This window comes from Lygodium microphyllum, chromosome 2 (genome assembly GCF_053477565.2).
Source record: "Lygodium microphyllum isolate KBCC chromosome 2, Lygodium_microphyllum_v1.1.10, whole genome shotgun sequence".
Classification (NCBI taxonomy): Eukaryota; Viridiplantae; Streptophyta; class Polypodiopsida; order Schizaeales; family Lygodiaceae; genus Lygodium; species Lygodium microphyllum.
The window spans coordinates 69413493-69485581 of NC_141136.1; positions in this window are offsets into that span (position 1 = coordinate 69413493).

The following is a 72089-nucleotide window of genomic DNA, read 5'->3' on the forward strand; positions in this document are numbered from 1 at the left end:
TTTTGCTGTGGGGTATACCTGCATGTGAACTGTCTCTTTATTCCATGAGACCTCAGAAAATCACTGAACTCATTCGAGAGGTACTCTCCCCCTCCATCTGACCTCAAGCACTTTATTTTCAAGCATGTTTCTCTTTCAACTGCAGCCTTGAAAGTTCTAAAGTGCTCAAACGCTTCACTCTTTTCCTTCATAAAATATACCCACAGCTTTCTAGAACAATCATCAATGAATGTGACAAAATATGAACTGCCTCCAAGAGATACATTTTGTGTAGGCCCCCAAATGTTTGTATGCACAACATCAAGGATATTTATGCTTACATCTCTGTCATGTGAAAAGGGTTGTCTTGCATGCTTACCAAACTGACATGCTTCGCATACCTTATGAAATTCTGCAACTCTAAATGTAGGCAAACCTGTAACCAACCCTTTGGACTAAATTAATTTCAACCTTTGTACATTTGCATGTCTAATGCATTTGTGCCAATTTTCAATATCTGCAACAACAGCACCTTTTCCTTTAGCATACATAGCAGCATTCATAGTAGGAATTCCAACATCCAGAGTAAACATACGTCCAACTCTACTTCCCTTTGCTACCAACCTGCACTTGTCATAGAAGTCTTCTACAAAGCAGCCCTTTGCATTAAATCTGACTTGCAGCCCTGCTCTACCATTTGACCGACTGACACCAAGTTCTTTGTAATAGATGGCACATGTAATACATCTAAAAGACTCTTTGTCTTACCATCATGCAAGGACAAGGGAACTTTTTCAATGTGTAAAATTGGGTGGCATGAATCATCACCCGTCTACACATAACCTGCATTTTGCAAATCTTGCATCTCTCCAAACCATTCTGCATGGCTGGTCATATAATTGAATGCACTTGAATCAACATACCAAACATCATCATGTGTTTCCTTTCCTATAACAGCATCCAACATATGCTGCATAACAAACAGACGTTCATTTTTGTCTTCATTCTATCGTGAAGACGATGCATGGTTTCCTTACTGCAACTTACCACTGCGAATATCATCTTTCTTAGCATAACATTGGGCTGCAATATGACCTGTTTTGCCACAGTAGTGACACACAATACCAGAGTTGTTAGAGCCTCTCTTCTGCCATCCATCTCTTCCTCTAAAGCTCCCCCTGCCTCTAAAGTTACCACGACCTCCTGAAACCTACATATCTCCAAATTGCTGATTCAATTTGTTTTGCTGGTTGTCACTACCATGTCCTGTACCACAGCCTCTTAAAGAGAACATGCCACGTCCCCTTCCTGAACTGGAGTAGAAAGCTTGAACCTGTTCACCACTTCTTTCAGATGTCTCACTCTGCATGTTGATCTCTTTAGTGATCATAAGGGAGACCAACTCATCGAAATCTGGAAATGGCTTTCTAACATATACGGAAGTAACAAAAGACTTCCAAACCTTTTTATTGTTAAGTCCACCCAAGGTAGACGACACCAAATCATCATCATCGGGCATTGCATCAATCGCTACCAATGCATCTGCAATGCTCCTTACCTTCAGTGCATACTCATTGATAGACATCTTCCCTTTCTTCAATGTATTCAACTCTTGCTTGAGTTGAATCTTTCGTGCCTTTGTATTTACAGAAAACATACTTTCAAGTATGGTCCAAGCTGCATATGAATTCTTTGCATTTCTAATATGTCCCAACATATTATTGTCAATTACTGCAGACAACCAATACATGACCTTTTTATCTTTTGCATTCCATTCCTTCCGCACCTTTGTCTCTTCTTCAGTTGGAGGATCACTCACCTCCGGCTCCTTTTCTTCACCTGAAACAAACTCCTAGAGGCCTTTTCCAATAAGGAAGTTCGTGACACGGAACTTCCATGAAGGATAGTTGTTCTTATCAAGCTTCTCAATGATGGGGCTTCCAATGTTCTCTGCCATTATCACAAAACAAATACCAAACAGCAAGCAAATCTTCTGCAACCCTCGACCTGTAGTGCACAGCAATACACCAAACAGTCTTTTTCACTGTTTTCTCAACAATACATGCAATCTGCAACCTGTTTGTAGATAAACATTATGTTTGCTTTTTGCAAACACCTCAATAATTACAGATTCGCAATCTGTATCCTGCGCACCCACTTTCAGTCAAAATAGCCGGAATCACAGTGTACCTTGAAACTACTGGCCGCAACCTTGCGGCTCCAAAACGAGGCCTGAAACGGTCTTTCTCAGATGCCCAAAATAGCTGCGAAAATGCCCTAAAGGGTGGTCTGTAGAATACACAGTGCTCTTCACGCACACCAAATCTCACTGCAACTTGAGATTTTTGCTATGCCCTGCTTTCGGTGCCTCCACAGGCACTATCCAAGAGAAAAAGTGGAAGGATAGACTTACTCGTGGCTTGCTTGCTCGAACCTTGCTTCTTCTCCTTCTCTTCAACCTTTGAAATCAACCTCTCTCAGTGGCATGGCTCTGATACCATGTCAAGAATTGCGTGGTGGGGGGACTTGCTCAAGATGCTGCGCCGAACACACACAGAATGCACAAGGAGAAGCTCACTCAAGAGACAAGAAGAGAGATGGAGGCCAAAACGTTTTCTTACTGGTTTCTTCTTCTTCTTCCACACACTTTACTAATGTACACAAAGTATAGATAAGATACAACATAAAGGAAAGTGGCCTACTAAGTCAAACAATGCATAACCGACTACACTAGTCGACTGGCGCTATAACTAAGCCAGTTGTAAATAGGTATAACAACCTGAATATAATAAGTAATGAGTCAGTGGCCATGTGAGAGTCATAATGACCACCGACGTGCTAAGTGTAGACATGTGGACCCATCTAACCAAGCGGTCCATCATCAATGTCCGCATGTGTTGAGCTTGTCATCTCAACAAAGCTATCATTGGGAAAATCTCAAAAGTGATGTACTTAAATACGTAATCAAATGCTTGAATTGCCAACGAATAAAAGTCAAACGAGTTAAGCTTCAAAAAAGCTACAACCACTTGATATTCCTCAAATGAAATGAGAATTCATTAGTATGGATTTTGTAGTTGGATTACCCTCAATTCAAGGAGAATACAACTCGATCATGGTAATTGTGGACATTTTGACTAAGGTTACCCACCTTATTCCAACCAAAACTAGCTACAAAGTCTTAGATATTGCCAGATTATTTGTCAAAGAAATCTTTAGACTTCATGGACTACCAAAGAGAATTATCAATGATCGTGATTCTCTATTCACTTCATATTTTTGGAAGGGATTATTTGAAGCTCTTGGTACACAGATTTGTTTTAGTACAGCTTATCACTCTCAAACTAATGGGCAAACAGAGCGTGTAAATCAGGTCATTGAAGACATAGTTAGGGCATATTGTTGCAAAGAACCTAGACAGTGGATATAATATCTACCTTTGGTGGAATTTTCTTACAATGTATTCTATCATCAAAGCATTCAAATGACCCCATTTCAAGCTCTATATGGGCAAGGATGCCTAACCCCGCTAAACTTCTCCGACCCTACCTTGAAGGTTGAAGCTTCTAAGAAAATGCTTGAAGAGACGGACAAACAATTCAAAACCATCAAGCAAGATTTACAAGCTACTAAGGATCGACAGAAAGCCTATGCTGACCTAGGGAGAAAAGAGCAAATTTTCCAAGAAGGGGATAAGGTTTTTATCCATGTATGCCCAAATAGGAGTTCTTTATTCTTGGGAAAATTCAAGAAGCTAAGCCTAAGATATTGTGGACCTTACAAAGTCATAAAGGCTCTTGGATGTAATTCTTATAAGCTACAACTTCTTGAAACCCTAAAAGTTCATGATGTATTCCATGCAAGTCTCTTGAAGCACTATGTACCTGATCCTGATCATATTCTTGATGATCAACAAGTTGTAATGCCAAGCCAAGGTTTATTTGAACTTCAACCTCATAGAATCTTGGATGTATAAGAAAGAATCCTTAGGAATAGGACCCTTAGAGAATATCTCATCTAGTGGAAGGATCATCCTAAAGAGGATGCCACTTGGGTCGATGAGGTAACCCTTACGAAAGAATATCCCCAGTTTCTCTCGAGATGAGGACATCTCGATTTCTCTAAGGAGAAAAGAATGTAATGTACCAATTACTTACTTTATTTTAAGGTGTGTATACGTGGTGTTGCACGTCTACACATAGAAAAAAAAAACTGCAAAATCTCTACAGGATTTACAGGAAGCAGAATTGGTTTACTAGAATAGTCTGAAATCTCTAATATCATGTTTAGATGACTTAATTCCCACTTTAGATGGATCCAAATATATATTGTGAATTATTTTAAAGGAAATAAGTCATCCAAGATAAAATATTGATAAAAATAAGATGATTTATGAAAATCATCATTTTCATCTATTTTGATGGGTTTTCGCAATTCTGCCCGTGCTAGCTTATTGACTAGATCCGTTCCAATCATTTTGAGTACCCAAACAACTATACTTAAAGTTCATACGATGAAGTTATGATCCAAACAAGTTGCAGGGTAGAAAAAAATGAAAAAAGTAAAGAAAAAGCAAAAGCTTTAAAGCTAAGCGCTAAGAGAAAGTGTTCTCTATTTGTAATTGATAATGTCATAAAAAATCGCTAAAAAGAAAGCTCCTCTCTTCTATCCTCTCCCCCCCTTGCAAAACTATAAATTGAGGGCTTGGGAATGACCTGAAGGAACGACAAGAGCAATCTTGATGAGGACGCGATGTTGATCGAGAAGGAGGAGACTCTATTCCACGAGACAAAGAGACATCATTCCATTCAACCCAAGAAAGGGGATATACTGAAGATCTCTCATCCTCTTTCACTCTCATCCGAGAAGAGAAGACATTGAAGAACTCTATCATATTCTATCATACCTCTATTCTTATCTCTATTCCATCTACTAGAGAGAGTGAAGTATTTCTCTCCATGAGGCAAGAAGAATCATCCACGAGGCCTACATCATTGAATCCCGCAATATCCATTATCATCATCGAGAGTCTCACACCCTTTCTAACTTGTGTATTACTACTATGTTCTTCTTCTTCTTCTACAAATCATATTTCCGTCATGGCCCCAAATAAAAAGAATTCAAAAGTAGAGATCGCGAATGACCCTACTATCATGGAAGTAACAATTGGAGTTGTGAGTACGGGAGTCACTAATGGAGTCATGGATGCAGATAAAAACCCTTTATCAATCGGGATACCACAGGTTTTTCTAAAAAAGTTCTATCCAAATTCAATAGAAATAAGATAAGTCTCTTGAGAAATACTAACTTAAGGCCAAGAAACTTGATTTCAAGAACTAAGAAGTTAGAGACCCCAAAATCTAAATGCCCCTAGTTAAATTCCAAGGGAAAGATTTCATTATATGAAACTCAAGTGTCAATTGCTACTAGAATTAAGCATCACTTAAAAGTTGCATGATCGATTAAAGTCATAATTGCTTGCAAACATCGATCTTGTTTGTGATCTTCTAGATTAGATCCTGATTGAATTAAAAATTGAAACATATAAGAATTGAGGAGCTCTATACCTCCCCCAAGGATAGGTGTTGAATCCCCATACCAAGAGGGATGCTTTTACCACCGTGGAAGCATGGACCGGCTCCGATGGCGAGAGGTCTCCCAGCAAGGATCATATTAAGTACGAGGTGGATAGGGTGCCAGGGGGGCTCTAGCTAGTAAATTCATTTTCGTACGTAGGAACTACTTGGTCCCCTGTATGACCCGAGTTCTACTTGGGACACCTATAACACTAGCTATAGGTGGATTTGATCTTGGTGACGTGTAGATGTGTCAGATGAGGCAGCACGTGAAATTGTAATTTTTTATTTTCTCTTGTATGGGCAGGAGAACACACATTATGGAATATAATCAATGAATTTGTTTTATTTTGATTGTATGCCCGTGAGTAAATTAAGTAAACAAATAACTGTGCGTAAAAGGATTTCAATTAATGAAGCTATTTTTATATGTTTCATGTAATCTGGTAGGTAATTAGATAACTAAGAACTTCCATAGAGGGAAGTGGGTGGATGGATTCCTGACGATCTAGTCCTATGGTGGCAGGGTGGTCTCGGTTAGCTGAGATGTCTCCCCAAAAACAAACACTATGAAGAAATTCTAGGAAGGGCCAATTCGTTGACTTACCTAGGGTTTGGTCTCAGAACCCGAACTGTAAATTATCTTAGGGGAAAGGTACAATGGCTGTGCCAGAGCACTACGAGGGATTTCATAGATCCTAAGTTTGCTACTAGAAAAAAGTGTTATACTCCATGAACCAAGGGTAATGGTAGCTGCTCCTTTTGGATAAGAAGCCTCTCAAAGGACACCTCTAGATGTGAGTTAGTTGTTGATAGCAAATTGTTAGAGGAATTAGGAACCTTCATGTCAATCCTCCGCCGGTAACGGTAGGACACTTCCCTTGTGAGGTAGACCTAGGGTTAACCAGCTGGACAAAATCTGATCATTCTGGTTGAAGTACAGATGGCGACAGGTGGAAGATAAACTTCGGGTGACTACTAAAACATTACTCGTCACGTAAATCAAGGCGGATACGTTACAATATAATTTTGAAAGCAATGATACATTCCTTCCATTGATGTTTTATATCCTCTCATTTTCTTCTTTTCACCTTGTGAGAGTCCTTGCAAGAGAGCAGCATCGTAACACAATCATTTAGTCTAAAGATTTTTTTACTCCCAATTTTCATCCACTCCCTGGCTATACACACTGCATGAGTGTACTAAACGAAAAGGGTGCCTTCTTGATGCCATACTTAAATCAAATTTGAAGAGAAAGAAGCTCACTGAGAAAGGTGAATGAACTAAAAATACTACAAGATACAGGCCTCATACCGACGTTCAAAGCGATGCAAATATCGCTAAAAGCATCGGTATAAGCATCTCTACAAAATCATCAGAAAAACTAACGATATTTGTGTCATATAATGATGATTTGCCATGTAAATTTCCAGGGAAATTGTGACACGTCCAGCAATTAGGGATGCTAATGATGACAGTTACAAAGAAAAAAGAATTGTAAGATACTTGGAAAAGTGGATAGTTTAGAAGAGAGAATGAGAACACTAAAGAAGAAGACAATGAAAAAAAAATCTTGAGTCTCAATATCCATATCTCAACCACATTCTGTTGTATCTTACAGTGTGATAATGATTGTTATATTGAAAGAGAGCCATCTCAATAAAAGTAGATGGCTCTCCTTCAATATAGCAATCATTGTCACACTTTCATCTTCTCCATTCTTCTCATTCTCTCTTCTCAACCATCCACCTTTCCAAGCATCTTACAAAGTGATAGACACTTTGAACTTTAGGATACTTTACACAGCTTCTCACGCACTTACTTAATACAACCATAGGATAAGGCTTAGACTATGCCTTATTTTTCAACATCTGCTATTGATAAAAAAGCCTTTGAGATCCTTAACATTCCCCCAAAATTTTCTAGAAAAGTGAAAGGGTCAAAGATCGAGGATGTGATACATCTATACCCAACAGGGACCGCATCCCAACAAGAGTTTGTCCAAGAAGAGAAAATGCAAGAGGTCATAGAACCCGAGGATAATGTTTGCAAGAGAAAAATCGATGTGGTTGGCTCTATTAATTATAAGAGAACAGGTGAGGTATACAGACCAATGGTTATGAATGTTTCTTGAACTTCTGAGTGAGAGGAATATCTTAGCATATCTCTTGAGGACAAGTCCATGATACTTGTTAAAAAGGATATCCAATTGTCAGATTCTGTAGTTTATTGTTGCATAATGTAAGGCATTTTGCCTCTCAAAATTTTTAGTATATAGAATGATTGTGTTGTTGATCGCAAATAACACTTCTTTATTTTTGCTATTAGCTTTATGGCATTCATTACTTCTCTTAGCCAAGAAATCTCTTTGTTAACCCCAAATTGAGATGGCCGAGGTCGAGATGGCGAAAAAAGGAAGAAAAAACAAAAAAAGCAGATAAACATGGAAAAAGAGCAAAGACAGGCAGGCGACCTCCAAAACCAAGCTAGGGAAAAAAAGCACAATTTTAAATGAAAGGCGCCTCAAAAAACTCAAAAAACTCTTGTAAAAGAGCGCCAGGATCCCTCCTCTGCCAATTGTAAAATACTAGACGGGCATAGGCTAGAGGCATAAGGCTAGAAGAGGGACATGGAAAAAAAGACCTTGCCATAAGGGCCGGTCATGTAAAAAAGGGATGGGTGCCCATGGGATTTTAGGGTTTGTATACATAAAGTTCAAAAAATGAATGAGAGCTCATTCTTTTGGTGTGTGGCTAACAAGAGCTCTCTTTTTCTTCTCTTCTCCTCCTCTTCTTGCTTGTGTGTGCTCTTGAGAGAGGGAGTGTGAGAGTGTGAGGGAGTGAGTGTGTGAGAGTGAGGGACCAAGAGGGTGAAGCTCTTCACCATCTCCTCTTCTCTTCTTCTCTTCTCTTCTCTTCTCTTTTCTCGTGCGCGCGGCTATGGAGGATGGAGCTTGGAGATGGAGGAGGCTTGATGATGCTTGAGCTAGCATCTAGGATCGTGGAGCTACCGAACTGTGCGAGGGAGGAGGCTACTAATATCGGCATTAAGGTAAGCTCACTACACTCGTAGGATCGACGGCGCATCGCCTAGGTGAGAGATAGCCATTAGAGCTCGCTTGAAACAATAAGTGGTTCGTGGGTCTTGGTGGTTGAGTGTTAGCTCCCACTACATTTTGGTTCCATTGCCGGGACCAATGGATTCAAGTTTGAGCACTTGCGCACCTCATATCGAGCATCGAAGTAAGGGATTCATCCTCGAGATGGAGCTTGAGATAGGTAGGAAGTTGGGTGTTTTGATCTTCAAAACAAGTAAGTATTTTGAGGTATTTTGTTTGTATGAGGATTGGAAAACATGGAGAAATCATTTCAGTTTTATGCTTTCGATTCTTGTTGCATTTAGCATAGGTTAGGATTAGGAAATCGAACCGGAAAAGGGTAGGGTTTACTGTTGCAAAACAGGGAAAAACATGGCAAAAATCGTGCAAAAAATGGTAAAAAGCTCGCTTGTGATACCTAAGATCGGCAAGTGAGTGATTGGGGGCACCAACACCATACCCGGAAAGGGGTATAAGAGCCAAGAGGTCAAGGGAGAGCTCATTTGTGACCATTTCAGAGAGAGAGATAGAGAGAGAGAGAGAGAGAGCCATCCCACGATTTGATTTGATCGCACCATCGACGAGCCTACCGCTCTATTTAGGTATATGAATCCCTTCCCCTATCCCCCTAGATAGGATCTGGAGGTTATTTCTTACTATGATTGCCTAAATCCCACGAATCGACCAAAATCATCCCTTCGTTGTCGTTGTGCCACCGCACTCGGCCCGTCCAAGTGGCCTTTTCTAGGCTGAGTCCCAAAATCGGCCCTTGGCCCCTTACCATTCAGCCCACTTGGCCCAAAACCCTAATCGGCAGGCCCTCGGCCCCGTCCGAGTCCATTATTCGGCCCAAACCATTCGGCCCGTCCAAGTTCAACATTCGGCCCTCGGCCATGTGTCACATTCGGCCCTCGGCCCAAGTGCCTAGCCCATCCGAGTAACATCATCCGAGTCTGCTCTGTCCGAGTGACCCACTCGGCCCGTCCGAGTCTGCTCTGTACGAGTCAGGAATTCGGCCCTCGGCCCATCCGAGTGACCCACTCGGACCCTGCAATTCGGACCAGTTGAGCCAAGTGTAGATTTTTATCAAATTTTTAAAAATTTGACGTGACCTGACTGCGGATTTTAGGCATCGAAACGTGCCTAAAAATAGCGGAAAAATGTGAAAAAGCTGGGAAAAATATTTGATCGCGAAGGCGGCGGCTCGATCCAGGACAATTTTAAGCGTCAAGTGCTTAACGGGCGCCCGTGAGACGCTCTGTGAATTTTTGTAATTTTTTCGAGTGCCTGTGGTGGTCACTGAAGATGCCAGGCAATGCGGGACGCGAAGAGGAAGCCACAGAAATTTTCAGAACGCAGTTCAGAGTTCGCACGCGAGAGTTGGCCCAAAACCGGCCGGCCGGGACCTAATATGGCCAAATATGAAAAGGCATGAAGTAGGGGGGCCATTGGGGGTGCCCTTTGGCTCCCCCCAAATTTTTTTTTTCGTGGCCATTCAAGGAAGTGCCATGGCGGCCGCGCGCAGGGAAAAAACGCCCCCCCCCCCCCCCCAAATGCCAATTCTATGATGAGAGAGACAGGAAGAGATGAAGACACAGCCCGATTTTTGATTTTTTTCGCCTCCAATCGCTTGTCTTCGCTCACGAAATGGCTGCCCGTGGAAGAAGAGGGGAAACCAGTATTTCTCTCTCCTCCCTCTCTCTCCTCTTAAGCCTAGTTCGCGTATGCTAGAAGGAGATGAAGAATGCTTGATGGATGACGGCCCGGATGAAGGGGGATCGCTCCAACACCCATGATGAAAATAATTTACTGATTTTGGGCTGAAGGCATGGCTGGAAATCAGTCTCGGTGTGCGCAATTGAAAACCCGCAACCCGAAAAAAAAACCGGTAATAAGAATTTTATGAAGAAAATGATGGTTTTTATGCAAAATGCTTTGCCAAAATGTGTTCCTATGGAGTATGATTGGAAGATAAATTTGGGTTTTGCTGTTTTCTTGCTGTTCATAAAAGGAAAAAAAAAAATCAGAGAAATACGCATTTTATAGTCGTAAATATTCAAACAATACACGCAAAAGCATAGGAAAATGGGAAAAATGGGATTTTTTGAGCATATAAATGGGGAAAACCGTCGATACACATCAACTAATCTTTCAATTTTGTTGCAAATGAACTAAGGGCCACAGCCCACAAACTGGTTTTCATTTTTAGCAATTTAAAAAATACAAGAAAATGAAGAAAATGGCGGAAAAATGATAAAAAAACCTTCGGAAAATAGGGGAAAAATACATTTGGGGCTACGGAAAATATAGAAAAATAGGATTTATGTTTGTTGATGTATAGCAAGGCTGGGGCATGAAGTTATGCTTTAGTTCAGCCTTGTTTATATGTTTTAGTGCGTGTTTCCTTCCTTTCTCCACATAAAATGACAAGGAAACCCTAAAAGAAATGAATGCAACGATGCACTATCAAAACGAGGAAGGGTAGAGTTGTGGAAAAAATGGTTAAATGCCACTGAGCATGATGAATAATTTTTTGATTTTATATGCATCGCATCTAGGATGGAATAATAATGATAAAAATTAAAACCTAGTAGCACGAAGATCACTTCGGTGCTAGGTGTTGCAGCGACGCACAAAGCGGTTAGAAAGAAAAGCATGAAAGAGATGTTTTGCACTTGCACGCTGCTGGTTTTTTAAAATGTTTGAGCACTAGGCATCCACCTCTTTGCATGATCATTTAGAGAAAATTAAAAGTATCAGAGTCAGCTCCTGGATATGCATAGCAATTGTTTTCAGTAGGCCCTTGACCCACCGTTGAGAGCGTGAGGTTCCTATGCTGTAGGATAGACGAGGGTTATAGGGGACAGCAAGTGAGGAAATGGTACATTCCTGGATACGACTGTTTGGTACCCCGAGTGCACTTTTGTGCGAAGTGTCTATATGTTGCAGCGACGCACCAAGGGGCCAATCCCCGAGGTGTAGGAGAGTCGCAGTGGGGTGGCAGTCTTTGGCTGCTAGGAAGACCTCCTTTTGTTGTGCAACGGGGTTTTTTTTGCCAATGTGATGGAAAGCTCCCTCTGAGGAGTAGTGGGTGAAAGGACGAGTGGACTGCAAACGACAAACGCGACAAGACTTGGAAGGTAAAATATGTATGTGTCCCATGGACGTACACCTTGTATTTTGATGGGGCATCCAGGGGTCCATGCAAAAAAGGAAGTGTAGGAGTTGTCATCCGAGACCCCCGACGACGCATTGTCATGAAGTTAGCTGCTTATCTCGGGGCGAATTTTACTAATAATATGGCCGAATACAAAGCCCTGATCATGGGTTTGAATATTGCAAAGAAGGGTGGTATCCGCCAGTTGTTGGTGAAAGGGGACTCTCAGTTGGTTTTAAATCAACTCAATGGGACGTACATGGTACGAAACCCCATCCTTTGTATGTACCATCATACTGCCATAGCCCTGCTAGACGAATTCAATAGAGTGTCTTTTCAGCTGATTCCACGGAATTGGAATCAGTTTGCCGATTCATTGGCTAATCTTGCGTATGAAGAGGACCTCTTCTTTAATTGTGGCCCTTGTCCCGATATATCTATTGAGGGTGAGACAGGACCTGGTCGTTTGTGGGGTATGCTTTCTGAACATGCCCTCTTTGGCAGACGATGGTTGATTTGGGTGATGCAGAGGGTAAGCGAGACTCATCTGCCTTTATTATCGGGGACCCATAGACTGATTCGACAACATGTGATGCGAACACCTCTTGCGATATATGCAGGAGGGATAGGTCATAATTTAATGCACCTAGTTTAGGGCTACGAGCCTTTGTTCCCCTGGGAATGGTATGCTTTGATGTCTATCATGGTTGTTTCCAGGTGGATGTTCTGCATAGTATTGTTTTATTTCATTAGGCCAAGAGGGCCGATTCAGTTTTGTAGCAAAGTCATGTCTGATTTCATTAGGCCAAGAGGGCCATTTTCCTATCTAGTGCAGGTACGTTTAATTGGGTTTTTGTTTTAGTGTTGTGCTGGACAAATTTCGTGTTTTGTGGAATTTGATGGAGCCTGGAGGAGCCTTTGCTGCGATGGAAGCTTCTTGTGGCCAATCCAGGTGATATTTCTCCTTTACGAGTACCTTTCTTTCCTGTTATATGTGTATTTGTACTTGTCGAGGGGATCTATTTTTGTTAGGGATCAGCAACCAAGGCATGAAGTCCCAAGTTTAGGTTAAGTATGTTTGAGGGAGGTCGGAGTAGTCATTGCCTCCTGTAAAGACATTGTTAGACATTGAAAGACCTGTTTGAGAAGGAAGTCCTAGTGGCCCTGTTCTGCTAACCTGCTAGGCAGCCGTTCTAGGAGTTCTTGTTAGTAGTGAGGCAGTTAGAGAAGCCTGCCAGAAGATAATAATGATGATGCCAAGAAACCCTGAACATCCCAAAAGATGGATATAAATATGAAGGTGTGTAAAAAGGGGTTCTAACCCCTATCAACGAAAAGAAATGAAATGAAAATATATAAGCAGTTGATCATTGCCTTGCGAGGGCTTGGTAGGTTCCTGGGGACGAGTCAGACCCGGGGCCGATACCTTGTCTTCCTAGGGGTGGCTTCTTGCTGGAGAAAATTGACAAAACAAGGAAGGTTGGAGCGAAAATAAAAGTGAGCGTTTGAAAAGGATTAAGTGTCGCCTTGCGAGGGCTTGGTAGGTTCTTGGGTGCCGAGACAGGCCCTGAGGCCGATGCCCTGTCCTCCTTGGGTCACTACGCTCAGCTCACTCCTTTTTACATGCCCAAGTATGTTCATCCAATACAAGCCCTAAAAGAAGACATGTACTGGAAGAAAATATTCTTTGCTCAGGCTGTAGGAGTCCTCGCCTTGTAGGAGCTCCTAGTTGTGTTGTCTTTAGTTGGTTAGTAGTTCAGACTACCACTTAGGGCAACCTCTTTGACAGTTCTTTTTAGTTTGGCTATGTTGGAGCAGCTGGTTAGTGACTCGCTTCGGATCTTCTATTAAATGATGCTAGGCCTACTCCTTGTGGATGTTATGCCTTGGTTCTGCCAGGGGTAGGGAGAGCATTGTGTTGTGCTTTATTGCATATTTGTTTTGTGTCAGTTTGATGCTCCTTTGGGTGTTTTCTCTGCAGATATGTTCGTGGGTTCGACGGACTGAGTCGTCCTATCCCGTGGTTGCCAATGACTGCGGATTTTAGGCATCGAAACGTGCCTAAAAATAGCGGAAAAATGTGGAAAAGCTGGGAAAAATATTTGATCGCGAAGGCGGTGGCTCGATCCAAGACGATTTTAAGCGTCAAGTGCTTGACGGGCGCCCGTGAGACGCTCTGTGAATTTTTGTAATTTTTTCGAGTGCCTGTGGTGGTCACTGAAGATGCCAGGCAGTGCGAGACGCGAAGAGGAAGCCACAGAAATTTTCAGAACGCAGTTCAGAGTTCGCACGCGAGAGTTGGCCCAAAACCGGCCGGCCGGGACCTAATATGGCCAAATATGAAAAGGCATGAAGTAGGGGGGCCATTGGGGGTGCCCTTTGGCTCCCCCCAAAATTTTTTTTTCGTGGCCATTCAAGGAAGTGCCATGGCGGCCGCGCGCAGGGAAAAAACGCCCCCCCCCCCCCCCCCCCCCAAATGCCAATTCTATGATGAGAGAGACAGGAAGAGATGAAGACACAGCCCGATTTTTGATTTTTTTCGCCTCCAATCGCTTGTCTTCACGCACGAAATGGCTGCCCGTGGAAGAAGAGGGGAAACCAGTCTTTCTCTCTCCTCCCTCTCTCTCGTCTTAAGCCTAGTTCGCGTATGCAAGAAGGAGATGAAGAATGCTTGATGGATAACGGCCCGGATGAAGGGGGATCGCTCCAACACCCATGATGAAGATAATTTACTGATTTCGGGCTGAAGGCATGGCTGGAAATCAGTCTCGGTGTGCGCAATTGAAAACCCGCAACCCGAAAACAAAACCGGTAATAAGAATTTTATGAAGAAAATGATGGTTTTTATGCAAAATGCTTTGCCAAAATGTGTTCCTATGGAGTATGATTGGAAGATAAATTTGGGTTTTGCTGTTTTCTTGCTGTTCATAAAAGGAAAAAAAAAAAACAGAGAAATACGCATTTTATAGTCGTAAATATTCAAACAATACATGCAAAAGCATAGGAAAATGGGAAAAATGGGATTTTTTGAGCATATAAATGGGGAAAACCGTCGATACACATCAACTAATCTTTCAATTTTGTTGCAAATGAACTAAGGGCCACAGCCCACAAACTGGTTTTCATTTTCAGTAATTTAAAAAATACAAGAAAATGAAGAAAATGGCGGAAAAATGATAAAAAAACCTTCGGAAAATAGGGGAAAAATACATTTGGGGCTACGAAAAATATAGAAAAATAGGATTTATGTTTGTTGATGTATAGCAAGGCTGGGGCATGAAGTTATGCTTCATTTCAGCCTTGTTTATATGTTTTAGTGCGTGTTTCCTTCCTTTCTCCACATAAAATGACAAGGAAACCCTAAAAGAAATGAATGCAACGATGCACTATCAAAACGGGGAAGGGTAGAGTTGTGGAAAAAATGGTTAAATGCCACTGAGCATGATGAATAATTTGCTGATTTTATATGCATCGCATCTAGGACGGAATAATAATGATAAAAATTAAAACCTAGTAGCACGAAGATCACTTCGGTGCTAGGTGTTGCAGCGACGCACAAAGCGGTTAGAAAGAAAAGCATGAAAGAGATGTTTTGCACTTGCACGCTGTTGGTTTTTTAAAATGTTTGAGCACTAGGCATCCACCTCTTTGCATGATCATTTAGAGAAAATTAAAAGTATCAGAGTCAGCTCCTGGATACGCATAGCAATTGTTTTCAGTAGGCCCTTGACCCACCGTTGAGAGCGTGAGGTTCCTATGCTGTAGGATAGACGAGGGTTATAGGGGACAGCAAGTGAGGAAATGGTACATTCCTGGATACGACTATTTGGTACCCCGAGTGCACTTTTGTGCGAAGTGTCTATATGTTGCAGCGACGCACCAAGGGGCCAATCCCCGAGGTGTAGGAGAGTCACAGTGGGGTGGCAGTCTTTGGCTGCTAGGAAGACCTCCTTTTGTTGTGCAACGGGGTTTTTTTTGCCAATGTGATGGAAAGCTCCCTCTGAGGAGTAGTGGGTGAAAGGACGAGTGGACTGCAAACGACAAACGCGACAAGACTTGGAAGGTAAAATATGTATGTGTCCTCAACGCTCCTGGCCACGAGGCCGAGGGGGTGTTGAGTGTGAGAGATAGAGGTCCGGCTAGTGCGAGAGCCAGTGCCGGCCCATTTTAGGTCCCATCATGACCCAACTAGAACTCAATAGCGCAAACTGTCGAAAGCCCTTAGGACGCTCAAAACTTGATTCTGGCACACGGAATAGGTAAAATCGTAGGGCGCAACCGCTTAGCAGCTAGAAGTAGGCAATTGCGAGACCCAGAGACTTAGACGCAAACCGCTGAGTTGTAAAGCCTGATTGAACAAAAAACGAACGAGGCAATATATTAGAGAAACCCTAATTCCTGCCAAGATGGCTAGAAAATTGACCAACAAGCCTATCAGGCTCGAAACAATGCGAGAGTGCGTAAGACGTCTAGAAATTGGTTACTGCACTCACCTTGAATTTCCACACTTAAAGTACACTTAAGGAAACTGAAATCTTGATTGAGCACAAGTGCACAGGAAAAGACACACACATTGAGTGGCCATAAATTGAGAATTGTATTCAATAACTGAAGGAACTCACCAAATAAACCACTCAAGGAACCCACCAGTAGGAGAGGACCCAAGACATAGACAAACCATCAACGCGCAAAGTAGGACCAAGCAAGGGGCGCCGACGAAGTGGATTTGACAAGTCTACTGAACCTGATCGATAGCTAGGTGGCTGTAGGCTGTCCAACTGGCTGTGCAGGAGCTCTAGGCTCCTCCTGAAATATCACTCTGCGGATCTCAACTACCTTCTCAGGCTGCCTGTGCATCTTGTCTTCATGGAAGACTACATCATGGCTGCGTACTATTTTCTACACCTGGGGATCCCATAAGCGATAGCCCATCTCTCCTGAATCACCATAACCAAGAAAGATGCATTTAATGCTCTTTGGATCCAACTTACTCCTCTTGTCCTTGGGCACATGACAGAATGCCTCACATCCAAAGACACGGAGATGCGCATAAGAGGGTGGCTTACCAGCCCAAACTTCCTCTGCAACCTGGAAATCCAATCCACTAGAAGGCGATCGGTTTATGACATGCACTGCCGTACTAACTGCCTCAGCCCAAAAGCTCTATGGTAGGCCTGCATGGCTAAGCATAGAGTGGACACGCTCCTGAATAGTCATGTTCATGCGCTCAGCCAAACCATTCTCGGCGGGGGTGTAAGGGGCGGTCAACTGATGCTCAATACCCCTGTCATCACAAAACTGCTCAAAAGCACGTGAGACATATTCTCCCCCATTGTCAATCCTAAGGCATTTCAGCCTATACCTCGTCTGGTTCTCAACAAGAGCAAGCCAACGTTGAAAGACTGCCAAGACATCGGACTTTTGCTTTATGGGATAAGCCCACACTTTCCTAGAAAAATCATCAATGAAGGTAAAAAGTACTTCGCGCCACCCATAGACATACACGGCATGGGCCCACAAACATCTAAATGCACCAAAGCCAAGGGCTCACTCATGCATGGCCTACCCGATTTCTTATGCGCAGACCTATTCTGCTTACCATAAAGACAATGATCACACGAGTCAAAACATGCATAGTCCAAAGGCAGAAGATACTGCAAACCAGATAGCATTTTCATTCCCTTCAAAGACATATGCCCCAAACGGACATGCCAAAGTGATACATGTGGGATAGAGCCCACTGCCAAAACATGGTCTACAGAAGACTAGATACAACAAGAGGATAGAGGCTGCCAGCCTTGGCGCCTCTAGCACAAGTCTGCCTCTGGTAATCTTCCAGGCAGAATCCCCAAAATAGACATGAAACCCTGCATCATCCAACTATCCTGCAGACATAAGACTGCGCGTAAGCGCAGGTACATGACGTACACCCCTGAGCAAAAAGGAACTGCCAGTGGAAAACTGCAACTGAATATCTCCACAGCCTACAATATCAAGAGACCTGTCATCTCCAATTCTAACTGATACAGATACAGTACGGTAAGAGTGAAACCACTCACAGTAAGGCGTCACATGGAAGGACGCACCTGAATCCAATAACCAGCACTGTGCATACATACTAGGTGTCTCAGTCAAGTGTGAGGCATCAGAAGAACTAGCTACAAGTATGAACTCATCACTACCGTCGGAATCCTCGGTTTGCACGACATTAATTTCTTCAATCTTGACGCTGGACTTCGCAGGTACTATGCTGCGATCAAAGGACTTCTCTTGCACTTTCTCTTTTCCCTTATCCTTGCGCTTCTCATTGTGCAACTCATGACACTGTGGTCTGATATGGCCCTTTTTCCCACAATGATGACAAGTGACATTAACGTTGCGCCCACGCGACTTACAACACGACTTTCCACGAGATTTAGACCGACCCTTCTGCGAGTCACGGCCACGGCCATGACCACGATCATTCCTGTCATTTCTGTCTCTAATTGTCAAAGCATGTGAAACACAAGAGGCATCCAAGTTTTTGCAATTAACCTCTTCCTGCAAAAGAGCACTCTCAACATCATTCAGTTTTAGAGTAGCACTAAAGGCACATAGGGCAGTGCGAAATACATCCCATGACTCATTCAGAGTCCCAAGCAAGAAAAGAGGAGTTACTTCCTCTCCAAAGGTGATATCCTGCGAAGTCAGGTTCTTCAGTATAGCGTGGAACTGGCTCAAGTGAGCAGACATAGTCGCATTATCCTTCATGCGCAGATCCATAAGCTGTTTCAACCAGTACATCTAACTCGCCTGACTTTTCTTATCATAAATATTCTTGATCTTATTCCATAGATCCCATGCACTCTGTGCTTCCTAAAATACATTATAATGTACCTGTTCAGTGAGAGACAATACAATCGTGGACTTGCATAGCTCATCAAGTTCAAGCCAGTCGTCATTGTCCATAGTTTCAGGCTGCTCCCCACTCAACCAAAGTGGCTTAATCTGAGATTTCTACACCAAGACCTGCTAAATTTGACTCTTCCAATAAGAGTAGTTGGTACCATCCAACTTGGTGATGTTAAATATGGCATTATCAGTCAAAGAGGATGCCATAATGCAGGCTGGAAATGCACAGACAATGTAAAACTATTGGCTGTTTTACTACAGAAAATGCTCAAAATCTGCTGAAATGAGCTCCAAAGGGTGAGAAAAGTGTGCCAAAAGATGCTGCCCATTTAGTTCTAGGTGCGGTACACCAAATCAGGATATTTCAGCATAAAAAGTACTGCTCAGTCCACCAATAAATACTTGCTATAATAAATTTCAGAATTGCAATAATGAGAGCAAACTATCCCAAAAACTGGATCTAATGTCAACTAAACAATGCTAGGTCCAAAGCCGGCATTAAGAGGACAAAGCAAAGCCAAATGACAGTGAAAATACATGAGCATAACACCGAGAGATGTCAAATAGCATCTGCTAGTAAGAGGCACACCCCCAGATAATCCAGGCAAAATGTACCTGCAACTGCCAAAACCTGGCACAAATAGGTGTCTGCTCAAAGGAAAGTGGATCCAAAATTGAAACTCAGCTCATAAGCATCCTATGAACCAAGACATATACTCAATGCAACATCCAATTGTCGGAGTATAATCCCAAAGTCTCAATACATCTATAACTGCTCAATGACATAGACTGCTCTAATACATGTAACTGCTCCAATAGCATGTAATCCCTGCTCAAGGTCAAGTAAGCATGCAAGATGCTCCCACTGGCACAAAAGGCGTACAAATGAGCTCAAGGGCTCAAGCAACCCAAGACAAAGTACCAGTGACAAGTGACCAAGTCAATGCGTCATACGCATCCCAAGAGCATGGCATACATGAAGCAACTGATGGAAACAACCAAGTAAATGATCAAACTGAGTCGAAAATGCTCAAATACATCCAAGGCAAAGCTCCCAATGTCGGTAAAGCATAGACAAACCAAGCGGCATATATCACAAACCAAAGCATGTAATGTATGAAGCCTAACTGTCAAGCATAGACATGAGGCATAAGCGGTCCAAGAGCATGCCAAGTCGGTCCAAATGCCAGTGAATACCAACCAAGACGGAGCTTATGCATAGGTCAAACACATTCCATAGATTCAAAAATGAGCTCAAAGTCATCCCCAAATGTCAGATACATGATGGCAAATCCCAAAGCATACATCCGGTACCAATAGGTAAGTGACAAAGCATCCAAAGTACCTTCAGCCCACTGTTATTACAGCCAAGTTTGATTGTCAAAACTGAGAAATTTCAGCCAATATCTTAGGCCAAAATCATGGCATAATCATGTGCATACATTCCCAAGGCACTAGGCATCATGTAGGCCGCATACGGGCATCAAACAAGGTAACCGGAGTAGAGTATAAGCATCAAATGCCAATGCCAAGTGTGGCTGCCCTATTTCCAGCACTGTATAATAGTAAATGACATTCCCAAATCAACCAATATTTCAGGCCAAAATCATGGCATAATCATGTGCATACATTCCCAAGGCATTCGGGCATCAGGTAGACCGCATACAGGCTTCAAATAACACAACCGGAATGGAGTGTAAGCAACAAATGCTAATGCCAATGGTGCTGCCCTATTTTCAGCCTATTATGACACTTTATGATAGTCCCAAATCTGAAGAAATCAGCCCCGAATGATCAAGACCAATGCCCAAAGCTTGAATGACATCAAACATGAAGTCTAATAGCCCTCTTGATCAAGGTAGAGAGCAAGAAGCAATGGACAAGTGTGGAGCTGAAGTAGACGAGTGCTAACAGCCTGGAAAAAATGGCGCAATCTTCCCTATTGGTGCTGAACTTGCTGCTGCTCCACATGGGCTGAAAGGGGGTAATGGGGGGCTCAAGAAGGGCCTATCAAAGGCCTATGACAAGCCTCTTTGAGCCTTGATAAGTGTAAGGCACAATATGAGGGGAATAAGCTTCAAGGGTTTGAAGCCATGGCTGCCCTTGCTATTTGCAACATGTAGACTAAAATAAAACCCTAAAAGAATGATCAAATACCTCAGTACCAATGCCTTGAAGGTGCCTCAATAGGCCGGGAAGGTGCTCGGGAAGCCGAGGAGTGACGGGAGCTTGGGGAGATCGAATATGGCTACCGGGATGGAGATCCAATGCGTGAAGGGAGTCGATGCGAAGGTAGAGAAGCACCGAGTCGAGTTTGAGCAAGAGGAAGCCAAGCTCTGATACCAGTTGAAAGGTGAGAAGGATCAAAGCTTGCACGTGAGCTATGGAGGGAGAGCAAGAGCAAGGAAGAGAGAGACAAGAAATGGGAACTCCAACAGTCACAATGTGTGACCGGGCCTTCCTTTATTTACTAGTCACTAAAATGAATGTAAAGAATAAAGTGACGTGACAGGCGCCCGCCACGTGCAGTGTGCAGTGGCGGGTACTGTCAGTGTAGTAATACACGGGGTGGCACGGCGGAGGCACCTTTACCCCAATAGCATGGATGCAGTACTTCATTAACAAGGAGGTAGCCCAAGGGAAGAGCACTGAAACTATGACTATAGGGCAAAAGCGGCCGGCCACAAATGCAGAGTCTAGGCAAGATCCTAAATGACAGAAGTGGAGGCCTCAACAACACCCATCCAAACAACGATGACACCACCAGCTAATTACGATGAATATGTCACCGAGCTACTCTCTCAGTTGGAGAAAGCTAAGGAGGAACGAAAGATAGTTGTGGCTAAGTTGGCAGTTGAGAAGGAATCAATAGCCACCTTCCAGCTTGACAAAACAAGGATGATAGCCATGCAGCAAAGGGTGATCACGGATCTCAAGCAGGAAATAAAGGCTAAGGATGATAGGGAAGAGCACTGGAGGCAGCAGCTCAAGAATGAAACATAGGAGCTGGTGAAGATGCAAAGAGAACATAAGCTCCTGATAATGCAATATCAGGAGCTCATTGCAAAAACTACTAAAGTTAAAGAGCTCATGGCTGAGCTCAACGCCAGGGATGAGGAAAGAAAGCAGGACATGGAGGAGCAGCAAGAAGAGATTGAGCACCTAACCGATCAGTTGAACTTTGAAAAAGAAGAACATGAGAGGCTGATTAGGAAATTGGAGGACCAAGAGCAAAGGCTCATGATATTGACCCTGAAGCAAGGGGAGAGCATGAAGGAAATGAACAAGAGAGCAGAGGAGTGGGCGGTGCATAATGAAAAGAGGGTGAAGACACTGGCACGGTGCCTTGCTCTAGTAGAAAAGGAAAAGATCATTGTAGAGAGCAAGGCAGAAGCCACTCAAGTGGTCTTCAGTGCCCAACAAAAAGCCTTCCTCGACACTATCATGGACACTACCCGCCCAAAGGAGGGAGAATCGTTGGAGGTGGCACAAAGGAAGCTCAGCATTGCACGCAGAGCCCTACATGCAGGACTGTAAATGCCACCCCAACGTGTGGAGGTTAGGCTGAGCCTGGACGAGCAACAGAAATACCTATTGCTGGTCGGCCTCACCCCCCAGGAAATAGACCCCCTAGGATTTGAAGAGGGAGCACAACAGGGAGACTGATAGGGAGAGGAAGTAGACCTTGAGTTCGACATGGGCAAGTTTAGAGAGGATGTAATCCCACAACCCCCCTTGCCGCAACCTCAAGAGCAACAATAGGAGGACCCATCTACGGAGAGACAAGCCCACTTAAAGAGACACGCATGAAGTTGGTCAAAAAAGCCAGGAAGCAACTGAGGGCCAAGCCAACTGTGTAGCCGTCCGCCACACCCCTCCCACTTTGCCCTGATGATATCCCAGCTGGATTCCATGCAGAGCTACTGGTTTGGGAGAGGCAAGAAAGAGAAAAAGACCCATTTATATTTAGCTTTCTCCTACCCAACAGCCTGCAGAGGGTCTTGCTGCTTAAGGTGATGGATGAGCTGATCGTGGGGCTAGCAGTCAACTAGGCCAAAAATGGCTGGACGACAGGGCAAAGATTCCCACTCTATGGGGCATGGAGGAAGCAAAGTTTTGGCAAGACAAAATGTTTGAGGTGCTGCACACTGTAAGGGGCTACAACTACCAACCCCTCTAGAGAAGGTGAATATGCGATATCAACATGCTCGCCTGGATGGCATTTTGCAACACCCTACCCTATGAGAGGAACAACCCCACATTCATGGCGTATCCTCGTAGGGTAGGCGTGGATTTTTTCGCCACCCTCCATGGGCGGCATGACTTCCCTATCATCTACAATTCCAACGCCACCTCCTTCGAGAATGCCCTCCTTTTTGATTTAGGAAGCCTAACTGGCTCCATAACTCGCTTTCTCGCAGAATTCTCCTCCTGTCCCGATTCTGCTTTTATAACTACGTGTAATTACCTTAGGCTTCTTAAGCTATTACTCAAGCAAGATCCGGCACCGCAGGAGAATGGCTTGCCCCCCCTCTTTTTTGATCCCAATGCTATTGATAGCTACGCTATGGCACGCTTGATGATGAGAGCTAGCTTACTCCCCTCCTTTTGCCTAGCTCTCCTAGAGGACATGAGTGATAGCCAATTCACTAGGTGTAATCACCCCTTCCTTTCCACCACCTCTCTCCACATCCGCATGAACTTGAAAGGGTACATGCAAAGCCACCAATTTTTACACAAATCCATCCGCCCTCCTTCCCCCCCCTCGTTCAGATGAAGAGGATTAGGCCTAGCTGTCATTCATTCCACTACAAAAAAAAAAACTGACTGGTCAACATCACCCACTTCTAGAAGCACTTATCACCACAAAAAGCACGATCACTGCACCTAGGGGTTCTTAAGTTAGGCATGTCCGGTGGCTTCGGTCGGTCGGCTCCACTCCCAACCCCCTAGCCCTTTTTGCTCCCCCACTTCACGCTTAGGGCACATCAAGGGCAGGACACACCTAGGGAGGTAACACTCACCTATGGTTAGACCTGTCACCCTAAGCCACTGGCACCGCACCCCCTTGGCACAAATGGGGTCCTCAAGTGTGGGACATCACCCAGGCCCGCAAGTGGTCCGTGGGTTATGGCGGTTGAGCATGAGCTCCCACTACACTCTTAAAGTATATTTATTGTTAATCCACTATTATCAATGGAATTTTTTTCCAGATTTGATTCAAACATAGCAATGTTTTTCAAAGTTTTTCATTCCGTCACAAACTACCATTTTTTTTTTCCTTACATCTAATACACTCACCAGAGAAATCATCCTCATAAACTCTCTAAGTGGTATCCATGGCCAAGCAAGAATGTGTGTTGAATGGAATACTACTTTATTTTTTATTAATTGTTTATTTTATTTGATTATCTATTTTATTTACATGTTTCATTTTGCAGTTCGCAGTCAGTCAAGCTCATGACTACCTTCTTAAATGCCACATATGAGGATATTGCTAATCCTGAAAAACTATATAACTTTCTTTAACAAGAAGTACTATTGCAAAATTAAACATGTGCTTGTGGATGGAGAGGGATTTCAAATGTTTACGGGACAATAGATTCAAAGATACTCAAGATATATGGAGTGAATGTAAGTCTCTTTCATATTGTTGGTTTTTTAGGGACCCTTTTTCAGTTTACCAACATTTTCTCTCGTAGTGGTGAGATTACCCTGACTCATATATGTTGTCAATAAGGAAGCAATGTATTTAGTTGATTTTGGATAGGGCAATCACGCTAGGTGATTCTAACTCCCCTCCACAAAACCATGGAACATGCGTAATATATAAAAACCCTTCCCTCAATAAAAGAACCCATAGTGTGATCAGCATAGATAATGTCTCTTTGAATACCTTATGAATCACATGGAAGGTTCTACACTCTTTCCATAGGTTTCCTTTTAGTACTTGTTAACAAAAATATGTCTACAACCAAGAATTCGTTATTACTACTTACTCAAATGAAAAAACTATTATATACATTCTCAACTCAAGACTTAAAATGTGTTTTCTACTAGGAAACACTGTCGTTTTGAGGCAAGTACATATCCTTGGCCATGTAAACACGTTACATTTTGATAAACGATCATTTAGGTATAATTTTGAAAGCAATGATACGTCCCTTCCAGTGATGTTTTATATCCTCTCATTTTCTTATTTTCACCTTGTGAGAGTCCTTGCAAGAGGGCAACAACCCAATCACTTAGTCTAAAGATGTTTTGTTCCCAATTTTAATAAAATCCCTAGCTATACATAGTGCAGGAGTTTACAAAACGAGAAGGGTGCCTTCTTGATGCCATACATAAATTAAATTTGAAGAGAAAGAATCTCATTGAGAAAGGTGAATGAACTAAAAATACTACAAGATACAGGCCTCATACCGACATTCAAAGCGACGCAAATGTCGCTAAAAGCATCAGTATAAGTGTCTCTACAAAATCATCACAAAAACAATTGTTATTTGCGTCGTTATTTCAGCCGCTTTTTGCGACTTAAATAGTGACACTACTAGTGATGGTTACAAAGAAAAAAAAATGTGTCGAGTAATCAACGATGCTACTAGTGACGGTTACAAAGAAAAAAATTGTAAGATACTTGGAAAAGTGGATGGTTGAGAAGAGAGAATGAGAATAATAAAGAAGAAGACAATGAAAAAATATATTGAGCCTCAATATCCATGTCTCAACCACCTTGTGTTGTATCTTATGGTGTGATAATGATTCTTATATTGAGAGAGAGCCATCTCAATGAAAGTGGATGGCTCTCTTTCAATATAACAATCATTGTCACACTTTCATCTTCTTCATTCTTCTCATTCTCTTTTCTCAACCATCCACTTTTACAAGTATCTTTCAAAGTGATAGACGCTTTGACCTTTAGGACACTTTACACAGCCTCTAACACACTTACCTAATACAACCATAGGATAAGGCTTAGACTATGCCTTATTTCTCAACACCTACTATTGAGAAAAAAGCCCTTGAGATCCTTAACATTCCCCCAAAATTGTCTATAAAAGCAAAAGGGCCAAAAATCAAGGATGTGATACATCTACATCCAACAAGGACTGCATCCCAACAAGAGTTTCTCCAAGAAGAGAAAATGCAAGAGGTCATAGAAACTGAGGATAATGTTTGCAAGAGAAAAATTGATGTGGTTGGCTCTATTAATTATAAGAGAACGGGTGAGGTATATGGACAAATGGTTATCAATGTTTCTTGAACTTCTAAGAATGAGGACCATATTAGCATATCACTTCAAGAGAAGTTCATGCTAGTTGTTAAAAAGGATATTCAATTGTCAGATTCTATAGTTTATTGTTGCATAAGGTAAGGCATTTTGACTCTCAAAAATTTTAGTATATAGAATGATTTTGTTGCTGATTGCAAATAACACTCCTTTCTTTTTTCTATTAGCTTTATGGCATTGATTTCTTCTCTTAGCCAAGAAATCTCTAAATGTATATTTATTGTTGATCCATTGTTATCAATGGAATTGTTTTTGAGATTTGGTTCAAACATAGCAATGTTTTTCAAAGTTTTTGATTCCATCACAAACTACCATATTTTTTTCCCTTACATCCAATACACTCACTAGAGAAATCGTCTTCATAAACTCTCTAAGTGATACCCATGGCCAAGCAAGAATGTGCCTTGAATGGAATACTGCTTACTTTTTGGTTAATTATTTATTTTATTCGTGTATCTATTTTAATTACATGTTTCCATTTGCAGTTCTCCGCCAGGCTCATGACTACCTTCTTAGATGCCACATATGAGGATATTGCTAATTCTAAAAAACCATATAAATTTCTCTAACAAGAAGTACCACTGCAAAGTTATACATGTACTTGTAGATGGAGAGTGATTTCAAATGTTTACGAGACAATAGATTCAAAGATAAGATAAATGGGGTGAATGTAAGTCTCTTTCATATTGTTGGTTTTTTAGGGACCCTTTTTCAGTTTACCAACTACTTACATTTTTTCTTGTAGAATGGCCTACTGTCTTTCCATCATTGTTACCCGAATTTGCCTCCTATACATGCTCCAAGCCCTCTTTGATCTCCACCCTCTGCAATATGAACCCCTCCACCTATATACTCTCTTCATCTATGCTAGGAACATTGCTTTCATCATACACTCTTGCACTCCGATGAGCTGATGGTACAACATACCACCATCAAGGTTGTCGGTAGTTTGGATAGAGAATTACTTGTTCAAAATCACATATAAGAGTGATTCAACATTTTTTATTATTCTATGTTGTGAGAAATTTTTTAAAAATAGGTCATGCACTTGTTCACGATGGGCCGGCAAGACAAACGTGTCACACAAATCCGTCCATCTTTTCTCAGAATCTATTTCCAAAAATCCAAATGGACCTCACCAAGCGGTTGCCCCAGCTCCTTCCAATACCACTTTGAACCATTGTACATCGAATATGATCATGGAGCAGCTATGTTAATCCACTGAGATAACACTTTGCAAGTTCCCAAAATACTCCATCTCATCTATAATGGTATTTGGATCTATGGCTCGCCATCGGCTTTCTTACTCAAACTTTGCCATGATACCACAATCCATTGTGGAGCACATTTTGCTAATGCGCTCAATGTGGAAACATCACCCACATGACCAGCCGCACAGTAGATTTTGTATTGTACATGATAACGGTTAGATTAGCTATCACATATCAAATCTAGATATGATAGCTTATAAAACATGCGGTCACATTTGGGCTATATCCCCTCGAGAATTTTCACTCCTCACAGTAGACATCTCCACCCTTTTGCAAGAAACTACGATCAAAGCTCCATGTAACCATTGCATAGACATAAACCACGACATCTCCTCTATGCCCTATCGAATCGGTCAATGGTGTGTATTGCATTGAAATTTCGATTGCATTCTTTCCCACCGATCTTTCCTGGCCTGCTCATACCTAGCAAGCCACGTCTCCATGGATACATGGTGCAACATCTAAAAATGATTCACTTTCTTCTCCATTGCAACATTCATCCTTTTTTCTACCCCATTTCCAACCACCGCATCTCCGATCAATCTATCATCGTCCTTCAGCAAGACCATAGCATATTGTTATCTGAATCCACCATTGGTAGCCACTGTGAAATATGCACTAATGCCTCCAAAACCAACCAACCTTCAGGCATGCTACCTTGTGGCCAAGCTCGTTGTCACACAAAGCCTTTCAGATTTTTTATGAAGCACTCCAAGAAGAACATTCATCACATATGGACGGGTCCCAAAATCTCCACTTCATGTACAAGATGCACCAGGAGGTGAGTTTGTATCGTGAGCATGCTAGTGGGAAGGTACTTCTCAAGAGATAGACTGTCTCCACTGCTCCCACCTTGCGAATTCACTAGAGGATATCTTAATCTCCTTTTGTGAGATCCATTACACTAAATTCGACAACCTATAAATTGCCCTGCATATTTTTGGAGTGAGACATCCCACGATTGTGATTAGTAGTACAAACTACCACAAATGAAGAAGCATTACGAACACAGACTAGACACTAAATGGCAAAAAATATGCAGGCTACTTTACAATCGATACTAGTACAAACTTGACATATCTTATGCCAATCATGGGATTTTAGCCCTGATAGTTGGTCTTCTTTAGAGAAGGTGGATCTAAGAGAACACATCATACCCGTCCGGGTATGAATAGACCTAATAATTTACTTCACAATGTGCTCTTCTTCAGTGGACAAAACCCAAGGAGTGCAAGGTAGTTGCAAGCAACCATCAGTGCTTGATTGTGGTGGTAGCCAAAGCACCTCCATCTTGCCTACCTCCTTCAAATTCATTTATGCCCCTACAGTGTCTCTCTTTCCTGTGATGTGGTCCCATAATAAGTTGCCCACATTCTTGAAAATATGCATGGGATCCAACAAATGGTTGATCTATTATGTGGTCCAATATAACAACTCCTAGAAAATCGAGAACCGTCGCATTCCGTTTGGATGTGACCTCTTATGGACTTTTCAACTTGTACTAGCTTTGGGCATTCATTTGTGCTGGAGGTCATCCAAGAAAACCTTCCCTCAGTTCATGATCCTCCATAAGAAAGCAGAGTGTCCTTGATATACCATCTTCTTCATGGTTCATGACCTTTGGAAGTCTAAGTATAGCCCACACAATGGACATACATGATAAACTAAGGTAACCAGACATGTCCCAACACCCCTATTTAGTCAACACAAACTTGAACGAGCTATGCTAGATATCACCAAAATGAGAATGGAAGCCTACTTACTTGAGCACTCCCCAAATCCTAGAAAATCATGCATGGGTCCACATGAGAATGGCTCGTATATTAGCAAACTGTCAACCATCGTGCTTTCTCATATCTTCCACAATGACCCCCTCATCCCACAAAATCTTGAGCTCATCAGCTAATGGACAGAGATAGATGTCCATATTTTTGACTTTGTAATGTCCAAGAACAAGCAAGCTAAGGATCAGGTGTCTTTTCTTCATACAAAGCCATGGCAGGATGTTGTAGTTAACAAGGACTACAAGCCATACACTGTAAGAAGTTGAGTGGAGACCAAATGGGTTCATGCCATCTATAGTGAGACCAAGCCAAAGATTCCATGGCTCTCATGCAAAGCTTGGAAAGGTAGAGTCAATGTGGCTCCATGCACATGAATATGTTTATATTCGTTGGACTCTATTTGTGGATCTATTTTGCACATGCCACATTGTCAAGCTTGCCATGCCCGACATACGAAATATATGATGTATACGTGGTATAAGTGGAAAGTGTCTAAGAACTTTTAGAGGGATGGTTCATTAGGACTGAAAAACGTTAAAAATTGCACTTTTGTTAATTTTTGGATTAAGGAAAGGACCAAATATATTTTTCCACATGGATAAAAATATGGTATTCTTGTCTTCTCTACTTTTGAGATAGTAGAGTTCATTTTGTGGTTCCCCCCTCCCATTTAGCTGAAATCTTCAAACCCTGACAAGTTTTCGTAGTTCCAACACTCCCTATTAACTAATAAAAGCTAACAAAACCTCTGACAAAGACATGACAATGTTAAGTTAGTTAAGACTATTTTGAGAGTTGGGAGAATTTTCAAAGTTCTTGTTGCTCGTAGTATTTTTAGAACGTCTCCTTGGCCTCTCTCTTTAGGTTTCTTTCTCTGCACATTGTTTGCATACTCGTTGTCTTTCACATGGCATCCACAAGGCATCCTTCTCATTCTATAAACTCTTGCACCATGTATAGCAAGAGTGCAAATGGAGAATAAGAACCCAAAACATTTACTATAAATGATTGGGTTACAATGCTACCATTTTGCAGGGGTTCTCACAGAGTGAAAAAAACAAAACAAGGGGATATCAAATATCATTGGAAGGGACATATATTTGCCTTCAAAACCATGCCTCAAGGCTGGTTTTCTTTGGTGCAACATGTTTACATGGCTAGAGATATGCACTTGGCTCCACGGGAATGTTTTTCCCAACAAGCACACTATAAGTTTGAGTTGTAAAATATACGTGAGTATATGGTTTTGTTTGAAGGATATGCTAAATAATGGATTGTTGGTTGTAGATATCTTTCCATCAACAAGTTTCGAGTGGCAACCTATAGAGAGCCTCAACAGAACATTCCATGCCATTCATAAAGAATTTGCAAACATTATTTATGCTAATCAGACCACGATTTTTTTTCTTGAAAGTGAATTTTTGTGTATTATGTACAATATGTGGTTCCTTCAAGAGTAGGTGTGTATGGATACCTTGAAGATCTGCAGTTACCAAGTCTCTCATCTTTGGATTGTGATGAAGCAACAATGGAGAGTTTCAAACTCAAATTTTCTCAAGATATTCAAAAGTCTATGACTCCTAGAAGGATCTCGAGAAGAGTACGCTTATCGTGGTTTTTACCCTTGCATATTTTTGTAGCTTGCTTTAAAACAGCATGTTTACAACGGACGAAGGTTTCATGGCTAAACAGAAATTTTTCAAATGAAGATTTGGACAAAATTTTAGGTCTATGTTGGAAAGTCAAGAAATTTGACCACAAAGGTGACTTTACAAGGTGCAATGTGTGCCCTCAATCATTGGGTTTATTCTATAATATATTTTGACAATCTCTTATCATAGGTTTTGATTACATAAGATACAAACTTAGATTGGGTGCTTGGGTTCCTTTAGATTTAGATATTGATTGTAAGACATAGAAATTTACATTGCAAGTTACCACACAAGAAGTAAAAGAGGTGAACATTACTTCAAAGTGGAGTCTTAAGGATGTAAGAGACACCTTGGAGTTTCTAGACAATGTTACTCTTGGATATAAGTTCAAGGTAAATGGTGCTGTAATTGGAAAAAGAGTTGAGAGCTCTGTATCATGTATGAGTTGTTTGCCTCCTAGTGTTGTGATTTTTGAACCATAAATATGCATGTATAAATAATTTTGAATCTTTCTTTTGCTCACAAATATTGCTACCAAAAACATGGAATTATACACATTGATAAGTATTATTTTAAAAAACATTGGTTTAAGCTTTGCAATGATTCTGTGAATAACAAATTGTCATTTGTGAACCAAAATGATTTCATTATATCATGAGTTACAAAAGTGTAATAAATTTTAATTAGTACAAGCTTTATAATTCTCTATGATTCTATGAAAAAAAAAATGTATTTCATGGGTAAGATCAATATGACACATCATTACATTTTGGGTTAAAATATTGCACTATAGATGTATATATATAAGGGGAATGTTACTTTAGTACAAATAGACAAATTGATAATTATAAGGCTATTCTTTAGCTTCTCTTTGATCTTTGGCTTCTCCATCCTTAGGTTTTTCTTTAGTTTCTCCTTGATCTATAGCTTCTCCATCCTTAAGACTTCTCTCCTTCTTTGGAAAAGTTGCTTCATTTTCCATACTTTCATCCGTCATCACTAGTTTCCTCTTAGTAGGTGTTTTCTTTTGTTGCTCGAAGAACTTAATTACCTTAAGCACTCTTTTCTCCTTAGGCTTTAGAGGAGATTTACTAAAGTTCAATGGGGAAAGCTTAGATATGCCCTTCATTTTGCGCCCCTTTTGTTTGGACCTTGGAGACTTCTTTTTCTTGGTGACTACCATTTTCTTGCATTTTTCCTTCGTTGTTGCATGTCCTTTGGAATTTTTAGCTAGGAGAGGGGAATCTGGGTCCATCGGTGTAATTGCCCTATCTAAAACTAGTTCAATACACGTCTCCCATATCCACCACATGTATGCCTTAGGGTAGTCTTTGCACTGTAACAAAGCACACAAGTTATTTGAAGTGGCAAGAGACTTTCACTATAAAAAGGATAAAGCATAGGAGACTTACATTCACCCCCTCTACATTCAATAACTTTGAATCTATCCTTGAAGCATTTGAAACCACTCTCCAGTCACAACTATATATGTCATTTTGCAATGGGACCTCTTGAAGTAGAAACTTGAAAGGTCTCTGAGGATTAGCAATGCTTTCAAAGCTAGTGTCCAAGTGGGTAGTAACAAGTCTTGCAGCACTGCACATATTAACTTATTAGCGAATATTATAAACTTTATCCAATAAAGATAAAATAAAGAGTGTTTATTGACAATAAATCTTTGATTGGCCATGGATTCTTGAAAGAGAATTCATAAAAATGATCTCTCTTGCATGAATGTCGATATAGATTAGGCTCAAATGTCCTCTACAAACCAAAGCACAAGTGAGCAATAACCCTAAAGACAAATCATCAAGAGATAGAATGTTGAAGAAAGTACCTTTCAATATATGGAAAAAAAAATATGACGGTTTGTGACACTATCGAAGTCCTCAAAAAACCTTGCAATATTTGAATCAGATTTTGAAAACAAATCCAATAAGTGAAGTGGATCAATAACAAATGTACTCTTAGCAATATTAATGCTAAGAGAAGCAACATATGCCTTGTATACAAAGTAAAGAATGAATAAGAGAATCAGTGCAATATAAGGGCCCTTGGAAATTTTTATTATAAATAAAAAGAAGCGAAAGACCTTACCTCAATAACAATATGTCAAGATTGTGGGAGAGAAGGAAGGAGTCTCACTTGTAGCTTTATCACTTACACAATGGGGGAATACACACAAAGATGGAGGCTGAAAACAGTTTTCCTCTTCTTAGTTGTGTAAGCCAAAAAGAACACTCATACAAAGAAATAGAAGAACCCTATATATGGGTCTCAAACCAAACTCAACTAACTAAGGTGGCATACTAACTAAACCACGAACTAGAGTAGATAAGGATAGCTGTCATCTAGATATTATTCATGGGCGGTGTACCAACCGCATCTGCAACTAACAAGTCGGTGACATAAATGCACAACGGTCACCCCGGTATATCACAAGTGGAGCTCGATATCTCAACACTCCCCCTCGAGCTCAATCTCAATTCCTACACACCAAGCAGGTCTCTGAACTTGCACAGCTTCTCTGCGCCCAATGCCTTCGTAAATATGTCAGCTACCTGATCCTCTATGCCAACATAAACTAGATCAATAAGACCTAGTAAAACTCTCTCTCGCACATAGTGATAATGCACCTCAATGTGCTTTGTTCTAGCATGATAGACTGGGTTATTTGCCAAGTGTATACTACTCATGTTGCCACAATAAATGACAATTGGCCCATTTGTAGACTAATGCATATCATAAAGTAGCTTATGCAACCAAGCTACCTCACATGCAGCCATTGCTGCACCCCTGTACTCAGCCTCTCTGCTCGACAAGGCAACTGTAGGTTGTTTCTTGCTGCTCCAAGTGACTGCAGCACTCCCAAAAGAGAATATATATCCACTGGTAGATCATCTATCAGAAATACAACCAGCCCAATCAACATCAGTGTATGCATGCATCTGAACCCCAATCTCATAAAATAGTCCATACTGCAATGTGGACTTCACATACCTGAGTATGCATCTAGCCGCATCCAAATGTGGTTTCCTTGGAGCCTGCATAAGCTGACTTACCAATCCAACAGCATAGCTCAAATCTGGCCTGGTAATAGTCATATAAATCAAACTTTCTACTATACGTTTGTACATAGTAGGGTCTTCGAGAAGCTCACCTGCATCTGTGCTCAACTTCACATTCTTCTCCAAAGGAATTGAAATTGGCTTACAGCCTGTCATCCCATATTTGGACAGCATGTCCAATCCATACTGCCTCTGTAAGAGCCATATCCCACTTGGTGATCGTATCACCTCAATGCCCAAGAAATAACGCAGCTCTCCCAAATCCTTCATCTCAAACTTCTGCTTCAATAGCATTTTCACATGAAGGATATCTTCATCACTATCACCTGTGATAATCAAATCATCAACATAAATGACAAGCAGCATAATACCTTTCTCTGTTTTTCTCACATAAAGTGAGAAATCTGCCTTGGAAATCTGAAAGCCAATAGTGACAAGATACTGTCCTATCTTGTCAGACCATGCTCTAGGTGCTTGTTTCAAGCCATACAAGGCTTTCTTCAACCTGCAAATAAACTCAGGATGAACAGTATGCACATAACCTGGTGGCTGCTCCATATAGACCTCTTCTTGCAAATCACCATGCAAGAAGGCATTCTTTACATCCATCTGATGTAAAGACCATCCCTTTGATGCAGCCATAGCAATGACTGCTCTTACAGTTGCCATCCTTGCAACCGGACTGAATGTTTCTTCATTAATTAATGCCATATGTTTGTGCATATTCCTTGACTACTAATCTTGCCTTGTATCTGTTCACAGAACCATCTGCATTGTGCTTCACCTTATAAACCCACTTACAACCAATTACATTCTTATCTTTAGGCAAAGGTACCAATTCCCATGTAGCATTTGCTTCCAAAGCATCCATTTCTTCATCCATGGCTTTCTCCCATTTTTCTTTTCCCATGGCTTGCTCAAAAGAAGTGGGTTCTGGTTCCTGTATCACTTTGACTATATAGGCATAATGAATGGCTGTAAATCCATCATATTTTAGCCTATCCACAGGATACCTCGCTCTAGTAGACCTGCACAAAGTAGGCTCACTTCCAGGTGCTCTCAAAACATCCCTGGTCTTCCTTACTCTAAGTGTAACAATAGAAGGAATACCCAACTCATCATCAATGCTCTATTTTGAGCCACTGGATTCACCATCCACATAAGAGTGGCCTGCATTCACATCAAATATGGGCTGATCTACCTTCTCTTTTCCTTTTTGTGAAACATGCATACCACTATCTGCATTATTTTGAGGAGATTCTCTTGATCTCAATCTACCTGTCCATGGCGAAGAATGTGAACCACTGCTAGAGGACACTCCAGGTCCACTAATATTTTGTGACTGCTGCTGTGAAATCTGTGCAGCATTACCATTTTGTGCATCTACATCATCAATCACATTTACTAGTTTATATCAGCTACTCATCTCATCAAAAGCAACACCTCTACTCACTGTAAACTTACGAGTAGAAGGGTTATAGCATCTATACCCTTTCTGCAAAGAGTAGCCAATAAAGATGCACTTCTCAGCTTTTGGATCCAACTTGGATCTCAACTCATCTGGCACATGAACATAGGCAATGGAACCAAAAATTTTCAAATGAGAAATATCTGGTTTCCTACCAATATACCTCTCCTCTGGAGTCATCCCATGTATTGCTAGGGACTCATGTTCATTATGTAGACTGCTATAGCAACTACTTCAGCCCAGTAAAAATCTAGCAAGTCTTTTTTGTTGAGCATGGCACGAGATACCTCTCCAATATGCCTATTTTTCCTTTCTACAATTCCATTTTGTTGTGGGGTATGACTACATGAATATTGCTACTTTATCCCATGCTCCTGCAGGAACCTTGCATACTCATTTGAGAGGTACTCTCCCCCTCCATCTGACCTTAGGCATTTTATTTGCAGGCCTATTTCTTTTTCAACCATAGCTTTAAGATTTTTAAAATGCCCAAACACTTCACTTTTCTTTTTCATAAAATACACCCAAATTTTCTACTATAGTCATCAATAAAAGTGACAAAATAATGTGAGCCTCCAATAGATGCAGCTTTAGTAGTCCACACATCAGAGTGGATTAATTCCAATGGCTTCTTACTCTCTTGAACATGTGTAAGAAATGGTTTCCTTACCTGTTTTCCAAATTGACAGGCTTCACATACGTTATGCATTTCTACAACCTTGAATTTAGGCAATCCTGCAACAATATTTTGGGCCTGCATTGATTTAAGTCGTTGTACATTAACATGACCAATGCGTTTATGCCAAATCTCAATATCTGCAACTACACCGGTCCCATGTGCAAACATTGCTGCACTCGATTCAAGAATGTCTGCATCCAACGTAAACATTCTGCCCTTCTTCTTTCCTTTTGTTATCAAGCGACCTTTATTTTTCATATCCTCAACAAAGCATCCATGAGGATTAAATTTGACCTGCAATCCCTGCTCAACCATTTGACCAACAGAAACCAGGTTCTTGGTGATATTCGGGACATGAAATACATTCGATAGGTATTTCTTTTTCCCATCCTGCATAGACAAAGGAATTTTTCCAATCTGCACAATAGGATGTGCAATATCATCATCACGCTCCACAAATCCTGGTTTTTCCATTTTCCTTGCATCCTGCATCCATTCTACATGACCTGTCATGTGGTTTGACGCACTTGAGTCAACATACCACACTTCGTTGCTTTCTTCTACACTTGTCACAGAATTGTTCATGTGCTGCACCATAAACAAATGCTCATTTCTATCATCACCCTTTCTACTAGAAGATGCATAATTCCCTTGTTGCAATTTTCCATTCATGATATCATTGTGCTTTTTATAGCAGTCTTTAGCCATATGACCCATTTTACCACAGTAGTAGCATTCAATATTGTTTGCATTTTGGCCTCTTTGCCATCCACCACGACCTCTTTGGCTCCCCCTACCTCTAGAGTTACCATGTCCTGCTCCATAGGACTAGTTTTCTTGAGTTTGTTGCATATTCTGATTTCTACCACGACCTCTGGATCGGCCCCCTCTACCTCTGCCTCTACCTCTTTCAGCATTTGAGTAGAAGACAGTTTCTTTTGAAGTTCCTCCTGAAGAAGATGCACCACCATTTCTCTACTCCTCAGAAATTAAAAGAGCAATCAACTCCTCAAAATCAGGAAATCTTTCACGAACAGAAATGGATGTTCGAAACTGTGCATAATCCTTTCCTAGACCATTCAAGGTCACGGAAACTAAATCATCATCTTCCACTGGCGACCCAATGGAAGCAAGTGCATTTGCAATCTTCTTCACCTTCATGTGGTAGTCATTGATGCTCATACTTTCTCTTTGCACATTGTGCAACTCTTGCTTGAGCTGCATTTTCCTGGCTTGCGTATTCATGCTATACATTTTTGACAAAGTATCCCATGCCTCCTTTGGTGTACTTGCATCCTGAATATGTACAATCATAGAGTCTGAAATATGATAGACAGCCAGTACATAAATTTTTTGGCTCTCTCATGCCATCCTTTAAATGCCTGCATTTGCTGTTAACTGGGAACATTAGGAAGAACTGGTTCTTCTTCATTTCCTGCAACGAATTTTCAATATCCTTTTCCCATAAGAAATTCGTCATTCTAAACTTCCATGCTTGGAAGTTGTTCTTGTCAAGCTTTTCAGTGACAATCTGTGAAAGAGAATCAAACGCCATTACAGAACACTGCAAAGAATTCTGTCACTGTAAAAAACACAGATTCAGCCTCACAAGGGCAAATCTGCAAAACTGACGAAAGTGGTATTTGACTACACAGTCACTTCCTAGTGAAGATTTTGCATCAACAGGCAACAAGGATGATTCTGTAACTCCCAATGTCTCTGCGCACAAGCATATGATGCAATTTCTACGGTAACTTTTCACCGACCTGTAGAATAGTGGTCGCACAGCATAAAACAGGGCCTTTTTCTGAGTGCATGCAGAAAACTTCCGCCTCTAAAACAGGCCCCGAAATGGCCTCAAATCAAAAAAACAGAGCAACCAAGGGCTAAAGCCCTTATCCGCAGCATATACTGTCCTCTTGCTACACCGCGAAGGGCGTCTCAATTTGAGACAATGCACTCTTGCACTTTTCAGCTGTGCTACCTGGCAGAGACTTGCTCCCAAAGAGAAAAATGAAAGCAACACTGGTCCTCTTACTAGAACACCGCAAACTTGGTTTGCTGTCTTGAGCTCCTTACCACGAACAAGGCTCTAATACCATGTCAAGATTGTGGGAGAGAAGGAAGGAGTCTCACTTGTAGCTTTCTCACTTACACAATGGGGGAATACACACAAAGATGGAGGCTGAAAACAATTTTCCTCTTCTTAGTTGTGTAAGCCAAAAAGAACTCTCATACAAAGAAATAGAAGAACCCTATATATGGGTCTCAAACCAAACTCAACTAACTAAGGTGGCATACTAACTGAACCACGAAATAGAGTAGATAAGGATAGCTGTCATCTAGCTATTATTCATGGGCGGTATACCAACCACATCTGCAACTAACAAGTTATGCACAATGGTCACCCTGGTATATCACAAGTGGAGCTCAATATCTCAACACAATAAACTACTGAATCTGTTATTTGAGTATCCTTTTTCTCAAATAGGATCTTATCCTCTAGAGAAATGCTAAGGTAGTCTTCTTTCTCAAGACTAATAGAAACATTCACGACCATTTGGCTGTACACTTTGCCCATCCTCTCGTAGTTCACTAGGCCAAAAGTCAAAATCTTTCTCTGCTAGATCAGATCCTCATTTTCTATTACCTCTTTCATTTTCTCCTCCAAGACAAATTCCTACTTACTTGCAATCCTTGTAGGATACAAATGGGTAACCTGTTAGGGGTAAAGGCGCCTCCGCCTAGCCGCCCATGTATTACTACACTGACAGTCACCGCCACTGCACACTACAGGTGGTGGGTGCCCGTCACTGTCGCTTTATTCTTTATTCTTTTAGTGATAGTTTGAATAAAGGAAGGCCCGGTCACACATTGTGGCTGTTGGAGTTCCCATTTCTTGTCTCTCTCTTTCATGCTCTTGCTCTCCCGCCATAGCTCTCGAGAGCAAGCTTCGATCCTTCTCACCTTTCAACTGGTATCAGAGCATGACTTCCCTACTCTTAAGCTTGGCTCATGGCATTCTCAGCTTCCCATCAACTCCCCACTTGCATAGGGTCTCCTTCCCAGCAACCATAGCTCATTCTCTTGAGCTTTCGTCACTCCCCAGCTTCCCAAGCTTCTTTTCGGCCTATTGAGGCACCATCAGGTCATTGAAATTGAGGTATTGGTTCATTATTTCAGAGATTTATTTCAGTCCACAGGTCTAGGCAAACAAGGCAGCCACCATTGAAGCTTTCAACCTTCATATCTCTTTGCCACCGGTTGTGGGCTGCTCATGAATGTATGTCTTGCTCATGGATGCTACCTCCAGTTGCTTTGTAGACATCATTCTCTTGGGATGCTACTGAGGCATTGTCTTGGTTACATGTCTTTGGCACTTTGACTTGGTTTGATTGAGCTGTTGAGCTTGTTTATCCATCTTTTGTGCCAGTGGGAGCATCTTGTATGCTTGACCAACATTGAGCAAGAGGTTTATGCTATTTGAACATTTTGCAAATACTTGAGACTTTGGGATCTCTTACACTTAAATGTTGTGTGGTTCATGCACTGATATCTTGGAGTTACTTTTGACATGAGCTTGGGCTTTGCACTCTTGTGAGCATACACCTACTGGTGTCAGGTCTTGCGAGTGTTATGTATACTTTGCCCTACTGTCCAGGGGATATGCCTACTCACTGACGGATGCTTTGGTGACATGTTTGGGTGTTTAGTCAGGGTCTTGATTATTGTTTGGTGCTTATTTATGCCCGTTTATGGCTGGTCATGTCTTGGCTATCATTTATTGACTTGGTGCAGTGATTTGGTCAGTAATTGAGTCTCACAATACCCTGCTGTCATTTATTACAACAAGCATATAACTCTGGATTGACATGGATTTTTCGTGTTAAAATATTCTAAAACAATGTACTTGCACTAGTACTTGGTGGGCAGAAGCTTTGGTTACACTTTTCTCGCTATTTTCTCTCGATTTTGGTGATTTTTTTGTCATTTTCTATAGTAAACAGCAAGCAGTTTTGAGCTATTTGCAGTCTTCCAGCCTGCATTATGGCGAGTTCGTCCACTGATCATGCTATTTTCAACATCACTAAGCTTGATGGTACAAATTAATCTTATTGGAAGAGCCAGATTTGGCAGGTATTGGTACAGAAATCACAGATCAAACCATTGAGGTTCAGCGGGCAGCCGGTTGCAACTATGCCAGATGAGGAATGGTTTGAGCTTGATGAGTTATGCAAGTCCACTATTGTATTATCTCTCACAGAACATGCTCATTACAATGTATTTGAGGAAGAACAGAGTGCATGGCATTTGTGGGATAAAATCAAGAATCTTTATGACAAGAAAAGTCCAGTGAGTCAGATGTATTGGCTGAAGCAGCTTATGGATCTGCCGCATGCAGGAGAATGTGACTATTTCTGCTCACTTGAGCCAGTTCCATGCTATACTCAAGAACTTGACTTTGTAGGATATCACTTTTGCATAGGATGTCTGCTTGGTACTCTTAATGAGTCATGGGATGTATTCCGCACTGCATTATGTGCCTCTGCTACTACCTTGAAATTATCTGATGTTGAGAGTGCTTATACAAGAAGAGGTAAATTGTAAGAATTTGGATGCCTCTCGTGTGTCGCATGCTATGACAGTTAGAGGCAAGAATGATGGATATGGAAAGCATGGCAGTGGCAGTGGTCGTGGATGGGATTCTCAAAAATCTCGATCCAAGTCTCGTGGGAAGTCACACAGCAAATCCCATGGCAGGAATGCAGATGTTACTTGTCACCATTGTGGAAAAAAGGGCCATATTAGGCCACAATGCCATGAACTGCGCAATTAAAGGCGCAAAAGATAAGGGAAAGAGAAAGTGCAGGATAAGTCTTCTGATCACAGCATAGTGCCTGCAAAGTCCAGTGTTAAAATTGAAGAGATCAATGTTATGCAGCCTGAGGATGTTGATGATGATTATATCATTGCAGCTTCTTCTAGTGCTTTGCAGATGACAGAGATACACTCTATGTATGCACAGTGTTGGCTCTTGGACTCAGGTGCGTCCTTTCATGTGACACCTTGCCGAGAGTGGTTTCATTCATACCGTATTGTTTCAGGTTCTGTGCGCTTGGGTGATGACAACTCTCTTGATATTGTGGGCATTGGTGATGTTAGGGTGTAGTTTCCTTCTAGCAGCAGCTTTGTTATGTAGGATGTGCGTCATGTACCTGCTTTGACACGCAGTATCATGTCAACTGGACAGCTTGATGACGCAGGATATCATGTATCGTTTGGAGACTCTGCGCATGGAAGATCACTCATGGTAGACTTGTGATTGCGAGAGGTGCCAAGGCTGGTAGCCTCTATCCCTTGATTGTATCCGCTTCTTCCCTTGATCATGTTTTGTCTGTGGGTTCTATCCCACATGTATCTCTTTGGCATGCCCGTTTGGGCCATGTGTCTTTGAAGGGAATGAAAATGCTTTCTGGTTTGTAGCACTTACCGCCCCTTGATTATGCATGTTTTGATTCATGTGAGCATTGTTTTTATGGTAGGCAGACTAGGTCTACGCATAAGAAGTCTGGTAGGCCACTCATGAGTGAGCCCTTGGCATTGGTACATTTGGATGTCTGTGGGCCCATGGCTTCTCAGTCTATGGGTGGTGCAAAGTATTTTGTTACTTTTATAAATGATTTTTCACGTAAAGTTTGGGCTTATCCCATTAAGCTGAAATCTGATGTTTTGGCTGTGTTTCAGATATGGCTTGCATTGGTTGAGAACCAATATGGGTATAGGCTAAAATGCCTAAGGACAGATAATGGGGGTGATTATGTCTCACATGCTTTCGAGCGGTTATGTGATGAGAGGGGTATTAAGCATCAGTTGACCACCCCCTACACCCCCCCAAGAATTGTTTGGTTGAGTAGATGAATAGAACCATCCAAGAGCATGTACGCAGTATGCTTAGCCATGCAGGCCTACCACAGAGCTTTTGGGCTGAGGCAGTTAGTACAGTTGTGCATATCGTAAACATATCACCTTCTAGTGGTTTGGATTTTTAGGTTGCAGAGGAGGTATGGAGACTGGAAAACCTCCCTCTTATGCGCATCTCTATGTCTTTGGATGTGAGGCATTTTTCCATGTGCCCAGGGACAAAGGAAGTAAGCTAGATCCTAAGAGTGTCAAATGCATTTTCCTTGGTTATGGGGATGCAGGCAAGATGGGTTACCATCTCTGGGATCCGCAGGTGCGGAAAGTTATCCGCAGTCATGATGTAGTCTTCCATGAAGACAAGATGCATAGGCAGCCTGAGAGAGTTGTTGAGATCCGCAGGGTCATATTTCAGGAGGAGCCGAGAGCTCCCGCACAGCCAGTTGGATAGCCTCTAGCTGCAACAAATGTTCCTGGTCAGGGTGTTGGATAGGTAGCTGGGCAGGCAACAGAGCCTGTCGTGAGATGGTCTACTAGAGACAGACATCCACTTGATAGATTTCAGCCCTCGATGCATTATGTCTTGGTTACAGATGCAGGAGAGTCTTTCACTTATGATGAGGCTATGCGCAGGGGTGATAGTCACTCCTAGTAGAGGGCTATGTAGTCTAAGATAGAATCCTTGCATAAGAATAAGACTTGGGATTTGGTTTCCTTGCCTGAGGGCAAGAAGGCTTTGCATGTAAGTGGTGGGTGTACAAGCTGAAAAGTACCCTTGGACACCCCAAGCCGACATACAAGGCTAGATTGGTAGCAAAGGGTTTTTAAGCAGGAGTATGGTGTGGACTTTGATGAGGTCTTTTCTCCTATCATTAAGATGACCACCCTGCGCTTAGTCTTGGCTTTGGTTGCTCAGCTTGACTTGGATTTATACCATATAGATGTCAAGACAGTTTTTTTACATGGGGACTTGCATGATGAGAATTAAACCTTGTTTTCAAAGCAAAAAAGTTCAAATTTATGTCCATCTTACCAAGTAGAAAGTAAAATCCTTTTCTCCCCAAGCTTCCTTGATTGCTTGAACAAGATTACAATTGAACATTTGTACTCGTCCAAATAGTTAGATGTTATCTTTTTTTCCCTTAGCATTTTTAAAAATATGTCAAGGTGTCTCCAAACCTCCATTCATAGGAATGCAATTCGTGGTGTGCTAGCCATATTTTTTGTGATTGCATACAACTCTCTCCTACACTCCCACAATGTGTTCATTTGTTTACTAGTATGATTTCTTAGAAATCGTCTAGCTTTTGCACCCCCCACAGAGACATATGTTAAGACCTCTCTTTTTTTCCCTGAGGCTTTTGGATCCTTTCTCAGGTGAACTTGACCTCCATGAAAACCCATTTTTGACAGTAAAGCCTCACATTTATCAATGCAGTCATTTAACAAAGATACTGGTTTTATTAAATATGCATAGTCAAGATGCAATCTAAGTAATTTATCAATTATTCTAATATTTGCATCTAATGTATAAATGTGAATGTTCCTTAGAGAGATTGAGAGAATAGGATCCCATAAGCCATCCATGTTTTTGAGCTTACTCAAATCTATAGAGTTTCGAGTTGGGGCTCTTCTTGCTGGTCACAAAGTACTCCATTCTTTGGATCCCAAACTCTCCGTGCAATAAATATAAGGATATTTTGCATTGGCCCCATTTCTTTAAGTATACATTTGATAGTTTTTAAGTCAGCACTCATATGCCATTCAACATTAAAACTACCAACACCATCAACTATCAACATTTCACCTTCACTTTGAAACTTTATAATATCAAGAATACCTATATGAGAGAATAGCCATTTCAAGATTTCATGACTTTCAGTGGTACTTGGGCTACACCAATCCACCAAAGCTCCATCTCAGATTGTATCTTAAATTGTTGTTCTTGCCCCCTACCAGTATTGTAATCCAATGCCATGTTCATGATACAGATGCTGACTCTTTCTATCTTTTGTTCCTTTTGAATCTGTGCTTCATCTAATTTTAGTGTAAACTTCAAAATACCACCACATTCTTGGACAATAAATTTATACATATGGACCATTGTAATCTGAAATAATTTGAGATCAATCCAAATATTATTAAATGTGTTATATTCAAAAAAGTCTTTCTTTTATATTTTTCATAGAACATAGATCCTTCTATATGAATATACTCCCCAAAAGCATCTGGAATCCTACGATTCATAGCTCTCCTAGCAATTGAAACTACAAGAGGCCGAGGCAAACTAAATGCACTTATTCTATGACATTTAAGATTTGTAAACCACAATTTAGAGAGAGCATAATAACCTCTACAACTCATACCCATACTATCACATGTCTCCACTATTTCATTTGGTTTAACTGTTCCTTTTAAATCTTTCACTAACACTTTCAGAGTTTGGCTTCTCAAGTCTACATTTTCAGGTGATTTAAGAATCCTTATAATGTCATTCTTTGTCATGATTTCTTTAATAAGCTTAATCCTCTCATCATTCTCTCAAATATTAATACCTTAAATATTAGAGACACATCTCTTTGCAAGATTTAGTCTCCTTTTCTTCACCCAACTACACAATTCCGTTATATTTTTAAGTGGTCTTTTTCTCTGTCTAAATCCTAATGGAGTTTCTTTCAAGCGCAGTAATTTTTCTTGCAATGACTGATTAGAGTTTTCTAGATTATCAATCTTGTCCATTAGCTTAGAAATAGTTTTTTATGCCAATGTTAATGCTTCCTTCATTTCATGCATTTGTTTAGTAAATATAAAAGATACAGAATATAACCTTATGCAATAGCCAAGCATCCCATCACAACCATCTCCAACATACCTTATGAAGTTGTGAGTATTGTAAAAAGGAGGATGCTTACCTGTAGAAGAGTCCGGAGAATAAATATTTCCATCCATCCATAAGTCTACATGCTTTTTTCCTTGTTATCGCAACCTGTTAGCTTCATCCTTCTCCAACAATGCTCGATGGTGTATACTCATCGAAGATGAATAGACAGGATCTAACTGAATAGTAAGTTTATACTTGTGTGGTGGGGCTACGCTTGTATTTCTAGAAGAGGTATTGGTAAACATTTTGGTAGGGAACCCTAAATGGGATAACAATATCACAAAGAAGGAAATAAAACCATAGGAAAAAGAGGTGCAGAAAATGAACATCGAGGAACACAAACGAGTTGCGTCTTTTGGTGCAAAAAATAAAAAATACAAGATTTTGCAATTTTCAAGAGAATAAGACTGAAAAGGTGACACTTAACATCCATTAAAGATTGAAGATATTTAATAATCAACCTCTTAAACGAATCATATATTCTTTCATTAATGGCATCCAAGAAACCAAATTTGGAGGGTTTTTTTCTTCTAAACCTCCTCTAATTAGCAACTTAATCATTTTCTTACAAGTGCCGTTTTAAAACTTTTTTGATCCTAATGTGCCCTTGCAAGTCTTGTCGATACCTATGAGCAAGCACTACACCTTGGACATGTCTCCATAGTCCCATAGTCTCCTTGAAATAGCACGCAATCTTTTGACACATGCATAGATGTTGTAGTCCATGCCAAGCTTTTGTAAAATGTGTTGTGTATCATCACGAGACTCAAGCATCGTATTTCTTGGTGGTAATATATGATACTTTAGCAACCTGAAAAAAATCATTAAAAACCTTGAAAAAGCATAAGTTTTTTTTATAATGGAGTCAAAAAGATCAACGGAGTCTACGTAGAATGTACATGAACAACTCGATCACATAAACATCAATCCACCTATATTTGGCCTGCACACATAGGAGCACAAGCAGTGTCTTCAGGCAAGATACTCGCCACCCATCATATAATGATATGGACGCTTCCTCTCTCAGCGGATCAGATGACTCGGCATCCATGGGCATCAATGCATTGATCATTGCCTCCATCTCAAGCTCTAAGATTGGAGAAAGGTCCAAAAGGTTGAATGTTTCCTTTGGTATCAAGGGTGTAGACTAAGTCTTGCCTTCCAATTGGTGGATTGGCTCAGACACTCCATCCATGGCATGCCCACGAACTTTTCTAACTAGCCACAATAGGTGCATTCCTCCTTGGGATGAGGCATCACCTCCTTGTATAAATTTTACGAGCATGTCTAGTGTTTTTTTATATGATATTCAATTAGTATGCGAATGTAAGGCATGATGGATACACACTTTTCTTACCATTTGCTCAAAGTCTGAGATAGCCTGATCAATTATCTCTGATTGGAACTTGCCAAAGTGTCGCACGTATTCTATAGACAATAGACTCTTTCTTGTGATTACTAGCTCGCATTGAGAACAAGGACATAGGATACATTGATTAAGATACACCTCGCGATCTTGGACATCACAACCATCATCATTTTCCATTTGGTCTATGTTATAACAAACAACAGGTTTTTGTTCCCCTCATTTATTATATTCCTTCGTTTTAATCTCTATTGCTCTCTCTCCCTTTCCCTTTATTTGTTTGCCTCCCTCCATATCTCTTTATCCATTCCTTTTCTCTCCATGTCCCTCTATCTTTATCTATACCCTTTTTTATTTCTCTCCCCGTCACCTTTCTCTCTCTCTCTTCTCTTTTTTTATTTATATCCCTTCCTCCTTATTTATTTCTTTTCCCACCTTTCACATTCTCTTTCTCTTTTTTCTTTTTTTATTTGCCTCCCTTCATTCTTCTTTCCTTCTCTATCCTCCTCTCTTTCTATAAATGTTTCTTTCTCTCCCTCATCTTCCCTCCCCACTCTCACTTCTTCTCTCTTTTCATTTCCCTCCCTTCTTTTCTCTATGTCTTTCTCTCATTTCCTCTCCACTTGCACTCAATGCATCTCTTTTTTTTAAATTCATAAAACAAGACATTGAAAGACTCAATGTCCCCACCCCTCTTCGTGCATCTCTTTCCTCTCTGCCATTCTCTTGCTATCATTTCATTCTCTCTAATTCTCTCATTGTTTTCGTTTTTCTCTCTCTTTCTCTCGCTCTCTATTTGTTGTTTTCTCTATCTCTCCTTTTCTCCTTCTTTTGTCCCTTTTTCTCCCCTTCTCTTTCTAACTCTCTCTTTTTTTCCACTCTCCTTCCTCTCTTTACTTCACCCTTTTATCCACCTCTCCCTTCACTCTCCTTTTCTTTTTCTCTCCCCCCTCTCTTTCTTTCTCTCTTTGTCTTTCTTTGTTGCCTCTCTCTTTGTTTCTCTCTGCCCCCTCATTGTTTCTCTCACTCATTTTCCTCTCTCTCTCTCTCTCTCTCTCTCTCTCTATTATCTTTCATCTTTCTCTCGCTGTCTCTCTCTCTCTCTCTCATTCTCTCTTCCTTCTTCTCCCTCTCTCCTTTCCTCTCTTTCTTACTCAATGTATCTCATCCTCAATAAAAACAAACAAAAGAAAAGAAGAAAGCACAAGAACAAAGCAAGAAGAGGCAACGTACCTACTGCAAAGGCCTGAGGATTCATTCTTCGTCTCCTCTTCGTAACATCCCCTCTTTCTCCCTCATCCATTTCTCCCTCTTCTTCGTGTACGGCAACATGGCGAGATGACAGCTGTGAGAAGCTCTCCTTCTATCTCTTTCTCTCTTCATCTCCCTCTCCCTCCCAAAGCCACGATTTCTCTCGCTCTCTCTCGAAAGTGTTTGTGGCAAAATGACGCACTCGGGTTTTTGGCGCGTTTTTTCTCAGAATGGCATCAATAGTGGTGCCACTGTTTTCCATCAGAAATTATCGTCGCTATTTTTCCATTCCCTTGTAGTGAAAGGAATATTAAGAAGACTAATGAAAATATATTGGGCACCAAAAATTTCCCGAATTTCAAAAAAGTCATCATTAACTTCACAACATCTTTATTATGCACTTTGTTAGATTTTATAAGTTAATAAGAACTTTGCGACTTACCAAAACATGTTAGACTTTCGAGATTTTGGCTAAAAAGGAGGAGAGAATCACGAAGTGGAGTCTACTATCTCCAAAACAGAGGAGACGAGAATACCATTTTCTTGCACATGTAGCAAACTCTCTTTAGCCCTTTTCTTAATCCCCTGATTAACAAAAGTGCATTTTTGAAGCGTTTTTGGCCCTAATGCTCATGTCAACCACCTAACATGCCAATGAACAATATCTTGTCATATCACCAAGGCATGTAGTGGATGTTAGCCCATGTAGAGCTCAACATCTTAAAGTATTGCCTAACATTTTGGTCCTATTGTCGGAAACAAGGATACATTGGTCACGAAGCACTCATGTATTGTGCATGTCCTAAAATAGGAGAGGTATGGAAATATCATTAAGAAATATGCACATAATAACTAGGACCATTATTATATGCATTCACAAAAAGGCTTTACGTTTACATTGGATAGAATGGCATGATGTTATTTGAATAGCATTTTAAATAGTTTTTTATTGGAGTGCTTTAGAAATGATTTTGGTTTACATTGGATAAAATTTAATATTGGAGTCATAATATTTGTTTCTTGATTTCACAATAGTAGAGGCCTACTTCGGCCTGTCCATGATTGCCACACTACCTAAAAGCCACAACCAACTGCATCACCATGTCACTTGTCATCGTCTCCTCTAATTGCCACAGTCTCCGCATGACCTAAAGCTCATGGCTTTGATCATCATCATTATCACACCTTCATTTTTACCATGGCCTCCAACCACTATGCATATCATTATTGTCATCTCAATAGCCTCATCAAGGTTGTCCAGACGGTGCCTACAAATTGTGGATAGCTACAACTTCTTCATTGAGATCATCACATCAAGATTGCTATGATTACTAGTATCTTCACTAATGTCTAATCTCATACCCACAAGTATAGCCATAAGATTTACCCGCAATCATCTTTGTATCCACATCATCCCTCCATCCTTTCTCCCTACCCCCTCTTTTTTGTGCTTATGTGCCATAGCCGTGCACTACTATGGATAGGATGAACTACTAGTGAGAGAGAAGGAGCCAATAACCACCATACATGAAGGAAGAGCCATTGCAAAAGGGGAGGAGCAGCTGGGACACCATGACCATGTAGTACTAGAATAGACAGAAGCTCATGAGGTGCATTACACGGTGGTAGAGAAAGAAGGTTGATTGGAGCATAACATGGCAAGCAATGACTATGCCTCATTACTCTAGCTCAGCCACTCACCTTGAGTGTAGGAGTATGTGGTGGCATGGCAAGAGTATGTGGTGTTTGAAGTATGTGGTGTTTCTTTCTTTTGAGAGCTACATTGAATGATGATTGTGTGCACTCCACTTGCACGTTGGATGCATGTGCACCACACCTCCTTTTGTGTGATGCATTAATATCACTATGAGCATTGTAACTATTGGAAGTATATGTGTACTTTATCTTGTAAATTAATAAAATAATTTTCTCTATGTAGTCCTTGTGTGCATGATCTACAATAGTTTGGATTCATCACATTCACTTGTGCATGGGATTTTGAGCATAGAATCAACCCCCTTGTGTACTTGACCATCCACCCTACTCAGAAAGGAGGATTGGAAGGAGTAGAAGGAAAGGGAGAAGGTGTATGTTGCACCCCTACCACACATTAGTGCACATAAGCACCCATGCATCATAATAGCGTACACCAACCCTCATCAAGTACAACCCATATGATGTATTATGCACCCCATAGTCCTCTATACCATACACTATGCACATACTCACACACACTCATCTCTACACACACGCACTTTGCATACACCCTTACACCTTGGGCACCCACTCTTGCATTCACATCACATTAAGACCGCATAATGCACAACACCTAGCCACAAAAGTGCACACAAAAAGCCCTTCTTTGTCCTTGCAACCTTACCTCCACCCTATTGGGAAGGGAGGATCAAAGGGAAGTACAAGAGGAAGGTAGTGCCTAACAATGTTCCTATTAGGTGAATAGGTGGACACACATGTGCATCTATGTGCTTCTATACATCTAGACACATCAACCCCCACATATCTATGAACACTTGTGCTAAAACCTTTCTTCTTAGTGCACTTGACACCACAAAACCATGTAAGTCGTTTTACACCACCCTACTACACTAGAACATAGTGCATAAAATGCACACACTTGTATATGGGCATAGGGGCTCACTTTACACCATAATCATCCTAGAATACACATGTACTAGGACACCCATATTGCACCATATTGTATAAGTCTATACGTGCAATAATACACCTAACACATCTAGTGCATAGCCTCCTTGCGCACATAGTCATACCATAGCTTCCCATAAGAAGTCTCTCTATCTCAAGCTTCCCATAAGAAGTTTCTCTATCTCATAGTCATACCATAGCTTCCCATAAGAAGTCTCTCTATCTCAAGCTCCTTAATTTTCATCTTGTTGGCAAGGAGGGAGTTCACAAGGTGTTGAGGTGGAAGAGGCATCTTGCATAAGCACACTAAATAACCTCTTAGTACTCTAACCTTCAGCACTATAGTGTGCACAACCTATCCACATCACCTATAACATCTTGTTGGCAAGGAGGGAGTTCATAGGGTGTATTACACACTAGTGCACCACCTATTACACCAACTACACTGCATCAGTGTGACTCCAACCCAATGCACATAGTTATTAGAATACCCATCCAAACCATTGATGTGAACTTATCTTGACACACCCCACATATAGCACATAAGGCACACCAATTCACACTAAACCACTACTGCATGCATGCACTACTATACACACCTTGCACCATATTGCACAATGCACACATGCACTCACATTGCACTTGAATATGAGACACATTCCTTAGGACATTTCGTGTATGCTACACTAGTGTAGAACAACTGTCTTACACTCACCTCACTTTACATACTAGCTCTAGCATACCACCCACCTCACACATATAGGCATGAGGTCACATAGGTCAAATCACTTCATATGCCCCCATGATCACGATCTATGCAAGTGGACCCAATGAGTAAATTGAATGATAGCAAACATACCTTGAGGGTTCAAAAAAGGGAATGACCAAACTATAATAACCAAGAGAACCAAACAAGACTAGGATAAAAATAAATGGGCCTCTTATGTGCTAACTGATGAATAAGTGCTATGAAGCTATTGTTTTGAGAAATCACAAATTGTTTGAAAATAAGAAAGCCTGTTTGCACACAATTCACCTAGACTAGCCATATTGTAAGAGAAATAGCATTTCAATTAAAGGTAGGAGACCTAAAAACTAGAAATAGAATAACAACTAGAGAGGCATCGAAGACTTCAAATAGTCTATGACATAGATGCATGTGCTTGTGTAGTGGACGAGACCTCCCTACACCCGTGTCTAGTAGATACCCGATTCCTAGCAAAATTTTAGACCTTAAAAACACCCCTATTTGTGATCTTATAAAGAAATTCATGCAATCAGTCTAGTGAGAAGTGAAAGAAACCACAAGGACAACTCCAAGCACAACGGAGAGACCTGAGGGTTCAAGAGATGCCTCAAATGATTTCTAGCTTTAGTTCACAACTTCTAACAAGTTGCAAATTTCAATGTCTCCTCTTTGACTCCTGAGGCTATGGAAAGGAAACTTTGAGAGTTGCAAGGCTAGGGGACACACACTCTCAACCCATTTACTATTGGATCTTAACAACGACACTAGAAACCAACTCGTGACCATGAGAGCTAAGATGGAGAGTATCCATAGGATACTATTAAATACAAGAGCAATAAGCTCACAGGGTTCTCTCTTGGATCTTGTACAATGATGCTTGTTTGACCCCTTTGGTATAATGCAAGTAGGGACCCACATTATGCAAACCACTCTAATCGAGATTGAAAATATTCTAGGAACTAGAGACTAGGTGAAAATTCCCTTAGTGGGAAAATAGCTAGATAAATATCGCATTGGAGATGACTCTTATGCTTTATTAAGAAATTTGAGCAAGTCTCTAAGGCCAATAATCTTCTTGATGATGCCAAGCAAGCGGAAGCCTTTCAATTTTGCTCAAGAGAGAAGGGAGGAACTTGATTCACCAATCTTAATGCTATTGCAAAGGGCTTTCTTTATACTACTTAAGGACTTATTCATTAAACACTTTGTGGAAGCTAGATATAGGGATAATGTCATTGTTTAGCTCATGAATGTTGAGTACTCAAAGGAAGAGAGCATGAGAGATTATGTCTCTAAATTCTGGAGTCTATATAAGCAAATCCCTACTATAGAAAGACCCACCATCAAGGTAGTCACAAAAGCTTTTATCAAGGGCATTTGTGGTGGGAGAATGTTTGAAACCTTTTCTAGGAACTTTGAACTTGACTACTCCAACATCAACAATATTTTGGATAAGACTGCATATGTGGACGACCTCCACCACAAACGTAGTTGAGATAAAAGGCCTTATGGATCCCATTAGGATACACCTACAAAAGCTATAAGATAGAGCGAGATTGAGACTAAGGAAATCCAAGTGTAAATGTTAGGAAGCAACAGCAAAAAAAAGAAAACTACTTAGGATGGTTGAGTCACTCAAATTTTCTAAAGCTTACTACCAAAATGTGCGATGTGTTCACTAAAGCAGGGACCACCTTGTAATCGAGTCCAAGTTTTGGATGTAGTCAACATGTGTAAACTAGTTGCACCAGCTCTGTGGGGGACGCTGAGAGTGGAGTTTTGAGCTCGGGATGTGCCTAAAATTTGCCAAAAAATCCAGAATTTAGGGGAAAAACATTCAACATCAAAGGCGGCGGCTCTAGCTAGGACGATTTTACGCACCAAGTGAAATTTGACTCTTAAAAGGCGCCCGAATGACACTTGTTGTTTTTTGATAATTTTTCAGACTACCGTGTGGGTTGTCAGGAGATTCCAGCCAATGCGCGATGTCAAGCTAGACGCCCAGGATTTTTCAGAGCTTGATTCGGAGCCCGGACAGAACCAAATGGGCAAGATGCGAAGGGGTGGACATTAGAGAGGCCAAGTGGGCATGACCTTTGGGAGTCCCAAAACTTAATGTAGCATGAAACTTTCATGCAAAAAGAAGATGCAAGCGTGGAGAGAGAAGGCGCCAAGATGCACCGATTTTTTCGCCCCCAAATCTTGATCATCAATCTCCTGCCTGCAAACAACCTACCCAATGGACATTGGACCTTGATTCCCTCTTGTATGCTGATCATTTCGCCGTCCTTTGCTCAAGCAATGATGGCCTGGATGAAGAATTCTGATTTTATTCTTTCTCTCTCCTCCCTCTCTCTCCCTTAAGGGGTTGTTCTTGTGTGCAAGAGGAAAATGAAGAATGGTGAAGGAAAGCTTGTCCGAATGAGACTCAATTGCTTCCAAATCAATGAATACATGAAGATTACTGATCTTGAAGATGCTGGACATTGAATGAGGGCTGACCCGCAGTCCCGTACCAAAACCAAGATCCCGAGACACAAAGCCTAAGCAGTAATTCAATTTTTATGAAGAAAAAATGAGTTTTTATGCTATTTGGTTGATGAAATATTGTTCCCATGGGCTGATTATGCATCATGATGTTGTTTGCTATGATTTTGATCAGTTTATACTCTGATAATCAGAAAATCATAAGTGATATGGCTGAAATTAGTGTTATAAAACCCGTAAAACACGCGTTTAAGGGGTAAAATGGAGGTTTTTTGCAAAATAAAGGGGAAATATGAGATATAACATCAACAAAACCTGAAATTTTTCTATCAAGAAACCTAAGGGCCACAGCCTATAATCAATCTTAATTTCTAGTCATTTTTTATTAAAGAAAATAGAGGAAAAATACCAAAAATGGTGAAAAATGAGTTTTAAATGGGAGAAAACTAGGAAACGGTACAAGGAAATTTCCAGAAAATTACACAAGTGTTTGTGCAATGTATAATAAAGGTAGAGCATGAGGTTGGCCTCGGTTTACCCTCATTTCTATGTTTTTGTCTGTGTTTATCGCTTTCTCTATAAAGAAATATACATAAAACGACTCTTACACCTATCAACGATTGCAAAACATTAAACGGTAGGGTGAGAGGGGAGTTTGAGTGTTGAAGTACAATCTCAAACCTGATTTATGTGTTGCATCATGGCTATAAGTTGTTATTTTAAAATAAGGGAAAAGGCAACATGAGCATAAGGCTCGATATCTCTCCTCGTTTCAATACATAAACGCTAGTATGGGAATCATGGAAAGATTGGTTTCACACGATGCACAATGCTGATCTTGTTTTTTGTTTGTGCACTAAACCATTCACATTATGCACTATGCATGGTTCATGGTATCAAAGGAAAATCTCCTGGACTGCATAGCAATTGTTTTCTTAGGACTTTGACCCATGATTGAGAGTGTGAGGTTATCCCTTGCCATAGGGTAAAGGGTCAGTTTTCTAAGGGACTGTTAAGTGAGGAAACATGGTATATCTCCTAGAAATACGAGAAACATAAAAGAGAGGAGTTTGTGCTCGTTTGTGTTATATGTTTAACAGCGCATCAAAGGGCCAATCCCTGCGATGTAGGAGAGTTGCAATGGGGCCACGGCGTTTCTACATGAGGTTGCCTCCATATGTGTGTCTTCGTGGCATTGCCAATGTGTAAAGGTTCTCCCTTTGAGGAGTTTAAGGGAAACGTTGGACTATAAACTATAAACGCATGAATTAAGATTTAGGGCAGTTTGTCCTTTAGCATTAGATTGACACTCCTGGTCCACGAGGCCGTGAGGGTGTTTGTGTGTCATGAGCATGAGGTCCGGCTAGTGCCATAGCCAGTGCCGGCCCATTTCAGGTCCCATCAGTGGTGCGTCTGCCGGGAGCTGCCTATAAGTGGTGGTTCTCGAATCTAGGGTTTCTAGGGACCAAAAGAAAGTTGGTGTATGTCCTCTGACAAGGACCGTCAAGCCAAAATCCAAAAAGCAGAATGTGCTAAGAGGGCTAGACGACAGTTAGAAATTGTAAGTCGTTATTCTCCTCAAAGGAGTAGCCCGGTACGTATAAGAGGCAGTGGTTTTAATAACCCAACTGCTCCACATAATCCATCAGGTGTAGGAGGAAGCGCAAGTTCTTCCTCTCTTCCACCAAGTCTACCCACTTCAAGTGGGGGTGTGATTCCGTCAGTTCAAACTCCCATTGCTAATCTGATTGTCGCTATGGCACAACCCATTGCAATCCTTGTAGGGATGCCGGATTTACCAGCTTTAGGAGTTCCCTTGCCCATTTTTAATGGGTTAGCGAAAGAGGATGCAAAATTTCACATTTGTGAATTTCAAAGATTGATGTTCAATTATCGCATCCAAGATGAGGGACATCTCATGATGTTCTTTAATATAACGTTAAAAGGAAGGGCTGCGGTATGGTATCACAGCATAGAGTCTGGAACCATAACCACAATTGATCAATTTTATGCAGCTTTTCGAGGAGAATATGCCCCTGAAAGAGGAGGCCAATATTGGTTGCATGTGTTGAATGTAACACGCCAAGACCCCCATGAGAATGTGAAAGCCTACACCAAGAAGCTTAAGGAATTGTTTCGTAAGTTACAAACTTACATTCCTATTCCGCCGGCTGCCCAATTGCAATACTTCTTGCATGGGTTGGATTTTAATATTCAAGTACAATTGAGCAGTGTGGCCTTGGCAGATATAGACACCTCTATTACGCGGGCGGAGGGGGTAGAAGCACGATTACAAATGGCCTACTCCTCTCGAATGAATGTTAATGCGGGTTTAGTACCTAGAGGCAATCTACCATTGACGAATGGAAGTCAAGGGATGCCTACGACTAACCCTAATGGGAGAGGAAGTATGGTTCAAAATGTACCTTTGCTGCCAACTCCTCCCAGTGTGACTATGCCTATGGCAAGTCAGTTGGCTCCACCAATTGTTGGAGGCCAAGTTTCGAATTCTAATGTTGTTCCTGTGGGTCAACAGCCAATGCCAAATCAGATTATTAGGCCAATGGAACGACGGGTCGATGATCGAGGCTATGAGTCGAGTGCATCTAATGTCCTTGGCGAAGTTAAGGATATGATGAAGCATTATACCGACATGATTTCCGAACAATATCGACAAATAGCTGTCGACGTTAATTTCTTGAAGAAGCAGCAGAATCTGATAGGGAGTCGACGCCCTGAAGAGGGTGGACCCTCAAGATTCAATTGTAAGTGGTGTGGTGGACAACATTTCCCTAGAAACTGTCCAAATGTTAAATGTGACATTTGTGGGAAGTCAGGCCACTTAGCTGCTACCTGTTGGAGTAAGATTAGTTCCCTCCAACAAGGGAGTAAACAGCCAGGTCCCGTGAATCATAAAGCGCAAGGAAATAACCTGCAGCAAAATGATGTACCAAGAAAAATATTGCAGAGGGGAAAGACCATTGTAGAAGAGTTGCCACAAGGCAATGGAGTCAGCCTTATTGAGGCTGTACGAGTCAATGATGCTGAAACCTATAACTTAAGAGCCGTGACAAGAGGCCAAAAGGCTAAAGAGGTTGACAAAGATAAGGAAAAACCGGTTGAGGGAAATCCTAAACAAGGGGACAAGGGGACGCAAGTCCAGAGTCCTAGCATGGAAGGTGGACCTCTAAGGCCTATTGACAAAAAATTCGATCCTAAGAAGGATGAGAAAGTGCCAAGAAAGAAGGCAAGAGCTAAGAAAGAAGCACCAAAGCCGGTCCAAAGACCAAAAGAGAGGATGGTTTGGCGAGAAAAGAGAGCTTTGGCTACCTATCATGACTAGGATTTAGCAAGTTCTCTTTGCGAAGTTAAACCAGATGTGAACCTCTTGCAATTGATTAAATTATCTCCAAGAGTACGCAAGGAATTTAAGAAGATCCTGCGTATTGGGTATATTGTAGAACCTTTGGGCATAGCATGAGTAGGGGAAGATTGGTTTGACCATGCTGAAAAGAACTGCCCTAGGGTTCCAGCTTATGTAGATGGAATATTGGTGGAATATGCAATTGTAGACACTGGATCCTCCGTCAATATCATGAGTTTAGAGTTGATGGAGAGGCTAGGTCTAGAAATCCAAAAAGACAACTCCACCCTTCTTAGAATGGCTAATGATAGTTTAAGACAACCAGAAGGTTGTGTAACTAGAGTCCATGTTACAATTGCAAGTGTAGAATGTTTCTTGGACTTTAGGGTGATTAGATTTGCAGGATGACCTAGCTATCGAGTCTTGCTAGGTAGGCCTTGGATCTTACGAACAGATTGTCAAGTTGATATACCCGCCGGTTGAGTGGTTCTAGGTAGAGGTGCTAATCGAGTGATAGTCGATGCTTACACAGAGTCTCCTCAAAGTGAGAGAGCTCCTTTATCTTCTACTGAATTAGAGACAGCAGATGATCCATCTGGTAGTGAGACATCATCCAGTGATGAATCTAAAGTGGGGTCCACTACAGAGGATATTTATCAGATAACACTAAATGAGTCGATGGAGCCGCAACATAGGATAAGAGATGCGGATGTGATTGAGTTGGACCTTGGCACGCCGAATGATTCGTGGCCAATTAAATTAGGTTCCATGCTCAGTCCAACAGAAAGGGAGGACTATGTGTCCTTGATCCAAGAATTCTGCGATATCTTTGCTTGGAGTTATGACGAGCTGAGAGGCATTCCTCCCAGCGTGGCTGTTCATACTATTCCTGTAAAAGAAGGTAGTCGTCCTGTGCATCAGAAAGTAAGGCGTATGCCTTTTGAACTGAGGGACAGGTTGTTTGAGGAGTTACACTAGTTACGAAAAGCTGGTTTGATCTTCCTTGTTCAACACACAAAATGGTGTTCATCAGTAGTTATCAGGAATAAGAAAAACAACCAGATCCGATTATGTGTAGATTTTAGAGAGCTGAATAAGCAGACAATTAAGGATTACTACCGGTTGCCATTTATTGACCAGATTTTGGATCAATTAGCGGGTAGGGAAATATATTCGTTTATGGATTGCTTTGCGGGATACAACTAGATGGCAATTGCAGAAGAGGATAAGTTGAAAATGACTTTTATTACTGTCTTTGGTACTTTTGTGTACCATGTGATGGCCTTTGGTTTGTGTAATGCACCTGGATCATGGCAACGAACAGCAGACAAGACCTTTGGTGACATCTCCCCAAATGAGTTGAAAGTGTTTATCGATGACTTGGGGCAGCCACTATAAGGGAAAGGATGTTGGTTATTTTAAGAAAGTGCTTTGAGCGCTGCAGACAATTTTGTATCGCTCTTAACCCACAAAAGTGTGTCTTTGGAGTGCCTTATAGGCTATTTCTAGGCCATGTGGTCAGTTCAGTGGAAATCGCAACTGACCCTGAAAAGATCAAGGTTATAGTCACTATGAGTCCACCACGCACTCCAAAAGAGGTGCATAGCTTTCTGTCATCGATAGGGTACTATCGAAGGTTTATAAATGCCTTGGCAGAAAGGACATTGCTATTAATGAATTTATTATCCTTTATCTATTTGAATGGAGTGACCTTTGTAAGGTATCTTTCGAGGATGTGAAACAGGAGCTAGTAAAAGCACCCATTTTAAAAGCACCTAAAAGAGGCGAGGTGTTCTATATATTTTCAGCAGCCACCATGCATAGTATTAGCTATTTAGCCCAAATTTGGGAGGAAAAGTGGTCTCATCCGATAGCTTTTGCTAGTCGAAAATTGGGCATTTCAGAGATTAACTATACCTACATGGAGAAGCTGTGTCTTGCGATGGTCTTTGGGACTAAGAAATTCAGGCACTACATCCTCTATGAAAAGGTAGTGTTCTATACAAAGGCGGAAGGGCTTAGATTGCTTATGAACAAGCTACAACCGCCTGACCATTTGGCAAAGTGGTTAATCACTTTGCAGGAGTTCGATTATGAGATTAAGAGTAAGCCACCGAGGTTGCAAGGTATTGTGGAATGCCTTGTGGATTTCGGGGAGCCGAAAGAGATTTTGGCTAAAGGAAGTGATATTGAAGAAATGTTTAGAATTGATACAGCTTCTATTCCATCTTGGTATGCTGCTATTACACATTATTTATCAACAGGAGAGATGGGAGCTGGTCTATCAAAGTCAGAAAAGAGGAAAATCAAACAACAGAATTTGAAATTTTCCTTGATCGCAGGAACACTATATCGGCAGGGTGTTGATGATATCTATCGCCGATGTGTGATGCCTGACGAGGTTCCTTTCATCTTGGAAGAGTACAATGACTCTGCATGTGGAGGGCACTTCGCTGGACGGTTGATGGCGCAGAAAGTGTTAAGAGTTGGATATTGGTGGCCGTCCATCTTCCAAGATTCTTTTGAGTATGTTAAGAGATGTGATACTTGTCAAAGGCATGATAGTAGAGAGAATAGGAAACGCGCACTTACGCCTATCATGGCTATCCTTCCATTTGAGAAGTGGGGCATTGATTTTGTGGGTCCTATCACCTCGTCGTCTACTACCCTGAAGAGATACATTATAGTAGCAACTGATTATTTTACAAAATGATCAGAAGCGTGGGCGACGAGGCAAGACAATGCAAAAGAGACTGCAAGTTTCCTTTTAGAGCAGATTATCTTCCATTTCGGTCCACCAAAGGAGTTAGTTTCGGACCGTGGAACCCATTTTTTGAACAAAGTGATCAAGAGCTTGACTGAAGCTTGGCAAATCAAGCATAATAAAATGACCCCCTATAATCCGCAAGCAAATGGGCAAGTCGAAAGTATTAATAAGCAGCTTGTGGATATCTTGTCTAAAATAGTCTCTGAGAAGAAACGAGACTGGGACAGGAAGTTGTATGTGGCAATATGGGCGTACAATACAACGTTCAAGCGAGCTACCGGCCATACTCCATTTAAATTGGTTTATGGAGAAGAGTGTGTGTTACCCCTTGAAATTGAATTGCCAACCATACAGTTTTCAATTAACCACTCTTTGGGAGATGAGGATTCCCTTTTTGAACATTTCACGACCATAGCCCACCTGGATGAGCTGAAGTTGCAGAGCTTATTACACCAAGAGGTAGCTAAACATCGGATGAAGCAGTTGCATGACTTTAGAGCGAAGAAGTATACCTTTAAAAAAGGGCAATTAGTTCTGTACTACGATGCGCGTAGGGAGCTGTTTCCAGGGAAGCTTGAACCTAAATGGGATGGCCCCTACAAGATTGTCAAGATAGGGAAAAATAGGTCTACGGTTCTATTAACTGATCTACAGGGATTAGAGTTTAAAAATAAGGCTAATCTTAATAAGATTAAACCTTATTATTTCTAAGTATGCTAATACAAAAGAAATGCATTGCAGGTCCGTGCTAGGGCTGATTTGAGACCTGCAAAAGAGCTTAAAAGTCGGTTGATGGGGCGGTTAATCCCTTATTTGGAGCACCCATATCTGGAGCAAAGATACCATCAAGGGAAACTCATCTGGTGGAGCAAAGGATACAAAGTGATTGAGCAAGAAGATAGAACCTTTGTGTGGGAGATCAAGGTCTTCTGCCATCACTGCTTACAACTATTGACAAGTATCCCTGTTGAGTTCAATGAAGAAGGTGGGATGGAGCCATCAGTTCACCCTCTCAACATGCTAAATTTTCATTACCATAATTACGAATAGAGGAGTTCGTGATGGTAGGCTGTGTAAACCCATTGTGGACGTACACATTATATTTTGACGGAGCGTCCAGGGGCCCTAATAAGAAAGGGAGTGTTGGAGTAGTAATCCGCGATCCCCGACGTATCGTTACGATGAAGTTGGCTGCTTATCTCAGGGCAGGATTCACTAACAATATGGCGGAGTATAAAGCCTTAATTATGGGACTGTATATTGCCAAACAAGGTGGTATTCGGCATTTGTTAGTAAAAGGGGATTCCCAATTGATCCTGAATCAGCTAGATGGGACATACACAGTGCAGAATCCCATTCTTTGTATGTATCGTCGAACAGCGATGACCCTACTTGAGGAGTTTGAGAGTGTGTCTTTTCAGCTGATTCCACGTTACTGGAATCAGTTTGTGGATTCATTGGCAAATCTGGCTTATGAAGAAGACATTTTCTTTAACTGTGGTCCTAGTTTGGATATTGTTATCAATGATGAAACAGGACCTGGTCGCTTGTGGGGAATGTTATCAAAGCATGCTATATATGGCAGACGATGGTTGATATGGGTGATGCAAAGAGTAGCCGAGACTAATCTACTGTTATTATCCTGGACCCATAAGTTGATTAGACAACATGTTATGCGTACACCTCTTGCTATATATGCAGGACGGATGGGTCATAACCTTATGCATTTAGTTTAGGGCTGTGAGTCCTATTTTTCCTCCTTGGAAAGGAGCCTATTATTGTATATCTATACTATTTCAAGGAGGGATGTGTAGGTGCTATTCTGTTTTATCTCGTTAGGCCAAGAGGGCCCGTTTTGCAAGGTTTAAATGCTTTATTTCGTTAGGCCAAGAGGACCGATCAAGTTTTGTAGTGAAGTGCTTTATTTCATTAGGCCAAGAGGGCCAGTTGTCTGTTTAGTGTAGGTACGGTTCATGGTTTCTTGTTTTAGTTTTGTGCTAAATGGGTTCAGAAGAAGAGCTTGGAAGGAGCCTTTGTTGCGCAAAAGCTTCTCGTGGCCCTATCCAAGTGATAACTTTCCTTTATGAGTACCGTGTTTTGTGCTATATGTGTCTGTGTACTTTTAGGGGATTTTTCTTTTCTTGTTGGGGACCGGCATCCAAGGCATGAAGTCCCAGGTTTAGGATAAGTATCTCTGAGGGAGGTCTGAGTAGTCATTGCCTCCTGTAAAGACATTGTCAAGCATCAAAAGACCTTTTTTAGAAGGGAGTCCTAGTGACCCTATTCTGCTAGCCTGCTAGGCAGCCGTTCTAGGAATTCTTGTTAGTTGTGAGGCAATTAGAGAAGCCTGCCATAAGAAAAATGATGATGAAAATAAACCCTGAATATCCCAAAAGGCAATAAATATATACAAAGGTGTGTAAAAATGGGTTCTAACCCCCTATAAAAATAGAAAAGAAAAGAAAGGAAAATTTATAAGCAGTTGATCATCGTCTTGCGAAGGCATGGTAGGTTCCTGGGGATGAGTCAGACCCGGGGCAGATGCCTTGTCTTCCTAGGGGTGGCATCCTGCTGGAAAAGAAGAAAGTTAGGAAGGTTGGAGCGAAAATAAAGGTGAGCATCAGAAAAGGATTAAGTGTCACCTTGTGAGGGCTTGGTAGGTTCTTGGGTACCGAGACAGGTCCTGAGGCCGATGCCGTGTTCTCTTTGGGTCACTACGCTGACCTCCCTCCTTTTTACATGCCTGAGTATGGGAAAAATAAAAACCTAAAAGAAGAAATGTGCTGAAAGAAAATACTTCTTGATCAGGCTATAGGAGTCCTTGCCTAGTAGGAGCTCCTGGTTGTGTTGTTCTTAGTTAGATAGGTAGTTCAGACCACCACTTAGGGCGACCTCTTTGATAGTTCTTTTTAGTTTGGCCATGTTGGAGCAGTCGATTAGTGACTTGCTTCGGACCTTCTATCAGATTATGCTAGGCCTACTCCTTGTGGATGTCATGCCTTGGTTTTGTCAGGGGGTAGGGTGAGCATTGTATTGTGTTTTGAGAATGTATCCATTTTGTATCAGCTTGATGCTTCCTTTGGTTGTTTTGTGCAGATCTACTGTGGGATTCGATGGGCTGAGTCGCCCTATCCCGTGGTCGCCAATGAGAGTGGAGTTTTGAGCTCGGGATGTGCCTAAAATTTGCCAAAAAATCTGGAATTTAGGGGAAAAATATTCAACATCGAAGGCGGCGGCTCCAGCTAGGACGATTTTAACCACCAAGTGAAATTTGACTCTTAAAAGACGCCCGAGCGACACTTGTTGATTTTTTATAATTTTTCAAACTATCGTGCAGGTTGTCAGGAGTTTACAGCCAATGCACGATGTCAAGCCAGACACCCAGGATTTTTCAGAGCTTGATTTGGAGCCCAGACGAGGAAATGGCCAACCAAATGGGCAAGATGCGAAGGGGTGGACATTAGAGAGGCCAAGTGGGCATGACCTTTGGGAGCCCCAAAACTTAATATAGCATGAAACTTTCATGCAAAAAGAAGATGCAAGCGTGGAGAGAGAAGGCACCAGGATGCGCCGATTTTTTCGCCCCCAAATCTTGATCATCAATCTCTTGCGTGCAAACAACCTACCCAATGGACATTGGGCCTTGATTCCCTCCTGTATGCTGATCATTTTGCCATCCTTCGCTCAAGCAATGATGGCCTGGATGAAGAATTCTGATTTTAGTCTTTCTCTCTCCTCCCTCTCTCTCCCTTAAGGGGTTGTTCTTGTGTGCAAGAGGAAAATGAAGAATGGTGAAGGAAAGCTTGTCCGGATGAGACCGGATTGCTTCCGGATCAATGAAGACATGAAGATTGCTGATCTTGAAGATGCTGGACATTGAATGAGGGCTGACCCGCAGTCCCTTACCAAAACTGAGATCCCGAGACACAAAGCCTAAGCAGTAATTCAATTTTTATGAAGAAAAAATGAGTTTTTATGCTATTTGGTTGATGAAATATTGTTCCCATGGGCTAATTATGCATAATGATGTTGTTTGCTATGAGTTTGATCAGTTTATGCTCTGAAAATCAGAAAATCATAAGTGATATGGCTGAAATTACTGTTATAAAACCCATAAAACACGTGTTTAAGGGGTAAAATGGAGGTTTTTTGCAAAATAAAGGGGACATATGAGATATAACATTAACAAAACCTGAAATTTTGTTGTCAAGAAACCTAAGGGCCATAGCCCATAATCAATCTTAATTTCTAGTCATTTTTTATTAAAGAAAATAGAGGAAAAATACCAAAAAATAGTGAAAAATGGGTTTTAAATTGGAGAAAATTAAGAAACGGTACAAGGAAAACTTCAAAAAATTACATAAGTGTTTGTGCAATGTATAATGAAGGTAGAGCATGAGGTTGGCCTCGGTTTACCCTTGTTTTTATGTTTTTGTCCGTGTTTATCGCTTTCTCTATAAAGAAATATACATAAAATGACTCTTACATCTATCAACGATTGCAAAACATTAAATAGTAGGGTGAGAGGGGAGTTTGAGCATTGAAGTACAATCTCAAACCTGATTTATGTGTTGCATCACGGCTACAGGTCGTTGTTTTAAAATAAGGGAAAAGGCAGCATGAGCATAAGGCTCGATGTCTCTCCTCGTTTCAATACATAAACGCTAGTATGGGAATCATGGAAAGATTGGTTTCGCACGATGCACAATGCTGATCTTGTTTTTTGTTTGTGCAGTAAACCATTCACATTATGCACTATGCATGGTTCATGGTATCAAAGGAAAATCTCCTGGACTACATAGCAATTGTTTTCTTAGGACTTTGACCCACGATTGAGAGTGTGAGGTTATCCCTTGCCGTAGGGTAGAGGGTCGGTTTCCTAAGGGACTGTTAAGTGAGGAAACATGGTATATCTCCTGAAAATACGAGAAACATAAAAGAGAGGAGTTTGTGCTCGTTTGTGTTATATGTTTAGCAGCGCATCAAAGGGCCAATCCCTGCGATGTAGGAGAGCTGCAGTGGGGCCGCGGCATTTCTACTGTGAGGTTGCCTCCATATGTGTATGTTCGTGGCATTGCCAATGTGTAAGGGTTCTCCCTTTGATGATTTTAAGGGAAACGTTGGACTATAAACTATAAACGCATGAATTAAGCTTTAGGGCAATTTGTCCTTTAGCATTAGATTGACGCTCCTGGTCCGTGAGGCCGTGAGGGTGTTTGTGTGTCATGAGCATGAGGTCTGGCTAGTGCCATAGCCAATGCCGGCCCATTTCAAGTCCCATCAGACGGCAAAGCCTTATGATACCTAAACCGGACACAAGGGTATGCTAGAATTGCTAACTTAATAATAGAGCATACAAATAGAGTTAACTACCGTTATACCCTATTAAGACTAATAATTAATCAAGAAAAGAGAATGCTTCTATATTCCATGAAGTGTGTATGGGGTCTAATAATAAACAACATAAAATAAAGTACATCCCCAAAGGTAACTATTCAAAATAAATACATGACAATGAATTACATTGACTTGGCTCCCCCTCGCAATGTTACATTTTATTGAAGGATGATATGGAGATCATTAGGGTTTAGGAAAGATTAGAATCCAAATAGTGAGTCAAAGGAGGAAGTAAAGAGAAATAAGGATGTACGTGAAGTAAAGAGAAAATAAATACATGACAATGAATTGCATTGACTTGGCTCCCCCTCATAGTGTTACATCTTATTGAAGGATGATATGGAGATCATTAGGGTTTAGGAAACATTAGAATCCAAATAGTGAGTCAAAGGAGGAAGTAAAGAGAAACAAGGATATATGTGAATTCAAGAGGAGAGGGATGAGCAAGGGGTAATAGAAGAGAGTCTATGTAGAGATGACTAGAGAAGAAGAAGACCACAACATTTCTTCCCTAATCCTTTTGTAGCCTGCAATAATCATGTTGTCAAGAAGTCTTTCTACCATAATCCTTAGCTAATCCACCACCTTGTATTATTCCACCACTTCCATCAAAATTGATGGCCTCTTTTAACTAACTTCCCATGAATGTTATTTGGCTATGTTGGAATGTCAATCAAGCCATCATGTGCTTGATACATGGCACCACAAAGGATGCAAGCCCACATGAGTCACTCTTCAATGGCATCTTTGTCTTTGAGAGCGAGTGCATCTTGTGTAGGTCTGGTGGTGTAGGTGCAGGGTTAGGATCGGTGGAGTTGGTAGTGGTCGGCGAGCAGGAAAAGCAGATCCGAATAGGGAGGGGGATAGAATTAGTGCAGAGGGAGCTCACGCTCAATCGCTAAGACCCACAGACAGCTTATTGTCTCAAGCGTTTCAAGCGATCTCTTATTGCTATCTCTCACCTAGCCGATGCGTCGTCAATCCTACGAGTGTAGTGAGCTTACCTTGATGCCAAAATGAGTTGCATCCTCTCTTATACACACCATAGCTCCACAATCCTAGATGCTAGCTCAAGCATCTTCAAGCCTCCTCCATCTCCAAGCTCCATCCACCATAGCCACACGTGCGAGAAAAGAGAAGAGAAGAGAAAAGAAGAAGAGAAGAGGAGATGGTGAAGAGCTTCGCCCCCTTGATCCCTCACACTCTCACACTCCCTGTCTCAAGAGCACACACAAGCAAGGAGAAGAGAAGAAGAGAAGAAGAAGAGAACTCTTGTTAGCCACACACCACAAGAATGAGCTTCCATTCACTTTTTGAACTTTATATACAAGCCCTAAAATCCCATGGGCACCCATCCCTTTTTACATGACCGGCCATTGTGACAAGGTCCTTTCTCTATTTCCCTTTTCTAGCCTTATGCCTCTAGCCTGCACCTGTCTAATATTTTACAATTGGCATAGGAGGGAGCCTGGGCTCTTTTACAAGAGTTTTTAGAGCTTTTTGAGGCGCCTTTCATTTAAAATTGTGCTTTTTGCCCTAGCTTAGCTTTAGAGGCTGCCTGCATGTCTTTGCTCTTTTTCCATCTTTTTTCCGCTTTTTCCTTCATTTCGTCACCATCTTTCTCCACCATCTCGACTTGGGGTTGACAGTCAAGCAAAGCATGGGCTAGGAGGAGCCAAAGGTAAGGCTAGGATTGAGGAGTAGTCGAGGTTTTTGTGCCAAAGCCAGAGGCCCATGTAGGCTTAGTGCGTAGGCGCCTAACCGTGCAACTTGCTAGAGCCATGCTCCACCCCTGCCATTGCAAGATACTATGATAAAATCTCAATGCATTTATATTTTTGGCTAGCAATATATTAGAGAGAGTAGATGCGCATCATGTGCTTAGATGCTAGGCTTGTCAACCACCCTTTCCGTTGCTCCACTTTGGCACATAACTTGATATCGGCTCCACATTTTTTGTCTCTATGTACTATCTGACTGGTTTTGCTTGTTTGTTCTAGTTTTTGGCCTTCATTTTTTACTTCTCACCAATGTGCACTTCCTCTATATTGTGCCAATAATAGTGAATGTTCGAACTACCACATATCTAGATCGACCGATGTTTGCAAGCCCTACCACATATCTAGATCGACCGATGTTTGCAAGCCCTACCACATATCTAGATTGACCAATGTTTGGTTGCAAGGCCTACCACATAGCTAGTTTGCAAGCCCTACCACATATCTAGATCGACCGATGTTTGGTTGCAACCAATCTTTCATGTAGGAATGCAGATTCTACTATCACTCTCTAGAACTGGTCTTAGAAGGAGTCTGCAAGATCTAACCAAGCTTCATGATAATAAGCTTGAAGACACTATTGCTACTCTTAAAGCTCCTCTCTTGCTACTACTAACCTGGGCCCATATGGCAACAAAAGTTGGTGGTGTTGGGGACCTCCTACCACATATTTTAGGCGACATAGAGTGATCTCTATGAAAAACTCTATTAGAATTATGATTTCCTAGGTAGAGATGAGTTGTGGGGGCATGGTGGCTATGGGGATTGCTTGGATGGCAATTGCAATGCCAACTTTAGTGGATTAGCTAGCGACTTGTGATTCCTCCTCTTTTTGAAACTTTTGGGCCCAGTCAAACTGCTTAAGCAAAGTAATGCAGGACTTGAAGTCTAGCTTTCTCTAAAAAAAACTCAAGGGATCTATTTCTAATGTGGTGTGGGGGTAGCTTCAGTAGTCCCCTGGGTGGTTGACATGCCTTCTACGACTATTTCTTGGGATGTTCTGCAAAAGTGTAGACTACCTCCCCCTATACTACATTCAGCTATCCATCTGTGACAATCCGTATAGACATTTTAGTGATGAATGAAGAGGGTGATCTGCATCAATGGTGTGAAGGGAGTGACTAGATTATACTATGGTGGGGGAGGAAGTAGGAAGGTGAAGTGTTGGCCACACATGACCTGCAAGAATTTGGTGTCAATGGAGCATTGGGCCACGTGCTTGCACTCTATGCAAAGGTGCTCTAAAAAAATGCATGCCCATGCAATGTTTGATGTATTGGGTAGGAAGAAGAGTGAGGTGACTATGCAGAGACATTATTGAAGGCTTTGGCCCATAGATATAGAGCTTCAAGAAAAAATTTGAGTACGATACTCACATTTGTACACTAATCTGAAGAGTGCCTCCATCTCTCTATTTGGAAGCAAGTTGGGGGCCTATGCGGCACTATCCATAGGGAGGTGAAGCTACTCCTGCACACATTGAGGGATAAGCTCATAGTCTTGGCCATTGATGTGAACATGGGGGCCTTATGCAAGTGAAGCAGGAAAGACTTTGCATCAGGGTTCATAAGGGTTGTTTGCCATGGGAGGGCAAGGAGCAAGGCGTAAGCTATGTAGCTATGGGCTAAGAACATCCTTACTTTTTAGACTAAGAGGGGGGACTGTGTCGAGGTGAAGGTTGGATGAGAGTAATACTATTGGTGGTGGGAGGTGAGCAATGACAGGGAAATGACAAGTGTGGTAGGGCATTGAGAGCATAGAATGTTGAAAATAGAAATCACAAGAAAGGTGAAGAAATTTTTACTTTTGAGGTGCCTAGATGCATGGCAAAGGGGTGTGTCTAATGGATGTTTGCCACATCAAAGTAGATAGGGCCATCAAGAATAATGAGTGTTGTACCATTCTTAATACATCATACGAACACCTATAATAAGGATCATGTAATGGTATGATGAGGGGTGAGTCATAAGGGCCACATTATTGTATTTGGTGGTAAGGGAATCACTTGCATCCTTTTCCATAGGTAGAACAACACATTACAACACTCCAAACAATAATATGTGGTAGAGCTAGCCTAGGATTGAATTAAAAATGCTGACTTTGAAGAACCAACAATTTGCATGGTCCATTGGAATGTGATCCTAGACTTGTCCTAAGTCCAAGGAGACTTGTAATTCCTCATATCACATCCAAGGAGGATTAGGTGGGTTGGGTTCTAGATTCTTAGTAGCTACATGAAACAACTAGTTATCTAGAAATTCATCATATACTATGATCGAAGGTTCTCTGAAATCAAGCTGGACAAGAAGTTGGCAATCACATGTTAGGCTCCAAGTCTATGTACAACATTGAAATCAAATTATTGAAGTAATAGAATTCATCCGACCAATCTTCATGTGACATTCTATTGTTGTTTGACCGAATAGACCAAAGCAAAGTGATCCACATGAAAAGAAAAAGAAAGGCCAGGTAAATAGTAGCAAAATTTCTTCACTGAATAGATTATGCCTAAGCATTCCCTTTCTATCTCAGAGTAATTTTTATTAATAGCAAAGAGTCGTCTGTCGGCATAGAGAATTACACAAAACAAACCATTTGCATCATGTTTCATAATCACATTGCCTATTGCCATATCTGAGTCATCTACAAAGACATGAAAAGCTTTGTCCAATACAATAGAATCACAATTGGGGCCTTGAATAGAAGTATTCAAAGATGTCAAAATGTGTCTACAGTCTCATTCTATTTGAAAGCTACCTTAGGAGTGTGGGCTAGCTGATTGAGGGGGATAGCTACATGGGCTAGAAGGCACAAGTGCAATTTGTGCCATCGGACTTGCCCTAGAAACTGTAGCAGTGTAGTGTGGAATCAGGAATGGGGGCCTATATGATGGCAACTACCTTGTTGGGATCCACGACAATACCATCATAGGAAAAAATGTGACCCAATAGGAAATTGCCTTTCGCTACAAATAGTGTGGTGAGAGTATCCTCCTTAACTCTCGTGATTATGCATTTGAGCTTAAAAGTCTCTCTCTTGTCAAAGCACATCCAAAATTTTGGAATGGGCTATAGCTGTAGCTTGATCCGCTTCTGTCTCTCCGAGTCTAGATTCTAGATGTCTAAATCATCAAGATTCTAGTCTTGGGTTGGTTTTGGCTCTTGAGAAGGGTTGAGTGAAGAGTGCGTATCCAAGCATTGTTGACTTATCTAGAGCACATTCAATAGAAAAAATGGTTCCAAGTGGGCATTAGCTGCCAAGAATGTAACTTTCTCATCATCATCCAAGCCATCCACACCATATTGACCATTGTCTCTACAAACTACTAGTCAACAAGATGCTAATGGAGGTGCAATATTGTTTAAGAGATTTGGATTTTATTGTGATCTTAGTGAATGTTTAGCCGATAGCAATCCCAATTGTGACTGCTTGCCACAACCAAGGCCATCCAATCAATAGGTGGTAATCTTTAGCTACATGTGCCATGTTGAGTACTACTAGGGAAATTAGGAATGGCACACTAGCAAGCTCCATTAGAACTAATCTGATGATGCCAAGTGGTTGCACTCTTTGTTGATTTTCCATTCAGACTAGGAATGGGGCTAGCTCCCAGTTCATCAACCCAAAATCTTTGCAAGTGGACACAATGATGATGTTAACTTTAAACCCACTATCCAACAAAACATTATTGGTTACTTTATTCTGAAACCAAAGAGAGATAAATAAGATGGTTAGGTTGGACAACAATCCTAATGGGACTAGCTCCTACTGTACCTTGCAAACTTCCTCTTCCATGGTGGATATAGTCAATGCCTCAACTTTAGGCTCTAGTAGAACAGGCCAATCTAGTTGGATCATCTTCAACAACAATTGGTCCTTGAATGCTAGGACTAGATTTAGAAGCTCTCCTAGGAGGATGGTAATGGAAACTAGACCCCATGAAGTCTAGGTGTCTAATTCTTTTAGAATTGCCTATGTAAAGGACAAAGCCTTGGCTTGGGAAGCAAGATAATTCCTTCTGCCCTCACAGGTTGTGTAGCACTAGAAAATGTATCAAAAATGAATTAGGTAAACCAAGATTTGATATACCAATGACTCTTCTTACCTTGATCTATGTGTTGGTTTTGGGTAGGAGTCAATTTCTTGCAAATGTTGCATCATGGCCAGTACTCCAATAGTTGCTTCTAGACTTGAATGTGACCCGAAATTGGCTACAATCTCTATTGTGGTACCATTCCCTCCCACACCCATGGGTCTTGAATTTGATATAGTCAACCGCTATCAGCACTATTGGTTCTTTTGCTACCTATGCAACCAGCTGGTGGTGGAATTTCTCCTATTCATAGCATAGAAAATTCCTTTAGGCTTGTCCTCTTTGCCTTTTAGCTTCTTGCTTGATTTCTCACTTAGGCAGCTCTTTGATTTCTACCGTGTTGATAGATGCCGATGGAGTCTAGTCCTGAATCTACCGCTTCTAGGCATCATACTATTGAGCTTCAAGATATTCAAGTCTCCATTGACCTTCCTGCATACAAAACAAACATTGCTTATTTATGGGGTGATAACATCCTCCTCTGTTGCCCCCATTTCTTCCTCACCCTCCATGGCCTAGGCAGGGAGATGGATACTCTTGTTGTGTGTATGAAATTGTTGGGGCCATGATAGCATATGGTCTAGGGTGATTCCAACTAGTCGGCCTATGCTCCTCTTGTGCCTTGTTAGGACCCTCATCATTTCCCATTTGAATATGGGCATTATACTAGTAAACATCGGTATTGTGGGTAGAGTTTTAATGGTACATTTTTTAGCACCCTCTTAGTGTTTTTGGGCCTTATCTGAGACTTAGTTGGCTTCTAGCATACCTCTTCCTTAGAGTCCTCCTCCTCTCACTACTACTTTCTTCCTCTGAGTTCAAATCCATATTGAAGTTACTAGGTCCCATCCAATGGGGTTTGTCATCAATTTTGGTTGATTTCCTATCCTTTTTAGACTTGTCCTTGGCCAAAAACATCTCATTGTGGAGTGCACACAAGTTTTAAAAATCTAGGTTGTTAACATATAGGTCTTATGTAGCTAAGGTTTTATGGATTTTCCTATTTAGGCCTTCTAGATGCAAAGAATGCAACATCTCATCATTGGGTTGGGCGTTGATGGACATAAATCCTCTCAAGACTTTGAACTAATGGGCTTCAATCCAACTAAAATTGCAAATGAAATGTTGTACACATAGAGCATCATTAGACATTGCCCAATTGTTTTCTATTATGAGCCAACCGTCACCTCTTTCCACATTGATGGCTCAAATACAGCTACCTTATTGGTGGGAACTTAGATGGGAAAATGAACCATATATGCCACCTCAAATTGCCTAAGGAAGGCATTTGGAAAGTCCTTGTCTGATGATGAGCTAGCAAACTTCAGAAATGGAACCCGTGCTTGAGCAGCCATCCAAGTATTAACTAGGATATCACAAGGCGAAAAGGGAAAAACCACTACCGATTGAGCTAATGCGAAAAATCACTATGCTAGCTTTAATTGTGTGATAGAAGAAATT